Here is a 64,501-nt window from a genome sequence, read left to right on the forward strand (position 1 = left end):
GTCACTTTTACAAACATCACTGTTTAGTAGTTGTGATATGTTTAGTCATCTTCTTCCATACATCCGTTTCTGCATCCAGTTTTACAGCTTGCAATTTTTTTTCTTGGCAGTGTCTTGTTAGAAGCTGTATAGCTTATACTGCCACATTGATAACAGATCTTCAATAAATGAGTATTATCTTCATAATGGTATATGTTGACATCCCCATTTCATTGAGATGCTTTTCCACACTTTTTTTTTAGGGCTTTATTTTGACTCTAATTGAATAGTACAGAAACAACAACTAAGTGTCATGTTGCTTTAGAATGCCTTCATGTTGGTCCAGTCTTGCCAGGTAATCAATACAAGTTAAAGCCTAATTAATTTAGTATGACTGGAATTTATTACTACAAAGTTCAAATACTTGCAAGTCAAACTTTTGAATTAAGAATAATATTGAACGTTTTAGGTTGTATAGAAATCAATATTATTTAAAGAGCATTAAAAACTCTAGGAGGACTGGGTATAGTGCGTGAAATGTTTTCATTAAGTGTAAGTTATAGTTACCTTAACTGTCAAGACACTCGTGGCCTACTAGTAGTGGATGAAATTCAAAAATGACCTTTTGGGATAACAAATACTGAGAGACAAATTAAATGATTTCTGTTCAGTGCTAATGAGAACAAAGTATGTGCCACCATTTGATTAATACATCTTTCACATTCACTGAGGCAAAGATCATAAAGAAGCAATTTCCCTGTGAAGCTGCTCTGTTAAATTGTGTGAGTCTCGCCAACCATGCAGGTTACATTTCACTATTCGAATTTCATTTCAGCGAGTCTTGGGTAAATGTGGCCTTGAGATCATAACAACTCACTCATCTGTATACATGCTTCTACCAAGTACACTGAATCCACATCCCATCAACCAAGGTAAAGCAGTCACCTGCAAATGACCTTTTAAATGGGGCTTAGGAAACAAATGGTTAGGTACTTCATTGCAGATGGGAATGATTATTACTATAGGATATCTTTTGAAGCTGATTTTTTTTTTTTTTTTTTTTTTATACAGTAGCGGATATCTGAAATGCTAATTGTGAAAATAATCACCCACGTATTAAAAGATCATCTTCGAGTTGTGCCATAACAGAGACGATTTGGCGACAACATTGAATGCAACACAAACGCCAGACTTCTAAAGATCAGTTTACGAGTTGTCATATTTGAAATGAAATTATTTGGAAGCCCGTGCACGCCATTGAATTATTAATATGAATAGTAAAGGGTTCATAAATGGCCAGCTATCTGATTCGAACTAGCAGCAGCAGAAAGCGCGATTATCTTGGTTGAAACAACGACTTTACAACAATACCGTACCTGGCAAAAGTCAACAATGAGCAAGTGACTAACTAGCGCATGCCCCGAAGAAGGTTTACTATAGCGTCTCGTAACCATAGAAACGCCGTGGAGATTTCCCGGGGACCTATGCGGTTTGCTGTGTTCTGTGCTCTAATTGGCTCAGATATGTTGTGAGAACCATGGAGGCAGAAGCAGGTCGTTTATGAAACTTTTTGCTTGTAACTGACAATATTATACTTGTATGTGTTAAACGTATTAATTATTATGTGTGTTAATGACAAAGCGTAATTGTATGTTGAAGATATGTGAATATTATGCTTTTTTATTTGCAACAAGTGCGGACAAAACTGTCATTCTTTACCGTAGCGAGTAGTTACTTCACTTTACTCGAGAGCTATAGTATGTCCTGTTGCAGTAATGTATACAATTGCGCTTTACTTTAAGCTCTGCGTCTCCTTATAGTGTCATACTATATTCTCAGGACGAAACAGCACTTAAAACGTGCCATAAGTGTTATTAATTTAAGTAAGTTACTCTTTCAAGTTCATTATAGTACGTTTCTCGTTGTTGTGTTGGCACCGTTTGAGTTGTAGTACACTGTGTTTGTGTTGGACACAAGTATTACTAATAAACAGTACAAAAATGAAGTTGAACATGAAGTCAATTCCATAAAGTCACGGTCACATTATCATGGAATTGCCCATCATTTGAGTTGATAAAGTGACCGTGACCATAAAAAAAAGTTTACCATTTTAAAAACGCGTGTCACCCAGTTCCCAATAACATTTTCCAGAGGAAAAAGACAAATATTTTCTAGTGATTTGAAATAATGAGGTTTTTAATAAAACAGAATGTCACTTCCATTACATTTCTGGTAAGGTGTTTGTACAACTTGTATAATAAAAAACATTTTCAAGCTTTCCCTGCAACGCTAACTTAAGATGTATATTATGCAATATGATTGTAACTTTTTCTTACTCGAGTATAGTCGAATTAGTGTGATGGAAGTGACCAGATGGATGGATGATAAAGATTAAACCGTTTGATTGTGGGTATTGCACAATTCAAATTAACCCTTTTGTGACAGTATTTTTACATCCCTGTTATGGGAGCTTGTATAAATCTGTAAATCTGCTGCAACCATGTGTGTGTGTCCATATATGTATATGTATATATATATATATATATATATGTGTGTGTGTGTGTGTGTGTGGAGAAAACAGTATGCCCAGATATTTTGATAACTTATGAACTCTTCTAACATTACTATGTTTTTTTTTTTTGTTTCAGATTATGGAGGATAGAAAAATCAATACAAAAGGATCATACATTGTTTTCCAATTTTAATCCGAGCAATACTGTTCCATTACATTGTTTAAATTAACGTGCTTATCCTTTCAAGGATGTTCAAGAATGAATATCAGGTAAACTGGAATGTTCCTGTAATGTAATTGCTGCATTTCAATAACACTATGTTTAAAAAATAAATAAAATAAATAATAATCATTTTCAACACTGGCCAGCAGCCTCCTTGGATCACCAGTCCCATGACTAGACATGTATATACAAATACAAATGTATATATTGTGTACAGTGTTTTTTGTATCGAAAGTAAACTTGCTTTCGCTGTTTTTTGTATGGAAAGTAAATTTGTGTTCACTGGCATAAGCTGAAATTAGAGCTGGCTGTTTTTTGCTCCTGGCATATGTGCAATGTTTTTTGTTGATGTTGTTTTTTTTTTTCCCTTCAATTTTAAAGGGTGGTCCTTTTGTGGAAATCTTCAGTGCTCAAGGGAAAGATCCTGTAGCAAAATGGAAACTCTGTGGCAGCCAATCTTCTATTTGCAAAGTAAGGTTTTATATTTTAATCAAGAACATGGGAAGTTTAATTGAAGGTAAAGAAAGGAAAGAGAAAAAAAAAACAACTTAACATTTATAGAGTACTTTTCACATGACTCAAGCAATGTCTTAAAGCTCCTTAAAATCACGGAACAACCGCTAACAGACAGCCATCCCTGGAGCTGTAAAGTCGGCAGCACATTTTGCTCCAGAATACAACACATGTAAGATTCAATTTATGTCCCCGGAGCAGAACATGTTGTATAAATACAGATAGCAATGTGAACAGCATCTGAGCAACTGATATTGTTGCCAGTTATAGTTTCTACTAAGATTGTTGAATTCATTTCTAATGTGATGATCTCGACATGATAAAATGTGCTCTGATTGGTCACTGTATGAGTAGAAGTAGTGTTGTCTTTCTCTGAAATGCGTTGAAACATTCAAATTTATATTATAATAAGTAACTTAATACTTTTTTTTAAATTTCTAGGACTTTGACAAAGAGGTTAAGAGTTTTGTTTATGTTCTTGAGGGCAGCAGTCAAACAAACAGGATGCAGCTGCCCAAAGACAGCAAAATGGCACGTAAGTGTGGCAACCTATGTGAACAGCAGTTAAAGCCATTGTATTCGAAATGTCAGCCAAGTCTCCCTGGTAATGTCAGCCAACCCTCCTTGGCCCCACACTCACTTTCATGATTATTTTAACCAGTCAAATGGGCAGACTTCTGTGTAAACTCAATCACTGTTAAATGTGCTCTCCGCTCAGTCATCTTAAATTTGATCCAAAAAAAAAGAAAAAACCAAGCCTATTGGCTCCCTGTTTTAATACCAGGAACTGATACCCATGGTGAATCTCATTTTGAACATGATGATAGATTATGAATATAGATACTCTTTGCCAGTAGGAAAGAATGATTATGTCTAATGCTTGGAGCTCTGTAATGTATAGAGTTAAAGCCTTCTGAAGCATTTTCTTTTCTATATATTGCATTGCAAAAGCACGGAACCAGCAGTAATAATCAAAACATTTTTTTAAAAGAATAAAGTATTCTGTAAATGTATTCACATGACAATTACAGAACCCTAATTATACTTTTAAATTATTTCTTGATCTCAATCAGTTTGTGGACCCTAGACATTTTAATTGTGCCACCGTAAAATGTTTGCTGCCAATTCTTTCTTCAAAGGCTTCAAATAAATAGGATTTCAAAGTGAAGAATTGAACAAAAAATAATATAAAAAAATAATAATGAATAATTTATTGAATAATGCGTTTATTTTTTAATGAATGTCTTCAACTGAATATGAATTGCTGTGTGCATCACATTCCTTTTTGGGATTTTGGTGATGCAGCTATATTTCTCATGATATTCTGTTTTGAAGTAATGTGACACACACATTGTGGCTCGAATTAACTTGATAGAATAATGAACAAAAAGAAAAGGGAGAAAGTAAAAATAAACACAGTTTTTTATTTTTTATTATTGTATTCATTTGATTTATTATTATTATTATTATTATTATTATTATTATTATTATTATTATTATTATTTCTTCTCTCTCCTTTCTTTGAGCCTGCATATTGAGCCTGCATATTCACTGCAAGGACATTTCGTCACTTGATGACCTTCGACACCACGCGCTGGCGCATACGTATTTCTATCACCTCGAGTGAAAGCCGGATGTGCAGTTGAAAGCCAATTTCATAATTTAGAATAAAGTGCTTGTTCGTTTTCGTGGAGACAATGGCATTGGGCAAACCATCCCAGAGTAGTAAACAAAAGTATGAGGCTTAAGCCAGAATGGGAGGAAGAGTTTGCTTTCACTGGAAACTGGGGTAAACCTGTGACTTATCTGCAACAAATCCCTTACATGCTGTAGTCTGTACAAGGCGAGCAACCTCAAATGTCATTATGAAACAAATCACAGCAAATTTTCATCTGAATAGCCTCCTGGATCAGACTTGAGGAGAAACAAGCTGGCCTCTTTAAAATCATGCCTCAGCAGTCGGCAGATGCTCCTTTTGGCGTTCAGTAAAAAAGCTGATGTAACGACTCAAGTGAGTTTTGCATGGCATGGAATATCGCTCGTGCCAAACGTCCTTATTCAGATGAATAAATCTTTTTATAAAATTAAAATAAATGAGTGTTGGCGCTTGACTAGACAATGCATGTTTAAATGTTATAGTGCAACTTTAACATTAATATTATATTTACATATCTTGCGTCTCGTCATGAGCAGGTACTGTAATCACTTTCGAAATAAATGCAGTGCATTTGTCATCCACAAAGCTCTCAAAAGTATTTAATAGACGCAGCAGTCATACAAAAAAGCGCTTCTTGGGGGCTTATGTGGTAATAACGGAATACATTTTATTTAAACTACTGAACTGCACAGAGTAAGTGCAAGATTCAGTTATAATGTACAAGAGAATTAAAAAAAATATTTAAAACAATGATAGTATTTAAAATGTCTTGCTTCCAAACATTTCATGTTTTACAGTATGTGTCTTGCGGCTCTTGGCCATATGAAAATTGTGGTATGCGGCTTGTAGGGTCAGGAAGTTTGGCACCCCTGGTATGGTAGTATGGTTTTCAAGCAGAGTACAAACGCAAGCATGAAGATTTGCAGTACAACAGAATAAATGGGGGTTCTGATGTTAAAGTTTTGTTTTGAGCCAACTGGGGAAAACCCTTTAATTATGCATCAGGATGCCGTGTTTTGTGGATGTTTGCATTTATGCATTAATGCTGTCAAAACATAAGCTTTATCAATTTATATCATGTAGTAATAATAATAAAAAACATACATGAGTTGCTGACTCAGATGAGGATCAGATAAGGCTGCAATAACCCAGATCAAAGCTCAGAAACTACAGGATTTTCTTCACAGATGTAATGCAGGATTGTTTTTTCTCAATTTAGTAATCTCCTTACCAATGTATGCTACTTGGAACCATAGTATACACTGGGTCACTGTACAGAATTTGCTGAAACAGAATATGTTAATGTATTATGTAATATATGCTGTATAGGAAAAAGAAGATGCTATGCAAGTCAAAGCCATAGTGACAGCTGCTGTTCTCAAATGAATGCACCTGAACAGACATTCCGTCACAAACTTACTTTAGAATATATCTTGTACAAAATAGCTTATGTCTGAAAGATTCAAATGTAATTTAAATCTTTAAAAAGTCACATATTTCTCACCTGAAGATAAAATAGGAATCTTGGGGAAAGAAAATGTTCTCCTTAATTTAATCTTTTAGGATTGCATTAACTACTCAACTACACACAGGTACTCAAAGTAGTTTTTTTCCCCCCCAGGATTTGACATTAAAACCAGTATAAAATATACTGATTTACTGATTGAGTTACCGGGGCAATGTAAGTTTAACAAAATTGATCAATGTGTTGTGAATATTCAGGTCCTGTAAACTATAGAAACACTATGGCATAACATTAATTTTTTATTACAGTTGGACTGATCCAGAGATACTTGATTCTTCAGACTTTTGTACCCCTGGGAAAAGACTTCTCAACAGAATTAATGTAAGAATGCACAAAAAATTCTTAAATTATTTATTCTGTTTAAAGTAGACACTTGATGTGTGTGTGGGAAGAATGGCTGTTGATTAATTGCGAAATGACAGTTCTCTCCAGACGTGAGCAATGAATTGCTGTACTAGACCCACTTGCACTAATTAAGCTAATTTTATTGTTATTTCTCAAAGACTGGGTGTTGGGGCATGCCTGTGGGGACCAAAGGTACATCTTCATCTGTTTAACAGAAAGTAGGGTAATGATAATTATGACATTACAGTACCTCTGATTGCAAACGAGGGAACAGGATTGCCCAGTGGCCCTGCATGGTTAGCCATTAGATTTCACCCCAGCATTTTCAGGATGGTGCAGTGATTGTGTCAGTCTCTGTAATAAGCACAGCCAAAGTGTACATGTTTTGCTATCTGAGATTGGTTTTCTGCCTTTGAAATCTGTCCATCCATCCATTGAAACCCTTGGCTATTACCATAAACTTTTAAAGAAAGGACAAGAAGGTTTATCCACATTATCCACACTAGAGCAGTATCCACATTGCAGTATACCTCTCTGTGAAACTAACAAATAACAATACTTATTATTATAAGTGATTAAAACTGACAGTTAATCTGGTGATTTTGTATCCAGATTGTGAGCACCTCTTGTATACAGTATACTGATTGCTCCAAGGTTATGTGAGAACATATTATACAAAAACATTTAATTGTCTTTAAGAGTTTGCAGTGGTTTAGGATTTAGGATTTAGGTTTAGGATTGACAGATAAGCATGTTGAATATCGGCAGTGCCCTCGAATTGAGTTTCTCACTTCTGCAACAAAAAGCCCAGCTTCACTATCTGTATTGCAAGAAGGTTGCCATCTTTAGATCTTAGCTACAGAACCTGTAGGTACTATTAACACTGTTGTGTACAGTATTGGAAAGCAATTTGAAACAAATCACTTGTGTTTCTGATGGGTGAACATTAGGTTTCATGGTACATTTCTTTCCGTCATATTTTCTCATGCAGATGGAAATGTTTTAAAATTGCGCTCTGTACTTTGATTGATCTGATCAACAAACAAGATATTATTCAAGGCTATCCATCATTGAGGCACCAGCAGAGCCAAACCTCCTTATTAATATCTTGCAGCTGCTCATGTTGAGAAAAAGGCATAAAAAGTGAATGTGCAAACACTGTTTAAAAAATGATCAGTTTGCATGTAATTTTGGTCAAATCATACCTGTAGACAAATATTGAAGACATTTGAGAAGCCTTTCACCCCTTTCAGTGCCACTAAAAATGGAATGCAATGACTCCTAGCAAGACATAGTAGAAAGTAGTGTTTTCTGCTTTATTCATTGTTTATTATGTAGAGATATAACTTTTTATTTTTCTCTCGTCATTGGAAGACACTACTGTATGAAGGCAATAGCCGATTACTGACTTTGTAGATATATAAAACATTTTATTGATTTTAGCAGGTAGTAAAGTGGACTGTTAACGGCAGTGGTTCAGTCAGTCAACTGAAAAAAAAAATAAAACAGATCCTCTGAAAAGTTGTGCATTATTGTGCTGCCTTAATGCACTAATCTTTTACTTAAGGGATTTGGGAATAAACCTAGCCCAGTCAAACAAAGTATAAAATCACACATGAAATGCAGAGGAGTTTACAACTGTGTCTTGTGTTCATGCACCACAAATACAGCTTACTTGGCTGTAGCTAAGCGTTAAGTTTTTAGTTTTAAGCCTCTGATGTACCATACCCTCTCAGTGTAAAACCAAAGGAAAACTGATTACATCATTAATTCAGATCCATACACAAGCAAGATAGAATGATTCTCCACAGACAGTTACTGATCCTTTACAAAAAACAGACTAGATCTTTTACTAGATCAAAAGATCCCCAATTTGTGTTTGCTTAAACAAAACCCAGCAGCTGAAAATTCTGCTTTGTGTCTGGTGACTGCAAATAAAATGTGAATATCAGAATGCAGATCGGACATACTTTGATAGGAGTCTGATTGTGTGCACTCAGTTGCTGGGTGCTTCCATACTCAAGACTGCACAAGTGACTGATGTTTCACAAAGAACAGTCTCAGAAGTGATGGCTGTGTGAGCCACTCCGGGGGAAAAAAAATTGTGCTGCTGATTTCCACCACCCAGTTCCCTGATGCGGTAATCATTGAGGAATGGTCATTTAAACACCTTGTAGACTTGTCACTTGTCAATTAGTGCCATCTTGGTTTCGAAGTTTTGTGCTTTCAGCTGAGCTTGTTGCTAGATTCTCTTTTACTGTAGACATATGTAATAAATCAGCAAAGTGTCAATAAATTGTGCCACCTAGGACAGCTGCTGTGTATTGCCAGCAATCTAAAAGAAAGCTTGACACAATTCTACTAATTATAGTGGTTGTTCCTGAGTACAATTAAATTAATTTTATTAATACGTTAATTAATTGCGTGTATAAGAGAAATCGTGTTGCACATTTTGAGAAGTCTCCCAAACTAGCACTCTTTAAACAATAAGAGAGATTCTACACACAATGTATTAACTTACACAATAAAGTGAAAGGACAGTAAAAAAAAAAAAAAAGGAATTTGAAGCTACTTGCTCTTTTAATTTCAAGCAGCCTAAAGGAACCCAGTTAAATATACTGTAAGTTAAAAATGTACCAATAGTATATCAGTCTTTTGTATTATTTTGTGCCATGATCTAACCTTTGGTGTTACAAACAGAACAAATGTCAAATGTATTCCATAGATGCAATCCTTATTGAAAATCTTTATTGACATTTACATAAAATGTGAGAAAAAATGTCATACAAATAAATGTGTGTCTGTCTGTGTTGGTCAACAGGGAGTTTTGCTTGATCTAACATTGATATTGATGCTGTAGCAGGTAACAGCTAAATTGTGGGCACTACTTGCAGATCTTCCAAAGTGCAGTTAATCCTTTATTTTTTCTAGTTTAGTTTTTGAAATGTTACTGCAAAAACATTCCGCAAGTCTCAGATCTTCAGACTAAAGAGCGAAGGGTGAGCTTTACTTGTCAGGTGCCTGGCCAGTGAGGTCGCTGAAGCATGATGAAGTATGTTATCTTTGCCTTGCTGATAGACCTCCCTGTCTCTGCTTGGGACTTGGAACCACTCTTGCATGACTTGCTGTGTGCGCACCTACTGGCACTGCTTTTACTACTGAATGCGAACTACCGGGGACCCACTCTTATCTGTGCCCCAGTCTTTGCACTGAGGTAGAAGCTTAGTAAACCTTGACCAATATATTTTAAAATGTTATGTTTGAAGTCATTACTACAGAGTACAAATAATGCTTCTAATGTGCATATGGTATGAGATCATGGATCTTAAAGTATTGATTATGACTTGACTCCTAAGAATTGAGTCATATATGAATGTCTGATGTAGTACGGTAGTATTATTATTTGTATATTTACAATCCTTGGGATGGTTTTATTTAATAATAAAAAATAAAATAAAAACATGCCATTGTTCCATAGCTTTAGCATTAAAATAGGTTTGTGGTTGTGTGTGTATGTATGTATATGTGTGTGTGTGTGTGTGTGTATGTATATATATATACTGTATATAGGGCTCCCGAGTGGCGCATCCAGTAAAAGCACTCGCTAGAGTGCAGGATGCGCTCTATAGCCTGGACGTTGCGAGTTCGAGTCCAGGCTATTCCACAGCCGACCGTGGACGGGAGCTTTCAGGGGGCAGCGCTCAATTGGCCGAGTGTCGCCTGGGGGGGGGGGAGGGTTAAGTCGGCCAGGGTGTCCTCGGCTCACCGCGCACCAGCGACTCCTGTAGTCTGGCCGGGCGCCTGCGGGCTTGCCTGTAAGCTGCCCAGAGCTGCGTTGACCTCTGACACTGTAGCTCTGACGCGGCTGCACGGTGAGTCTGCAGCGTGTAAAGAAGCGGGCGGCTGACGGCACACGCTTCGGAGGACAGCGTGTGTTCATCTTCGCCCCTCCCGAGTCAGCGCAGGGGTGGTAGCGGTGAGCTGAGCCTAAAAAATAATTGGGCATTTCAAATTGGGGAGAAAATAATAAAAACTAATTGGCAACGACTAAATTATTATAAAAAATAAATATATATATATATATATACTGTATATATATATAGTATCATTTTAATGGCATTATACTCATCCATACAGTCTCACTGGAAACATTTTCCTTTTTGGCAACTTATTTTTGGTCTTGGGAGATTTGAAAACTTGAACACAGAATTAATTTCCTACCTCAGCTGGGAAATTAATTACTATGCCTGAATTTTAACATATGGCTTTATGATTCAATGTCTCAATAAAAGACAGGGTTGTTCACTCAACAAAAAGAAGTGTCCTGCTCATTAGTGTGTAATTATGTGGAGCTCATTATCCCGCTTCTGATTAAAATAAAACAATTAATTGCATTAATTGATCAAGTTTTTTCAGTCGCTAGTTAACTGATCACTGTAATGAGAAAGTTGTGCGATGACAAAAGTGACAGTTGATGCTTTTAATTTCTTGTGTTTTTTTGTACTGGTTTATTGCATCCAAGTTAAACCAGCAGTTACAAATCCAAGGTTGAGTGCCTTCTTTGAAATGCCCAATGCTTCTGTTTTGAATTTTTCAAATGCTAATGAACAGGAAATGTTCTCAAAAGGTAAGTGTTATTATACCAACAGTAGAGGCTCTCTAAATGTAATATGAAGCTAATATTAAACTGTGATTTAAAGAGTTAAGAGTCGCTTCAAATTACTGTTATTTTATTTATGATGAGTGGGTCCTACAGCAATTATTCAAATATTGTCTTTTAATCATGTATTGCTATAGCCTTTGTTGAAGTACTTTGATCTGAGCTAGTTGCCAGTGTTTCTTTCACCATAGACATAATACATCAGCAAAGTTTCAATATAGTTTCATTTGTTGTGTTTTTTTTTCTGGTTTATTGCATCAGAGTTAAAAACAGCAGTTAATGATCCAAGGTTGAATACCTTTTTTGAAATGTGACAGCAGTTTACCTCATAGACCTTGATTGTTATAATCTACTATGACTACTACTAAATAATAATAATAATAATATTTAAAAGAGAAATGTAAAAAAAAAAAAATGGTAAATGACTCAAAGCACCACTTTGTTAATGGTTTGGAACCACTGATTTACACAGTAGTCCTCTTAACTGGCATTATGTTGGCATGAAGGTTATAACATATAAAATATAATGAAGGTAATATGACACACCATCATACAGTATGTTAATGACCTCATCACTGTGGGAGCTGCACTTCCTTATGTCACCATCTGCTTCATGGGTTTACTAGGGAGACTCTTTACCAAAGCTTTCCGTTTGGGAAAGTTCACTTTCTGACGTCCTATTGACTTACCATCATTGTTTGTTTTGTTTTTTTGTTTTGTTTTTTCAACCAGATGATTCAAATTGAGTCTTCTTTCTTAGTACTTTACTGTATAAAATGCAGATGTTATAGTACTTTCTCACCATTATGCTGTAGTCGAGAGCCATACTGTAGTTAAGAGACTATTTGTGTTCTGCCTTTTAATGAGAATACAATTGCAAGTGAAATGACATTGAGGAAAATGGGAGCCGTAACTATTGTGCTTTGTAACCCATTCTGTGCCAAAAAGGGTTGCGTTATCTATGGCTAATGTTCATGAATAAGGGTGTTACTAGTTTAACAGGGTAGAGAACAGAGTCATTAATATACCATAACTGTTCATTAAATATTTAATTGGAAATAGTAACGCTGTGTCATTACTGCGTAAGATAATAAGGGGGAAAAATCCCACTTTGGTTCTTGTATGGCAACTGAGTAACATGTAATGTGTTTGCTTTGTCTGTTTTCTTTAATTAGGGCAAGATTGTCTTCCTTACTGTTGGTTACGTGCAAAGGGAAAGAGACAGATGATATTTCACATTTGGTAGTAGTGTGACAAAATGACCGGGTGGTCTGGCCTCATTTGAAGCACTGCAGTATGTAATTGAATGAATCAGCCATTGGTATATATTGTAGAATTCTAGTTTCTGAAGTTTGAAATCTTTTTCAAGGTAATCCTAGCTACATGTAAGTATACAAAATGTACTGATACCCACAAATCAAGCATTTGGTCAGATCAGTAATATTGTACTGTACTTCATCAGCTATAACAAATAGACTGCATACTTACCGTTACCTCTAAGCTGTTGCACTAGGCTGCTTCATATTTCTCAACATTGCAAATTAGGAACTAGAGCTGTCAAGCTTATGGTCATTGGCTTTGATGGATGTTAGTCAGTTTTTTGAAGGTTCTAGGATTATTAATTTGCCTCAGGCAAGCAAAACTGAGATTAGTATTGTTGTTCTTCCTAATTGTAACACTGCAGGCGGGGATGTGACCTCGCATTTCAAGCCAAAGCCTAAGCAACAGGTGAACAGTGTAATGTAGCTGATTAGAACAGACAGCATGCTGTGAGCCCATTCTTGTTGAAGCCAGTTTAAACATCAGGATAGCGTAGGAAACCATTTTTTGATGTTTATTGTGTTTGTATTGAGTGTATCATATCATCATTTTGCTGCTGATGTGATAGATATTGTTTTAGAAAAAAAAAGCAAATAGGAGTATGGCAAATATATAAAACAGAAATGCACACCTGCACCCATAGCCTGTTAATATTAGATACTTAGACACAAATTGAAAATGGAAGCTGTAAAAAAAATCAACTCAAAAAAAGTAATTTTCCCTTCACATGGTTTGCAAATGGAGATGTTAAAATCGAAAAATGTTTGCAGCTAATGAATACAGCAAGTGAGAGTTATGCACCTGCTGATAGCTGAAATATTATTATAAATGAGGTTGATTTTCTTTTTGACTGCCTCATTTTTTCTCAACATGCTCTCATTTCTTTCCGATCCATGTATGCTTGACCTTATTATATATGCATGTGCAAGTAAAGATATAACCGGAAAATAAAGTTTTGCATTTGAGTAGCTGCTATTTTTTGGTTGCTTTTAAAACAAAGTTTAACAGGACAGAGAACAAAGTCATTTAATATAACTGTCAGGCAATTAAGCCTCTTTTTCTTATGCTGCTAGGACATGGCCCATGATAAATCCCAGCATGATCACTTCTTGGAGGTATTTTAAAATGAATAAAAACAATATTTAAATATTTCTGTTGCAACATGAGACCACTTGTCTCTGTCTAGCTCCTTTTGGGTTCTTGTCTGGATTAGAAAATATGGCATGAATTGGTAAGAAATCTGAAATATCCAAAATGAACATGTGAAGGGAAAGCACACAATGCAAATGTGCCATTTTCTGGAACCTTCATTTAGCTACTTGGTATTAAAATGGTTCTGCTCCAGGACAATCAAAATATACATTGTTACATTTTTCTCCATCACATGATCCAACGTGCACAATAATGTATTTCTTAATTGAATTTAAAATAAAAATGACATCATTATTCTTAACAAGGTTATATCATCGGTTCTATATTATGTAAGGTTTGTCCGTCCTACAGCAAAAAATGAGGTTAGGCTTTGAACACATCTTTGCTCAAAAAATCCAGGATATGTCCTTGCAGGTTTTTCAAATATCTTTTAAGCCTGATATACTGAATATGGTTGATTTTATATGAGTGCCTCGGATTTATCTTTTTCTCAGAATTTAATTTAAAATGATCTATTCATATCAGTCTTTATAAAAATAAAAAACATGATGAGTGAGCTAATATTATCTGAAGTCTCTCGTTCATGCTACCCTTGGGACCCTGACCAAACAAAAATCCTTACATTTAGAAAAGAGCCTCTCTCAGTGTGAAGCCAACCTAATCTTTGTGATCATGGATTGTGGTCAAAATCTATTAGAGCTGAACGAATTCTGCATTCTTGCTATCACAGAGATGACATGAATACCAAGTAATAAACTCCCGTAATTTAACGTGATCCAGGAGATGTGTGTTCAGGAAGTGAAAGTGACAGAGAATGTTTGCTACCTGGCTCAGACCGTACATACACCCTATAGGAAATGACAAGTGCATTTTTAGCATAGAAAGGCCGTAATGTTTTCCTGCTTAGCAGTTGACAGTTTGTTCTCATGATAACATGAGCTTAAGGGGACCAGAACAAGCAAGATTATTGAAGCCTTGTGGTGTCTCTCCTCACACAAATTGAATTCTTCTATGAGAGAAGCTGTTAAAATTCAGTACTGAAAGGTAGAAAAAAATTAGCATGTAAAGTGATTTTTATATATTCAGGCCCGTAGCCACTCGGTTTACATTTAAAAGAATCTCATTATTAGTCTTCTAAAAGGGTTATTTTCATATTTTCCAATATGCCAGCCATGCTTTAAACGGTGTGTTTGTGCAGAATTGTCTGATGTTGTTCTAATGACAAGATTGCAATTGTTTTTTCTTATTACTTTGTATTTTAGGATAACAGATTTGGGCAATATCAAGAGAAGATTGTACTTATCAACCATCCACAAAGAACTTTCTGCTACTCCTTTACATGCAAAAGTACCACTGTCAAGTATCAAGCGGAACATTGTAGGTATACTAGTTTATCTTGCATATCATTTTTTTGAATATGCATATACTCATGCATGCATTATTTTATTTTGTGTATTATAAAACTGATTTATTATGTTTTGTACACCTTAGTTTAAAAATATGCATGGGAACTGTCTCACTGCGCTGAGGGAGATCTTTGTAAGTTGCACCACATTACTACCTTCTTTAGAATCCTGTCCCTAAAAATGACTCCCATATTGACAGCCCTGTATAAAAGTCACCTGAAAAAGACACATGCTTAACTTGCTTTCTGCCGTTCCAACCCGGTTTAGAGGCCAAAACAGTCTTGGTTTAATCACAGGCACAAAGTGAAGCTATAAGTTCATTGAAACTGCTTTCTGGTATATTTCATATGGTACAATCCAAATTAAAGTGAATATAGGTTATTAGTAATACACTATGTATAAGTGTTGTATAATTCTTTTAGTATTTTTCAGAATTCTTTAATATGTTTTATGTAACAAAAAAATAAATAAAAAGTAAAGCTTTGGCATAGCTTAATAAGGATATACAACATTTGTTACTCCTGAAAGATGAACTTGCTGAAGCATGAGAAATTACCATAATGGTGTTGGCTGAGAAAACAAGCAGTCAGGATGTAACTAAGGTGATTAATGGGAGCATTAGTGTAACTGCGAATCAAGGATGTGCAAGCGTTGTAGTCATACTTTTGACAACCAGTTGGAGAGAAACAGCTAGCAGACAATCACAAAATACTTACCAAAATGGAACGGTGTGTGTTCCCCTAATTGGTACTGGGATACTGATAACTCTACCAAGATCCTGTGGACAAAGTTAAAGTCCTCCACTCATTTGTGCTTGGTTATCCTCTACTCACTTGTGCATTGTCTTTACATTTTTCCTCCCCCTGCTCACCACTTCCTTCGGCAATATCTCTCTTCCCGGAGGCTTTGATGGGTCCCATCTCCCATCCTAGGGTGACCTCTGTCCACTATCCTCTGCCAATTGAAGGGAGGTCCTGGGTCACATTGCATAATACTTTATCATACAATGCATGTCTTTTGAAATAATAGTTTCTTATGTATATGTAAACAATATACTACATATGGGCCAGGCTAATTTTGATAATTAGAAAGGAAAATTGAAAAAATGATCCAAACTGATTCTACTGTCCTGTCTTTCCTGTGTTGAATACATTATCATTTAAGTTGCATACAGACAATAAAATGTTTTAAAAAAGAGAAGAAAAAAAAACAGCAGTTGTTTGGAACTGCCAATATTACTTTCAGAAGATTACCGCACCTCCTTTACACATACAAAATAACAAAGTAATGGTTAAAATAATATTGGAAATCCTCTTATTTACTTCAGGAAATACTTATCTTTCTTTCCTATTTAATTGTGCCCTGTACCTTTTCCCAGCAGTAAATCTGCAAAGATAAATCCTTGAGCTACCCTCTAGTCAGATACTGTAAATTTCAAACAAGGGCAGTCTGGGTCTAGAAGTATAAAGACTGCAATTCAAAGTGCAGCACTGGAAAGAGAAGAGGTCCCTTTTTAAAAAGGATTTTGGATCTGTTGATTTGGTGATCCATTTTTTTTCTAAGTGCTTTTAGGGGTAATGTTATATAATTGCTCTTTTTCTGAAACTGATTATATTGATGTTTGTAAATTATTTGCATTGAGAAAGAGGTGTTCACTCTGTAATTAGGACATAACTGCATGTTTTGCCATTTTACTTCAGTTAAAAATGGTAATGGATAGCTCTTACTAGCTTTAATCTCTGCACATTATACTAATTAGCTGTGATTAAAAAACAAGTTTAGTAGATACAAGCACATCTAATGATAGTGTAGATTGAGGCATATTTAGATCTTTATTTAGCTTCATGTAATCAAGGAAACTACCATATGGTATTGCAAAAATCTACCAGAACCAGTAAGAGTAGTAACAGTATTTCATGTTAGATTTTGAAATGTCATTTTTGTCAATTTTTCGTTAAGTATATGGAAAACTACAAAGCAGTATGCAATTCAATATGTTAACGTAACATTATTTAGCAGGTTTCCTTCGACTTTATGAAGCAAAATTAATTAATTCTATAGCATGGTGCCATAGCTGTACAGTGACCTTATTTTGCTGTTTCAGCAGTTTAAAGATTAAACAATAATACAACCCAAATACAGTACAGTAATTGGACTTCAAAGAAACGATGCTAAAAAACACTAACGCAGTAATGAATTTGTAAAACATTCATATATTCATTTTTCACTGACTTTGTAGTACAGTAACTTGTTTCCTTTTAATTTGTGTGATCTTAATTTGTGATTTTATTAAATTAATACAATTCTTCAGCTTCTTCCACTCCTTTTACATTTCTTTACTTTTTAATGAAAATGACAACATAGTCACAACCAAGGATGTTAAACCCTAATTTTAATAATGTGAGTTAGTAAAATTACTTAAAATAGAATGACGTACGCTTACTGTATGTGTGGGGTAGAATGAGTCATACTGTCAAGGAAGTGCGGGTTAGTGTTCTGGGTGTGCAAAGTTGCCGATTTTCACTGGGGATTCCACAGAGAGTGTTGCATTGGAAAGCCCTGTGGCGCTCCAGCAGGTTAGAGAGGAAAAATAATCAGAGACTGTTTCTCCTGACTGCCCTACAGTGGATCTTCATTGGCTAAGTGGCCAGTGAGCTGGACTGGCCTTTGTCCTCTTGGGCCGGTAGTTCGCCACCATCCACTCCCTAGCTCCTGGGTGTAAAGACGCAATTGGCTTGGTTGTGGGAGGATTTCTGCAGGGAACATAATTGCATAAGTGGGTATTTTAAATTGGCAGAAAAAATGGGGGTAAAATAATTGGTCACTTTAATTAATAAAAAAAAATACAAGTAAGTAAAATAAAATCATATGGGATTAAAAAAAAATAATGGTTTGATTAAAAAAATAATGGTTTAATTGTTCTACATGTTATAAATCTTTATTTTCTGTCTATTGCAGTGGTGTAATATTTGCATTGACCTTGTGTCATTCACCAGTGAGATATTCAAAGGAACAGCTTTTCTGTCTTTGGATGGAATAATTGTCTCAGCAAGCTGTAAACTAAGGAAGGTCTTTACAATGAAGCTACAACCCCAAGACACTGCTGATGAGTATGGTATGTAAAATAAATGTATTTGGAATGTGAAGTGGTTCATGTGAATAGTTATGAATTTTCGTGGACTAACTAAATTCATCAGGTACAGAAAAGGTGTTAACACTAGGATGTGCAAGTCAAAAGTTGGAGTATTCAAATTCAGGAAGTGAAACACTTGTGAAGACCTTAAGAAGTATATTTTGTAGTGAAACTTGAGCTAATGTACTATGTCATTAAAGTAATTGACATTCAATTGATGTACTGTACAAGATTCACCATTTATATGAAATCAGTTTCCTTGTAATTTACAGTAATTGGAAGATTGACTGTCCAAAATCATTTTGTGCTTTGATGTGGCTTGATATAAAATATAATGTTTATAATTGTTACTACTGTACATACATGAACGGTTGATACTTGTCTGTTTAGCTTCTCCTATCTCTGGGATAGAACATGTCATATCTACTTGTGTTTAAGTGTATTTTGTAAATTATTATGAGTTGTTTGCATGTCTTACATTGTTATAATATAATAGTGTAAACATGAGTGCAAAATGTCTCTTTTTCTGATTATAATATGTTCATCTTCAGCAACTGCAGTTGGATTAAAGCCTCTTTAAATATCTGTCATAACTCCTATCATACTCGGCCAAAATAGATTTCTGTTACCATCTGTTTAGTCTTTATGTAGTTTTAGAAGTAAAGGTCAGTACTGGGAGGATAAATTAGTCAAACTATTTCCTGGAGACATGCTGCTGCTCATTTTTCCATTACAAACTTGAGCTGGATATGCACCCTAACTAATTGTTCTCAATTGTGAATTCTAAAGTAATGTCTGTTTGTGTTTTTGTCATGAAACAGGATGTTGCCATACTAATGATTTAAAGCAGCTTGTGTAAGGGTATATAGGGACATTTCTTTCTTTTTCTTTTCAGATCCGTATAATCCCCCTGCTAATGGACCAATAGACCTCATTCCTAGAAGTTGCCAGTTTACAACAGATGTGCCCCATGTTACACAGATGATAAACATGGATAAGCTCAGAGTGGCTGAAGTTAAGATCAGTGGACGCCCCTTATCTACAGAGTCTGGTATGTAGTATAACAAAAAACAAACAAAGTGGGAAATAAAAAAAGGTATCTATAAAAGAAGCCTAGATGTACTGTATCAATCTCCAGTCCTAAAACTATAACTGACCTGTTTGATGTCCTTCATTTGGATGTGGTAAGAATTTGGCTTCCTGTATACATTTAGACATTGTAGCAGAAAGATTCAATTGTTCTCCTTGTGTTCTATTTTGGTTCACTGTGTGTTATCTTTATTGCTCAGTTATTTGTTTGTCATTCCCAGTGTTTTTAGTCACTGTGTTCCTTGTACTTGTTGACCTCAGCGACCCATCTGTTCTGTTATTTATTTATTTATTTTTTCCTATCGAAATGTCTGCTGAAGGGATTTGTGGTAAGCTCATCTGAATATCTAGCCTTAGCCTTGTCACATATCATTTTTATATTGGCATTCAATGGCCTTTTTGGAGATGCATTTGGCTGAGGGCCCTCCATCTTTGTCATAGAATCTAATATTGATTTTGACAGCACAGTTTGGCCCCTCAGCACTGGCTTTTGTGTATACTGTACCTCTCAATTAGACAGCTATACATTCAAGCATCTTCCACCGGACTAAAAACAACTTGTTAGGCAATGCTGCTTGTTCAGTATGTCTTGCTTTTTCATGTCTTCTTTTTTTAATGTATTTATTTTATTTGTATATATATATAACCACACAGGGAAAACATCTCTGGGCTCCTCAGCTAAAGATCAGACTGGGACACCCCCAGCAAAAGAGCAGCCCAACTTCAGCTCATTTAGAAACCAACAGACTATATACTGTGGTATACATATGTATTTATGTATTTTTTCAAGAAACAAGTTGCTTTTAGTTTGTCTGTGTTTTGATTTATTACAGAGCTGATGAAGCCCCTCAGGAAAAGATTCTGAATTAAAAGGTTAAGAGCATGATGCAGTAGCTTAATGACATTCATTTAATGCATGTTCTGCTTAAACAATGTAGCACTGTCATTAAAAAACCTTTTATGGTAAAACTGAACTTTAAAACACTTTTACAGTTTTACATTTTATTTTGAATCGTTTCAACAGATGTGCTTTTATATAAATTCACCCCCACCTTTCAGCTATGCCAACCAGCTGTGTTTTCATACATTGTTGAGTGCATAGACATATGGTGAAGGCAATTGCTTATATTTAAAAAACATGCTTTTTAATTATGCTAATTAATATGTATGACTTGCAGAGAATCATGCATTTCGATATATTGCAGCTTATGTGACCGTTAAATCAAATAGTTTTACCAAATGCCGAAATGTAATGAATTTTAATTTTAGATGATGAATCGTTTTTGCACTTTCATTCTGAGAGACAAAATGTGCTTTGTTTTAATTAAGAGATCTTTTGTGTGTCATACGTGTCAGACACCATTAGAATATAACTTTGGGTACAAGACACACCATATGGTTAAAAAAAAGCATAATTTTCTAATGATATTGTCCCTATATACAGTACAATACCTCAAAAATATCTTCAGTTTGTGCTTTACCAGGTTGTAAAAGTTACCGAAGAATGTATCTTTTGTTGCTGAAATAGTAAAAAATAGATATTGCAATATGGTTCACATGAATTTGTGTAAAATATAATGTTATGCAAGTAATCCTAATTTAGGAAGAAATGTTGATCAGATAACATTTTCATTAAAATCTTAATGGATTGAGGCTGGTGAATCTGACGCCTTAATTCTCTTTAACTGCTTTTCTGACAAAATAAGTTGTAACTCATAATGGTACTGTATATATTTCCAGTTCAATAGCTTTCTTCAACTAAGCTTATTTATGCATTTTGACAGCTGTCTTATTGATGATGATTTAGCCAGTTACTGCATAGAATTAAATTATGATCATAACTAGGGAATTTCAATGTAAATGAGCCCTTGTAATTGGTCCCTGCGTAATAAGCATAACAAAATTAATAATAAAGAGGATTGACATTAAGCAAAATAGACCTTTAATCTATTAATGCAATGCAACCTGTGTAAATTGGAATTACAGCAATCTAATTGCCTTACAAATCCATCAATGTATCATTTTCATAGTGAAGTTATACATTGGCATAGTTGGTGAGTATAACTAACATCCATTCCTTTATTATTAAAGGGTTTTGGTGTTATTGCAGCCTCAATGGTGACAGGTGTATGTGATATTGTACATGGCCACAGTGCTCATTGCTTTCCAACCTGTTATTGTTACCCTCAGTCTGGCGTCACTATGGGTAGAAAAGCAACATTGAGCTCTGTTCACTTTAACTTGTGAGTTATTTGAAGAATGATTTTCTTTTTTCAAAGTCTGTTTTTATGAATAAATTGTTTGATGTTCCTGAAACCGTTCTGCACTGTGGTTTCATTAACACCAGTGAAAAACAGTTTATAGTAAAGAACAATATATATATATATGTGACAGGAATGACCGAGGGTCTGACGTCAGGCAGAAGCAGGAAGGGAAAAATAAAACTGACACTGGGGAAGTACTGCAGTTCAAAAGAAAGAATCGGCTAGCTGCCGTTTTTATTAATAACAAAAATAAAATAAATATTTAAACAAAAGAACACTTGCGCTCACAGAGCAAAATAAAAGGGTTAACAAAAACAAATCACGAACACTACAACCGGTCAGGCTGGGCAATCGCCTTCACTGACCCTATCCTTGGTTAGTTTCGTTTTTAAGTAAATTTCGCTCGCTCTCCGTCTCTCTGCTCGCTCTCTCCTCTCTATCACCCACCCCGAGTTAGCGAACTGCAGGCTTTTTATAACAGGTGACCATCTCCCGATTAGCAACAAATTAAATCACCTAATTAATTCGGGAGATGGCCACCTTCTGCACGAGTTTTAATTATTACTCCTGGCAGAGGACGAGCACCGATCTCGCCTCTGCCAGGACACGTTTTAAAAATAAACAAAACAATAACACGGCGCTACGCCGTCATAAATATAATACAATAAAACATACGGCGCTCGCCGACAAATACAATAAATCATAATAAACAAAAACAATAATCTGCACAGGGGCGGAGGGGGAGACCCCGATCTAAAAATAAATAAACAATGTACAGGGCTGCTCGCCCTGTTACAATATATATATATATATATATATATATATATATATATATATATATATATATATATATATATATATATATATATATAATAAAAAAGCCTTCTTTAAACAACTCAGTTTAAGCTTTGTGAACAGAACCATTGTCTTTCTTCTAACCACTTCAATGCAAATAAAATGGAGGTATGGAACCATATATGCTCAGTTCATCAAACCACTACTGCAGGTCTCCTTTACATAGGAGAACCTCTCCTCATAGAAAAGTTCCTGACGCTAAGGTTTCAGCACCTAAAGAAGTAATGCAAATGGCCCTTTCCTCACATGGTGTAAGCTGTCACTGTGGAATAGGCTAACATTGTATTCCTTTGCACTCAAAATAGATTCAGAAATATCTGGTTTGCCATGACACACCATTGAATATGCCCCCTGTGGAAGGTTTGTGCTGGAAATTGGATGGCTGACACAGCTGTCATTATTTCTGATGTTGCATGCCTTTTTGTCTCGCATCACATAGTGACAGTTTCTTTCAAGCACCAACACCTTTTGCATCAATATTTATGTAAGATTGTAGGTTAAGACGTCCCTATTGCTGCATCCCTTTCCACATTTGTAATGTTTCATGTTTCTGAACACTCTTGAACATTGAATCCGTCATTAGATCAAGAAAGAAATTGGACATTTAGATTCCCAATTTCAAATATGTACTAACCAGATTTGTACTTCTGTTTTAGATTTTGTGTTAAAATAAAGAGTCCTTTCTGATTATGACCTCAGCAAACAGGCTTTTTCAGTGCTGCTGGTGTTTGACTAATTGGTTCTGGCACACAAAGTGAATACTGATGCCAGAGTAACATTAAATGTAGCCTCACGCTTGCGGTCAAAAGAACTTGCACTCCATTTGTAGCTGCAGACAGATGGCTTTGCCGCTTCTAACTGCATGCAGAAGGAGTTCCAGCTGTGTTTGAGAGAAACAGAGATGCAGGTTATCAGCGTTATTCTATGTAGTTTAATTTGGTGCTTTATAAAGCTACTTTTAAAATATCATTATGACAGTATTTGCTTTTATGTAGTGCACATTAAAAGGATTGTTATACATTTGTTTTTCTTCACTCTTCATCTGTCTTCATTAAAAGAAGTACAATTCTATTAGCTATTCATTAACAAGTTTGAGCAACAAATATGACAAAAAATATTGTGTAAATGTAATAGAACCTTATGGTGTCATGAACCCCAGGGTGATTGCAGTTATACATTAAGTAAGTGCTCTTTGGTATTTGCTGTAAATACCGAACAATCAAAAGAATCAGAGTTTCCAAAGAACAGAATCAAAATCTGTGTAAGCTGTACTAACGAATAATAATGTGATGCACCAATAACAGATATGCAAGACTGGCTTAAAATTGAGTGTTAATAATTAAGTTTCTCTAGGTTATATTGCAAAACAAAAGCATAAAGCCATGACCCCATTAGGGGTGACTGTAAAGTCTCACAATTTGTAATCCTTCTATGTGTCTTGCTCTGCATAACGTTTATGAAATAAAGGGATTCAAAAACGTATTTTTTTTATGATGTCCCAAACTTTTCAGTCATCACAATAAATGATAACACAGTTTAAGTACTGTAGTAAAACTTCTACTCATGAATTGTGACTTCATGACGCTCATTTTTAGTATAAATTTATTTTTTATCTTATTTTTGTATATACAGAACAGATAAGCAACCATGGAACAGCCAGTGCCCGTAGCATCAGAAATCAGGATGCGTGCCACATTGCATTTGGATCAAAGGTACTGGGACCACCTCCAGCCACAGGGAGGAAAATAAGCACATCTGGTACCAAAGAGGTGAGGACAGGAGATGCCAGCACTAATGAAAAGTACAGTAAAGGACACGTATTGGCATAGGTTATTGAGAAGGCGTATATAGAGTGTGGGGGCATCTGTCTGTATAACATGTATGTCAAACTTAAATGTATGCATCTGCACTTGAAAGAATGATGGTCAATGAAAGATTGCTGACATCAATAGGGATTCTCTCATTTCAGCAGTAAATAGGTAGTAGATGTAGCAGTAGTGACGAGGCAGTCAACGGATTTCAACAGCAAATTATTTTATAGAATGTGAAATGGAGCTACGTTATTGGTAAAGTCACAGAAACTGTGGTCCTAACTGTTGTCTGCTGAGAGAAAGCCATCATGTTTACCATTCGTGGAGGCAGAAGGGGAGAATTATGTTTCTCTAAATCGAACTTCCAGTTGTATGTATGCAATTTCAAGTTAATTCAAGGTGGTAAAAGCTGCAATGTTGAAGCTTGTTTCATAATAATTGCAGATATTTCTATTTTGGATTACAGTGTTCAAAGTGAAGTCTGAAATAAATTATTGTGATGGCTTGTCATTTTAAAAGCTAATTTACAAAAAAAGATATGTGATTGAAAGCAGGTAGGTATTTGCTCATTACAAATTGCTAAAAAGTTAAAGTTATGGATCTTTGTTATAAGAGGATGGATTTTGCCAGTATTATTGCATAGTACAAAATAAAAATATAAACGCAGATCAATGTTCTTATTAAATGCATATGTAAAAAAATTAAAAACATTATTAAATATAGAAAAGTTGACGGGAGGCATAGTGTAGAGATTTTCAATTAAAATCATTGCGTTAGTGTCATCATTGATGTTTCCTTGGAGATTGTGTTACAGTATGGTAGAACAAGCATGAGTAATTTTCATTAGTAATAAAATCGGTTCATTAGAGCCGTGGGAACATGTTCAAAAACTTATTTTCATATACTGATTTATAATATTACTAATTTGCATACAACTTAGTATAATGTATTCAAAACTGTGTAGTTATGTGTCATTAACATATTAAAGGGTTTCTTTTGATGTATCTGCAGTTAAAACGATAAGCAGGTGCTAATCATCTTTCATTTAAGCCTTTTTGCATTTTTCAATTAAAGTTCCATATGTCAGGTAACTCCATGCCAAGATTTTTGTCCATTCCTTTACCCCTTAGTTTACCGTACTTATATTTTTAGTGATCATTATTTTTTACTTAAAACGTTGGATAATAATTTGCCACTGCCCCATGTGAAGTCTTTTTGGCATTCTCAACTAATACATTTTTTTTCTGTAGCAGTAGTAATAGTGTAGCCCATAGGGGGTGTTAATATGTTTGCGCAAAGGTGCTGCTGTCAACTTAACCACACTTTCAACACCTCATCTCTCAGAAACCATTTGGGATACTGTCGATGCTTAAGTTTTGTATGATTATAAAACATCTTTAGATTGGGATCTTCACTTTGGCTGCCATATTGTGTTAATGGAGTAGATGTTTCTGGTTTCTGGATTATTCTGGCTTCACGTTTGGTAAACGGCTGTATTTTAATGCACTATCTTTCAAATTAGGTTATGAGTGTTATACAGTAAATTCTGTTTCCATATTTCCTACACCTCATGGTACTTCGAGGCACATTGCTTTATACCGCCGTTATCATGCGGTGCAGCTTGAAGTGTAAAACCAATACTTTGATTATCCAGCGGGGTGGAATTGTTAGAACAATGTTAGTTCCTTGTGTTGTGTTCTGCTTTGTTTGTTGTTCTTTTAATGGTTATTTCATTTGATTTCTACAACTTCAGGACAGCCTCTGTGAATCTTCTGTTATTTTCTGTATCTACAAGTAATCTAGTAACTCTGTTATCAGAAGATTTAAACCCAGTAGTACAGAGAAAGGGAGAATTGAATACTGTGTTTTCTAAGTAACACTGATTTATTTAACCCCAGTTTAAACTGTATCAACTAAGTCTAGTCTTTTAAACATTGTATTCTTTTTGTTTCTTTTTCTAAAAGTATATTGCATATGCTAAAGAAAATGGCCCTCCTTGCCTTTGTGTTTGTAGTTTATCGAGTCAGTTGCTGTAAATAACTTTATTAATTAACTTTTTAAGCTTTTATTGTTTGTAAATATTTGTGAGAACATTAACCAGTTAGTTAGAATAACCAGATACTAGACTGTTTTTCAAGCCTTGGTCTTATACTGTAGAAGACTAAGACGTTCCTTTAGTTTACAAAAATATAATCCAGATATTTTATATAAAATTATCAAATTAACTTTTGTTTTATTATCTTCATACTTTTCAGGAAGCACTTCCATTAAAATTCATTTAATGGCAAAGAGTTTATAGACTAAACTTGTGGCAGTTCAAAATATTCTTGTCACTTGAAAATAAAAATAAAAATTGGATTTGTTTAATAAGAATATTATTCATCTTTTTGTATAGATGGCCAGCTCTCTGGGTAGCAAAATTACCAGAACTTCTTACCAGGCTAGACAAAGTAGTGGCGATAGATCGGAGAGCCAGACAGACCGGTCCGAAATCTCCAGTACCAGACATACAGAAACACAACCACAGAGTGTCCAGGAAAATCATCAAACGTCTCAGCCTGTCACCTTAGGTACGTTTATTTAAATGTGTTTAATAAGATTACAGGTACATGTTGTTCAGTAAATTCTCAGTCACTTTGGACGGCAGGACCCCTCTCAGTCTTGTACACTATATCAATCCCCAATGCACAAGACCCTTTCACTGGACTGAAGCAAATGCTTAGTAAATCAGGTCTTTTGGTATATCTGTGTTAGACTTGTATTAGCTTGTATTAACTTGTATTGCTATTTTTTTCTTGGCTCACAAAGCCTTTCTATCTTAAGGGGAAGCAATATTGTGGCTTCATTGTAACTGCATTTGGAGGTGTCTCCGCTGTTGGGACTTTCATAATCATGCATTAGCTAGATAAGAAATCACAAAAAAATGAATGAAGTTTAATTATGTTGCTGTTTGCACGGTTTGTCCGATCTTCAGTCCCCAGGTGGTTCACAAGCCCACTGATGAATTTCATTATTTACTATATGCTTCATGGACAGGAAATAATACTGGAGCTCCCATATTGGTTGGTAATAGAAAACGTACAAGTGAGTTAAATACATAAGTGAATTCTGGTTGTAATTTAGTTTGCAGCTTCTTTTGTGTGTGTGAGGCTCTAATAATGCTTCTAAAATAGAAAAATGCTCAAGTAAGATTTTGGAATGTTTAGAAAATAAGCTATAATTTAGAGCAAATGGGAAAGAAAAGTCATTGTACAACACACAGTCAAGACAACGACACCGCAAAATACACAAACACAACACAGCAAATTCAACTAAAACAATATTAAAGACAGCACTGAAAACACGGCTTACTCTGTACCCTAAAATGGATTTTTTTATAGGTCAAGATGCCTTTTTTTGTAGATTTAGTTTATTTTAATGATTTTTTTTTACTGGAAAATACTCATACCTATCCACTAGGTTTCCTAAATATCAGCAAGTGGCTTTAATAGACACAGAAAAAGAGAAAATAATGTATTTATCAGCTTTATTTGTTTTAACAGTGGAACATAATTTCCTAAAGCCCCATCCTCCACAGAAGCAACCCACAGAGAGGCCAAGCAGGAGGAAACAGCGGGTACAAAGTGCTGGAAAAGAAGGGAGTGTGCTTTCTGATGGTATTGTCCACATTTTAGTGGTTGTTTAATATGTTGAAAATTAAAAGTTTTCTTTTTTTTATATATATATAAATTAGTTTAGTGGCTTCACTAGTGGCTTTAGTCAGTGGGTGCAGGGTAAGAGATGCAATGAGTGTTGATACAAGACTGCCCCCTGCAGTGGAATAGTGGTAGTACACAAAAGGCAATTCTTCACGTCTGTGACCTCTTGTACAAACAAGTCTGGCTCATGGTTCAGTTTTTGCTCATGCTTTGAGTTGCCTTGGGTTGTCGATCGCCTAGCTAGGAATACAGGAACACCTATATTATACAGTATATGCTCATTCCACATTCAACTATATTCTGAGTTTGGAGTTAGGTGAACTGCCCATAGGGACAGGGAGTTAGTTTCTATAGCAGTCAGGTTTAGAAGCAGGACCTTCATTTGTTAGCGGAGAAGCGTGAACCGTCTTCACGGCACCTTTTGTTTGTAGTTTTTGTACAGTTTTTATTTTGCCTTTTGTACGCCGGGGCGTATGTCCCACATGACCTACCATTGCTGGCAGTGTCACGTGGGGTTCCTGTATGTTCATATGTACTATATGTAAATATAGCGTATCAATCCCAACCTTCCAGTCTCCTGTCAATCAAGCAGCAAACATGCACCCACGTCCTCAGTCATCATGGTTTCGATTTAATCATTTAATCACGTGTAGAGAGCCCTGTTGCACTGCCATATTGGGGTCATGCGTCATTTTGGTTTCAAAATGATAAACATGCAATGCTGATAGATACTCGGGCTACGTTTTGGCTTTCATATTTTCTGTTTCATTTAAATTTTCAGAGGGTAAAAACCTAACCCTTTTAAAATACTGCTTTCAAATTCAGCTGTATTCTGTGATTCACTCTGTCAAGTTTGATTATGGAAACCATTTTTTCTTTCTTTCATTAATTCATTAATCCCTTCTTTCATTCTATCTCTCTGTCTTGCTTGCTTGCTTGCATTATGTCTTTCAAAATGTACTTTACTAGGTGGTTTATAAACTAAGTAGTAAAACTTTTTTTTTGTCTTGTTCTCACTTATTCTTTCTTCAGGCACTTTATCAGTACAAGCTGGAAATAAAGACAGCTCCTCAGAGAAATCAGTTCCCCCTCTCCACAGGAGAATAAACAGTGAAGGTGCTTTACACACCTCCAGGCCTCGGAAGGAGTCAGGTTATAAGATAACAGGTTAGATGCTCTTTTAAATGGGGGGGAGGGGGGCAGTAAAGTTTAATTTGTGAAATAAAGTATAGCCGTGAGTGCCAGCAGGTTTGAATGCTTAGCTAATTTCAACACCATAAGTAGTATTGTTATATTTCTGACATTATCCTTCTCCAGATGAATCCTATCGTTTTTTTAATTGTCTGTATTGATTAGCTGATGCAGTTTCAAGTACTACACCTGCTGCTTGATTTATATTTGCCATTGACTTGGATGTTTAAAGCTATGTAGAGTTCTTAGTGTTTATTGCTTTTATTGGTAACCCAGTGTTATTCTGAAGACTGACTGTAATGTAACTACAGTCTATCAACCACAGCTGCTGTCAGCACATACCTGTTCAGCACTGGGTGCTCTCCGTGGTGCTGAAGCTCAACTGAAAATAAGCAAGTGCTCCAGCACCACAGAGTCGCCCAGTGAAAACTGTGGATGCCCGGGAAAAAAACTGCTAAACTTAGCATAATCAATACACTTACTAAAGCAAATATGCAATATGAATGAGAATCAGCAAAGAAACACAGGTAGTTTATGAATAACTCCTGACCCTTATTATTATTATTATTATTATTATTATTATTATTATTATTATTATTATTATTATTATTATTATTATTATTATTATTATTATTAATGTGCATATATTTAGCAACCATTCCTAGCAATGATATAGCAATGGTATAAACACTTAGCACCCATTCTTAGTCCCTGTGGGGCACGATAGAAAATGTGTTTATAAAAAAAGCGATGGAATAGTAATTGAGAACCAAAGACCAACTGTGATTGTTACCCATTAATTTGTTAGTAAGTATCTTAATAAATGTATTTGTAACTTTTTTTTATTTTTTTTTTAATGTTGAGATATGAAGGCTTGCGTATGGTTGATTTATCCTTAAGGTGAATTCTACTATAGCTGTAATGTATAACTAGCTAATGTATAACTAGCACTTGTACTATAGTTTGTGTACCAGCAGGTGTGCAGTGCTCATACAAGGACAAATTGTTTTTTCAGCAAGCTTTGAAGGCAAATAAATGAATATAGTTTTCAGTGTGTCAGCTTTATTTATGCATTGTTGAAATACTCATTAAAATGTTAGGCTGCAATTAAGAGATGTAGCATGCATCTATCTGCGAGGAGAAATTAATTGGGTGCTTAAGAGATCATTCTTGAATTTATCTGTGCTGCAATATTGTGATTACTCTTTAATTTGCATATCTTCCTATGAAAACACTGATCCTTTTTCATTCCTCTTACGGAAGCTGGTTTTCGAAGGAAAGTGATAAGGTGTTCTTTGCAATTAAAGATCTTTGTTATTAATGTGTTTGATGAGGCCGTCTTGACATTTATCAAGTTTAAGTTTGTTTGGAATTTTCTGTTCAAGACAAACTTCTTTAAGAGCAATACGGACATGGAAATGCATTTCTCCAAGGCATGAACAGCATATAATAACAAGTGCATTTACACTGAGCAGTGATGTTCTGTTAAAACGTTTAAAGTTTAGGCAAATATTTAAAAGTTTTACATTCTCGTACTTCCAAAATATTATTTTGCTGATCTTGTTCCTCTTCTCAAAGTAGAGGTCCATGACAATCCCTGTCCTACAAGAACTGTCTAGTATGGCATGCTTGCCACTATAAATTATTAATGACATGCTGTCATAGTTGGTATCAATTACCTGATGAGATAAGAAACCTAAATACTGTATAGATATTTTTGAAAAACACGAATTAATACAATCAATGGTTTGTATTATACAGTATATTCATAAGCCAAATATGTTCAGTAGTCACATCTGTGTCTTAGAACTGTTAAAGCAATCCGTTCATCATCCAAAAGTCTTCTTAAGCCTAAGTCATTCACCAATTCCGTAATATCCAGAAAATAGAATGAAGATGAGAAATTGTAGGTTTATTTCAGTCGGCACCTAGGCAACCCTTTAAAAGAACCAGGCATTCCCAAGGGTTTTCCAATACGTTATTTTGCATCCTACAGTGGACCTTTGAAAATGTAATTGATTTATTATCCCCCCCAAGATTCAAGATGCTTTCTCTGGGATCCATTAGTCTATTAATCCTCATGGGAGATTGAATGGTAAAACTCTGTATGAAAGTCACATGCCGTACTTCTATTCTGTTTCACTCTTGGTATAGAAAGAGGTACAGGTGAACAGCCAAGAGTAATACATGTTTGTGCAGATGCACTACATTGAGGAAGAGCACAACAACACATACAGTATGTTCTTGTACTACCAGAGTGCATAACTGATTTTCAGAAGACAGGATAACTATAGATGGGTATGTAGTTTGGTATAAATTTCAATAAAATAAACAGACATTTAGTTTGAATGCTATTTTACCACTCCCCTTAATTCAGCAGGAATCATAATAATTATATTTTTAAAATATACCATGCATGAATGATTCTTGTTCTTGAAATACTTTTTCTGGAGCTACTCAAAATGATGTCCCTTTCCTTTTATCATATTTATTTTCTCTGAATGGGGAAATGTGCAGATTTTGATCATGAAAGCTTAATCATACAGAATATTCTTTACATGGGAGTGTTTCTGCAGTTATTTTTTTATGAATTAAAAACCTAAAGAAGAATTTTAATTGAAGCAAGTTCAAAGGCAAATTGTACAAGAAAAACAATTACAACTGAATGAGACTAGCTAAAACCATTTTATTTTTTACTATTTATTATTTTATTTCTCTTTGGTAACTTTGTACTTTCTTCAAAATAGAACCTTAAGATTCTTGAATTCTCTTACGGTATATTATTTCAAATGTTTCTTCCTGTAGAAGATTGGATTTTCCCTGATCTTTCAGAGGACAGCTATGGGTCTCATTCTTCTGAGCAAGCCTTGGCGCCTCTCCAGTCAGTCAGCAGTGATTTATACCCCCACCTGAGTGGAAGTGACAGAGAGGATGGGAGTGAGGATGAGGAAACGGAACCTCAGCTGAATTTGAAGGACGTTTTTACCTATTCTTCGAGGCCACACTCTGCTTCACATGGAAAATCACAGAACACATCTGCTGAAGGCTTCATGTCCCTGCTAGACATGGGAGGAGATGGTGACCGGGACCGGAGAGGAGCCAGGTTCGAGGATGATTTCCTTGGAAGTGATAGTGAAGAGGTATGTGCCTTATATTCTTTGCAAGTAAAATTTGACATGAGCTCCATTAACACTGCTTAAAAGCATACAGGACTTGATATAATCAATCTTAGGTGTGCAGTTAATCAGTGAACAGTATGGAAGAGGGGTTGAAGTGCAATTTTTAATCTGGGGTGATCAAAATAAGTAATGTTGAAAAGGTCAAAAGGCCTCGCTGATGTGTGAAAAGTCTGAAACAAGTAGACATCAACTACCAAATTTTCTTTTTTTATTAGGATTTGAGTTATATAATTAAGATTAAGGACATGAATGCAGTCATTCTTAAAATGACTGAATAATTGTTATAGTAATGGTGCAACATGCACATCGCCATGAGTAGAAAAATGCATTTGTGTGCAGCAACAAAGGAACAAGTTAAAAACAGAAATCACAGCTTAAATGCAGGTGAGGCTAAAAATGAATGTCTTTGAATTTGGAGGGACCTCTGAATAAATAGCTACGACTTCATGTCATGATGTCTCTTGAGTCTGAGTTCAGTAAGCCATGGCAAAGCAAGGGTTTCTGTAAGATTGGAAAAGCAGTGAGGTATGTACTTTTAAATCGCTGGCAAATGAGTAAAATGAGGATTTTGGCATACGTGTCACTGATGTGTGGCAAAACAGTAGCAGAATGGAAACCCCGAAAAAGTAACCACATTAGTGTGAAGAGATTTAAAAATAAAATATCGCTGTCTAAAACTAAATAAAGAATATAGAAATAAAAAAAATTAAGGAATCTTAAGCATTTGATCCCGCACCTCCTATTTGGTTAATATTGGTGAATTCCAGCTTTGCAGTCTTTATAAATGTTACTTTAGATTTCTTAATAATTACAAATATAATAAAGGTGTTCTATCATCAGGTGTCAAAGAAGTACAGGAAGTGCAAGTAATGGGCCCAAGGCTAGTAGATTTTACCTTTTTTCTTTTATTTGTAACCACGTCGACAAGACATCCCACTTGAATTATAAATTAGCCCAATTGATTACAGTGATTTTCATTACGGTGAATTTGATGTGAAATAAGCTATAGAGCTTGTTCAGAGTGGGCATGAGCAACCCTGTGCCGTTAAAAATGAAGAAACATCTATTTAAGGCCCATTTAAGTATTTATTAGCGGCTCTTAAATAAAATCATATCAAAATTGCAAGCAGAATGGCTTTCAAGACCGGTAGATTAATTAAAGTAAACGAACCTGCAGTAACAAATTGTCTCGACTGGCCCTAATTTTAACTACTGAATAAATTATTCAGATTTAAGACTTTCATTAGTCTGATAGAAAATCCACTGAACCTTAAAACATTTAGCGTCTACATTTCCTTGGTAACATTTTTGTGTTCAGCTTATTGCTTCACGACATACTACATGTTTGGTCAACATTTGAATCATTCCTTGAAAGATTACATTGTTGTGACTCTGACTAGTTATATTTTATTTGGACAAGGAAATCTCCGGGAAATTACTTTCAACATTCATTGTAAGACTTTATCAGACAGTACAGAAAAAAAGAAAGTTACAAAGCAGAGACAGCTTAATGGGTTTTATTTTGTGAACAATGTTTTATACATTTCTTTTTCAAAACAGAAATACACAACAAGGAAAAATATAAAACAAAAGTACTAATGTGTTATTGTTAATGCTGCAGAAAACTGTAGAACATAACATTTGAACTGTGTTGCTGTTTCACCAAACCTATGGTGTAGTGTGTGTGTGTGTGTTTAATTCACTAGAAGTACAGGGAAAGCCGAGCTTAAAGTAATAAACCCAACTATTACTTTCATTGACAGTGGCTTTATTGTCGGGGGCATTATGAAGTTCAGATTTTGAGAGGTATTCAGGACTAATTTGCCACCCAAAAATGTTTCACTCCAGAAACAAAACGGGGATAAAAACATCTTATTGGATTTTAAACTTGCTTACAATGCAGCAGAATAAATGCCGTTAAATTATGGCCCAATAGTCTTGAATCTCTGAGCTTGCGACTCGGCCATAATAACCAAGGCACCCATGGAGATGATGGTGAACAACTGCCCTGAGAAACACAAGCCGGCTGAGTATTGGAGAAAGGCGAGATGGTGGGAGCAAGGAAATGAACGACAAAAAGGGGAGGGTCAGGGAGGAAAAAATACTATGTGTTCTGCTCCAATAATTTTATCAAAACAAATATGAAGTACAGAACCGTTTACAGTATTATGATCTGCCCCCCACCCTTCCACCCATTTTGATCTGTTGAATAGACATCAGTGTTTAAAATCTGTTTGGTGTTCACCATGGAAGAGGCAAGTCAGCCAGTGCTTTTTGTTCACTGAGCTTACTCTGACAGTTAGTGCAAACCAATGATGACCCTTAAAAGTTCATCAAACTTGCACAACACCTGGACCATAACATGCCAAGGGAGTGGTTTACATGCTTTTTTTTTAACCACATGCATCGTTTCTGACCCTCTGGGTAATGATCAGTTATTGATCCATGTGTACCGGCTCTGACCGAATCAATCAGTGGTTTCTTGGCTGTTCTGGCCCACAGGTTTAAGGCTGTTGGTAGGAAAACCTTTACTCGCCATGCATCATGGCTGTCAAACATGCTCATGACATCGGGCTGTTACATGCTGTATACAACTTGTAAAATATACAAGAAATAATTTGTTTTCTGAATCGTAGTCTACAAGCTGAAAAACATTCGAAATTCTAATAAACGACAAGGAATGCAGTATAAATCCTATACTTTTTTTTAACGAAAAAGTCTTACGAAGAGATACGATTCCTATTAACCTATCGCAGTTTATTATTTGACAAGCAGTTAAACAAACAAACAAAAAAAACTAGCAACACTTCTTCTACTAGTGGCACTTAGAAGTCATTAGTTTGGAGTGTGTGCCACTCAACTAAAACAGCCTGTTATACTTATTCAAAATTATCGTTCATATATTCATTTGCATCTTCTTTGAAGAAGCATAATTCTGCAGTAGCAGTCAAAATTCCTAAGGGAAATCAATTTCATCTTCAGGATACATATGTTCTGCTACAATTAATTAGGACAAATTGATTGATGTTCCTGGCAGTTTCACAGCAATTCTTTTTTTCTTTCTCTGAAAGAATGTAGTTGACTCCCCTCTGAGCTTTGTGTATGGGTTTTGTAAATTAGTTTTTTTTTTTTTTCACAGAAGTAGAATGCGTGTTTAGTTTTAATGAACAATGTGCCATGTATCCTACACAGAATGGTTGTTTTTTTCTTTAAAGTATAAACATTATGCTCTTAAAAAAACAAACAGAAATTCACAAGTTTGTGCATATTTTTCAATATGTGTTAATAAATGGGGGTTAGATCTAGAATCTTCAACTTAGTTTAAAGATGGTAAAGTCATTAAATGGATTGTATAAAGTCTTTGATCAATGTTGATTATAAAAACAAATGTAAGAAATATGTTAATTTTGTTATCATTTAGTCGTGTTCTTCTCACAAGCGGTCCCATTGAGAGTGTGGTGCTTTACGACTTCATTTTCATTAAAAGAAAACTGACATCCCACATTTGAGTATATTTATCACAAAGACGAAGTAATTAGTGTTTAAACTTGATTATATGTGTCAGAATATGTTTTTTAGTTATTTATTGTTTATCTACCAGGAAAGAACCAATTTAGATGTACATCAAATGTATAACAGAGTCCTTGAATATGGTGGCTAAATACAAACGTAGTGAAATAATAGATAATCATTCAGTCATACACTTTTTTAAATGTCTGTAAAAGACCTAAGAGGAGAAGCTCAAGTAATCCAAGTCAATGGGATTTAATAGTAAAAATGATTGATTGGCATAGTTGCCAGCAAGCAAGGATCCACAAAAACAAAGCCTCATGTCATCTCAGTGCAGCCTGAAAGTTTACCAGTAACAGTTCAAACAAGTTCAGTGCTAATGCAGTTCCCTGTGTCAGTGCAGGATTGGCCTGTGAAGTTCTCTATGCATTTTTCAGTCTTGGGTATGATAACCGCAATCCATTACAAACCTAGCCATTATTATTGTAGAGGACATCTCATTTTCACAATATGTATTCAACGACTACAGTATGAAAAATGTCAACTTAGCTTTCTGATTGAAAAGCCTTCCAAGGGTTTATTTACTGACAACTGACAGTATAGTAATACAATGTTATACAGTATATTGTGTAAAGCATGTTGAGATAGATAGCTGTATAACATTGCGGCTCAAGACTAATAAGTTTTAACATTTAGCAAAGGTATAGAACATTTAGCAAAGGTACTGAAGACTGAAACACTGTAATCTGGGTTGACTTATTTGCAAAGTCTGACACCAACCCATTGACACATCTGAATGTATTAAACTCAGGACGATAACTAAAATGCCACCCCATAACTGAAAAAGGTAATTAGAGGAGTTCCAAATTGTTACAGCTCCGAGGTGCTGTGGCCTTTAGTCCATGAAGAGTGTATCTTTTCCTGAAAAGGACGGTGCTGCATTAAAATTGTTCCATATCAAGGGCACTGCCTTTTCACACTGTGGGCTCGGTCACTTCCAGAGGTCACGCTAATTGACACTTAATTTTACAGCATAAGCTCAAAAGACGAGTGGGCAGAGCTTGAGGATAGGATGTGCATGCAGCACAATGTTTAAATAAGGCTAAGGCAGAGGCACATTAGGGATAACCCAGGGAATTTAAGAGTCGTGATCCAGACCATTACTGAAAATACTGTGGGGACTATTAGTCCCTTGTTTTTCTCATCAGCAATGTCATTATTTCTGTCTAAAAAAGGGGTGTACAATATAAAAGCTATTATGGTACTACTGCAGTGAAAGTGTGGCAAAATGGATCTACTATCTATTATCCCACTGCCATGTAAGATACTGTCGCTTCCTTCATTATACACACATTGTATACCTCACTACTGGAACTTTTATGGAAACAAAGCTGACAGCTATTTAATTCTGAATAAAGTGAACTAATTACAGAGGCTATTCAGATGGAATTTTATAATAGAGATTAGGTTATTTTAATGAGTGTCTACCAAATAGATGTGAAATGTGACAGTCACAAAATGCAGTTAAACCTCAGAGTTAGGAACACCAAATGTATGAACTGGTCTACCGAACACCCCACTTTGAACCGGAAGGATGCAGCCATGCGTGCAGTGCAAGCAGATAGACACTCCAATAGGCATTGTGCTGGTCATAGAGAAGGCAAAATTACTGAACCAGCAATTGTGTCCAGAAAGGTGAGGCTGAATGACTGAGCTATCTGCACGAATGCTTTTTATTTAAAAACACACTACGTTAACCCAGGTCTTACTGGACGTTTTTTAAATCTGTTTTTGCTACAGTTACAATTTCAATGGTAACTTAAATTTAGCCTTTCTACATTATAGTACTGTTTTAAAGACGGTAGAACCATAACAATACGAGTATTGCATTACCGTGCTGTATCCTTGGGTTATTTGCCAGATTGAGGGTGTAGATAGCAGGTGCACACATTTATTAAAACCATTGAAAACCGATTTTCATAGTTACTAACTATTTTAGTAAATCCTAGAATAGGAGTTTAGGAGTTGCAGCAATGTATGTTATTATAATACAGGGAACATTATTGGCAAGAAGTGCATATTTACGTATATGTCTGAATCCTACATTGAACCCTAATCTCTATTTTGAAATGTTAAAATGTATATAAAGGCTGTGTGGTCCAGTGGTCAAAGAAACGGGCTTGTAACCAGTAGGTCCCCGGTTCAAATCCCAGCTCAGCCACTGACTCACTGTGTGTGACCCTGAGCAAGTCACTTAACCTCCTTGTGCTCCGTTTCGGGTGAGATGTTGTTGTAAGTGACTCTGCAGCTGATGCATAGTTCACACACCCTAGTCTCGTATCTTGTAAAGCGCTTTGTGATGGTGGTCCACTATGAAAGGCGCTATATAAAAATTATTATTATTATTATTATAATAAAACGTTTCTGTTGTTTTAGTTGTTTTCAGGCAAAACACTGCATTCTTTATTAATGCTGATGTTTAGTTTCTCATTTTGTAAGCATAATGGTAACGCGCTTGATTAAGTTGTATTATGTTTGTTCTTATTCCAACCATGGTATTTAATGCACTTCATCTAGTTCAATTGAGCTCAATGTGGCTATGAGAGCTGACTGGGGTTTTCCAAAAGATTTTGGGTTTCATCCCAGTTATTCCTTCCTCATTTATATTGCAAAGGGTAGACGCTTCTTTCAGATCAGCAAACTTTTCCATAAGGAAATTAGAAAATGTATATACACAATTAATTTGTAATACACATGTGGGAGGTCTTCCTCCCTCATTTGAGCACTTTAAATAACAGAAGAAATCCCACTGTTTTAAATTATTCTGACAGGGACTTCGGTGTTCAAACGCCCTAGAATGAAAGTGTATTGGAAGGGTAGCAGTGAACAGACTAAACCAACTGTCCTGGCTTCCTAAAATCTGAACCCCATAAAATAAAGCAAGCATTGCATCATCTTGACAGGCAACCCTGTCACGGGAGACCACATTCGGCAATCTGGTCTCTTTTATAGACTGTACGCTTTTTAATGTTTTTTGGAAAACTATCCAGGTGAGAAATGTGGCTAAATTTGTGTTCTGTACTGTAAGTCCTATGCCTGTTTGTTAACATTCAGAATTGGTTTATCAATTGTTCTCTGTGACATGTTATCAATTTAAAAAACATTTAAGAAATTAATTAATTGCAGATTTTTCAAAATCCTAGTACACCTTATCCTGTGTACTGATGTAATATTTTTATGTTAAATAGTAGTTGCTGAATACAGCCTTTGCCTTCATGATTTATATTTAGTTAATATTGTGTAGAAATCATTTTGCCATTTTGAGCAGCCAGAAAGGCTCAGCTTCACTTCTTAGTTCTCTTGCTGAAACTGTAGGAGATTACATTTCTTATACATTAAGAGACACAGCGTGTTCATTTTTAGCATTACAAATACATAACAAATGCATTAAAATAGATAAGGTATTTATAATATAATGACTAACAAAAGTATTGTGCAGGGTGCAATTTGGTCAAGCTGTTTTTTAATTTCATTCAATACATTGATTGCAAAAATCTAACCCTCTGGAGTACATTACCTACCCTAATAGGCCATGCATGGCTGAATTGTGTCAGTCAGTGTCGAATGATCTTTGCTGAGACAATTGTGTAATTCACTGGGGTACAAATAGGCTTGTTTGAGCTGAATGAAGTAATTACCTGTGAAGACCACTAAATCCCAGCAGAGCAGGTAGTGGACATTACACAGACATTTTTCAAAGACTGATTGGTTCCATGAGATATAGATGTGCTGCAGTATGTGAAGCACAAAGCAAACCTAATGCTGACTGTGGAATTTGAGGGGTGACCAACGGGAGCACTGAAATCAGGTTAGAATTGCCTGGTGCGCTTATTTTGCTGGTCATTATGCAACCAGTAGTTATTGAGAAACTACCCTTGGTGTGCAGGTGCTATGACAATACATGTCTACAGTTGTTTCTGGGATAGATTAAAAAAGCATTCCAGGGAAATTAAAAGAAATGTCACTGACATTCTTCGCAATTCATTTTCAAGTTCATTTCTTAAAGGAAGTTGCTTTAAAGTCAATATTCACGGGCTCTGTCAAGCTTAGCAGTCTAGGAATTTACCACACTCTAAAATGTTTTATTCGGGGGCCAAAGTTCCATAAGTCTACATTAGGTTGTGCCCTGATGTGAAAGCTAGTAATGCATCAAACACTCAAATAATCATTCCCCCCCCCCCACCCCCCCGCCCCAAAAAATAGGATGATTGTGTAAGATCACAACATGAAAAAAATTAATCTTTTTACTAATGTAAACCACATCTGACCATATTGACATGATTGAAACATATTTTTTCAAGTATGATTGTATTTGAGACATTTGTCAGACATCAGGTAAAGCCATTTTTTTCTTAAAGGTCAGAGGTTTAGATTTTAATACCATTTGAAACTATTTGAATGACTTATCTATCACATATTTGCATAAATTGTGTAGAGTAAAAATATTCTACTGAAGCAGTAGTCAGAAAAATCAGGAACATTTAAAAATATGGGTTTTACACAACTATCTTGTGTATCATTGTACAAAGAGGGCAAAAAGGCTTTACTCCTATTGTTGTATTTGTATCATTTTATGCGAAATTTACCATTTACGAGTTGATAGTTAAAATCACGTTTTGTAATTTGTCATGGTGCATTCATACTGTTACAAACACAAATAAAACAAGTCTGTATACACAAACGTCGTCCAAAATGAGAGGATTTATTATTATTATTATTATTATTATTATTATTATTATTCAGATCTCTTACAATTCCCTGTTCTCTCTCTTTTATTTTTTATTTTTTGGACAGGATGATTTCCATTCAAGATTCATCGGTCAGATACCTAGCCCCCGCACAAACCCTGGCACATCAGTATACACACATTCACCGGGTATTTCAAAGACCACAATACAAATGAGATCCTGCAGTTCTGAATCCAGGTCATCGGGAGAATCATTAAAATCTATTCCATCAGATATAAAGGTATCAGATGGAGGCTTTCCGGCTTTAAAGAAAGCAGATGGAGAAAAAGTTCGAACCAGCGTGCTTCCAACCCCAAGCCTATCTCCTACTGGAAACAGGCCTGGACTGCTGATAGACACTTTGGATTCCACTAACAGACTGAGGAGTGGCCAAGATAACCACTTAAGGGCTTCTTTCAACAGAAAATCCTTAAAGGAAATCCCAAGAGATGGAACAAGACTGTCCATGGAAAATTCTGTACGTTTGCCTTTTCTTTTTCTTCACCTCTGAATTGTTTTTTAATGTATGTTTGTATATTTTAGATTGTATGTTCCAGATTTAAAGGAGTCACAGCCAAAGTCTGCACAGCCGCTCGCTCTTCCCAGTTAAACATTATGGGGATTCATTTAAAAGCACACTGCTTTCTGTTCGTAACAACTAATCCTGCCCTCACTACAAAATCTTTCGCTTATAAAGCCTTCTTAGATGCTTAAAATGCTTTGAAAAGAATAAAACCAAAGAGCTGACTTTCAATGCAGCACTTCCTTTGCTCCTGTAAATATGTTATTCTGTACAGCGACTGTTTTTGCAGAAATTGTAGCTATTTTGTTGTAAAATGAATGCCTGGAGTCACCACCGGGTATTTTAAGCCTGTGAATTGAGGTAGATGGATTGTAACAAACCAGCAATCATGAATCCTAAAGCCCTTACTTTTTCCATACCAGTTACCACTAAAATAACAGGCATTAGGTAAGCTTTAAATTGGGACCTACAGGTTTAGTGCACCAACTCCTTTGTGAAGCCTGACAAGTCTCAAAAGAGCTTTGAGTTTGTTTTGGAGGATCAAAAAAAATACAGAAACCTAGAAAACTGAGCATGGTTTGCCAAGTATACGTAATCAGTATACTGATACGGTGCTCCATGCTGTATTTTGTGATACACACATTTTCAAATGCAGTGTTAGTCATATAGAACAGAAGAAACAGATGGAAAGCAAGTGTGTGTTGCAATGAAAAGACTTCATGCACTGTGGTTATTAAACCTGGAGAGGTTTAACTGTCATGGGAACCTTGTCGTCCTACTCTCATGTTCAGAAGTTGTGTTGAGACTGCCAATGTCTACAAACATCTACACTGAACCAGAAATAAATCATTACATTTTGAACGGTCGACTCTCCTGCATTCTTTTGAAAATAATAAACCATGTGATGGAAGGTTAGCTGTAAGCCAGTTTGAAAGTCTAAGTCCCCAGACTGTTTCATTGGGCTGTTTTCTCGTCTATCACATTGATTTCGGTTCCCATGTCTACATGCCTTTCTTGTTGTTTCTTTTAAACACATGAAGCCACACAAACATTCTTTATTTTTTAAATCAATGACAGAACAGATTATAGACTTTTCTGTTCAATCTGAAACACAACATTGTAATTTTAAACGAAACAGTGGATCAAATAACTTGCCCTAAAAACCTGCCTTTGGCAAGTTTACAGGATGGAACCAGAAGGGAGCTACACATTTACTTAGATCTAATAAAAACAGTTTTTGTTTAAATGTTGTATCTCTTCAGGCATATTTGTTTTAAATGTGTTTGATATGGAGTCTATCAGAGATACCATGCATTATTCCCTGGATGTATATGCATGAACCCAACCCTTTTTTTAGGGGGGGAGCGGGGGGGGGGGGGGGGTTGATGTGACTATGATCCAGTATTGACAATGGTATACTACTTGCTGTTTTCCCTTTCAGAAGTATCTGTATTTTAAATACATTTTTAAGCTATTATACTTGTTCATTTTTTTGTGATATTCATTAATATGTTAAATATTAACATACACTCTACCTGTACATTAAGTTATTCTCTTCAATGAATGAAAATGTAGTGCAAAGTTTTTTTGTTTTTTTTTTGTAAGGATTATGACTGGCGAAACTACCAGCCAACCAGAATGAGTGCCTCTGAGCTGCGCATGTTGGCCAGTCTCCAGAGGCAGCAGAACGAGGAGCTAGAGGATGATGGGAATTCGCCTGGGCTCAGCGCCTCACAGATTGACAACTGCAACGTTAGCATTAGCACAAGCAGTGACGACACAACCACATGGAACTCCTGTCAACCGCATGTAAGACTCAATCCAACCCTCTTTAATTAGGGTTAGATAACCTTTAGTAATGCATATCATAATAACACTAATACCACAGCTGCTCATACAACGAATAATAATAATAACTAACTAACTATGAGAGCTAAAGTTTTATGTATTTTGAAATTTAAAAAAAATATATATATATTTTAAATTATTTTGTGTGTGTGTGAGGCAAAGCTGAGGCATTTCTTTATAGATTGTATAATGTGTTTAACACAACTTTTAATCATATTTAAAATTTTCTTTTCTGCTAGACAACTCAGTGTGGTTTATTTTGTTAAACCCATCAGGGCCTTTGTTTCTTCATCTACAATCAGCTAATGCCTGTTGCTGGCACATTTTTAAGTTTGTTGAAGGTGGTAGTAAAACACAGCAACAGCACCACCCTTAGACAGGCCTGAAAAAGTCAGTATACTAAAATCTGCTGAAGATATCTAAAATACATTTCAATACTTAAAGTGCCTTGTAATATTGATTAGTATTAATATTGTTTATGTCTCTTAGTTTACATTCGATTTAGCAAGGCTATGGAATATGCTTTTGGGCAGCGTTTATACTTAAATGTTTGCTTGAGTGTCATTTAAAAGAACATACACTCTCCTCTCCCAATCGCTGTGCATTTGAATCTATTATTTTGTATGTGTTTTACTGTATACTAAAGAGCAAGTATGCTGGTCCGCAAGTATTGAAGCTAGATAGTGTTTCTGCCATTTACATCGGTTGAATAGACTACAAAACGTATGCGTGTGTTTAGTCAGTGTTAAATCCAACATTTGAAATAGCAGATAACATCAACTGGTGTTTATAGTAGTTTAAAGGGAAATGGAGCAGAGAGGAGCACGCCTAGTTTGTTCAGTTCAACATCTCATTGTTTTATAAAAGCGGCAGGTTAAGGCAATGTGGAAGTCGCATAAATATAATTTTTCACACATAGTTCTGGAAGAACAGAAAATCTTAGTTAGTTTTCTGACAATATTGTGAACAAGAAATCACCCAACCGGCAAGGAAGTGCTTTGAACTGAAGCACAGGTTACCAGTACTTTGGCATGTGTCGTCGCTATGCAGAGCTGTAACTAGGCATTTTAACACCCGGGGCAGGCAGTCATATTTGCACCCCCCACTTCCACCCTCGCCCCCTCCCGTTTTTTCCCTCCCACCCATACTGCAATGACTTAATGGCATGAAGCATATTCAGAAAGACATAAAATCATATTTCTATCTATACAGTTAGCAAAAAGAACATTTGTTATTGCCACTTTTCAGTAGTGAGTCAAGCTGTAACTAAATCATTATAGAAAAAAAAATCCTGATGAAAACGCAGCTTGAAATGCCAACAGGATGACCCATTTACAGAGGAACTCTCCTAGCCTTAACACTCGCAATCTCGTATATTACAGTGTTGAGGTTTATTGAGCTGGTTAAAGTCTGCTCGATGGAGAGAATTGGCAAGTTACAGAGAATTTCTTGTCGAGCTTCTGTCCTAGTCAGTGACCTTTGTCAGACAGTTCTGCCACTGCTGAGAAAGCTGACATGCTTCCTCTTCTCTCCCTCTTCTGTTTTCTGAATTTGGCTCCAGGTGGCTTCTTTGACAATCTTGGTAATTTATTTATTTAGTTTTCGCTCTGTATTAAAAGTTTTTCACATTGCATGCAGCATGTGGCGGCGTTTGTCACACAGTGGCCCCATGCAAGACTTCCAGGGCCCCTATTCCCTATTCTTATCAGTAATACTGCGATACCACGACTTGCATTTTACTACAGCAATCGCAAAAAAACACTTGCAGAGACAGTTAGAAAGGAACCTTTCATGCTTTCGCAGTGAAAGTGCAATTATAACTGAATAATCCAGTTTTCGGCAAATCTGTATGAGCGATATCTGCCCTAATCCAGTCAAACGTCCCTGCGACATTGTTAAAAGTAAATAGTTTTTTTTATTAATTTCATGTTCAGGCAAGAAAAGCTTCTCCTGACGCTACCGTGACAGGCACAGTCAAAGGCAAACGCAAGTCAATAATACTAAGGTTAGGCTCCAGCAAATTTCCCTTGTAGATGTAGTCCAGCATCGCAAGAGGCGAGGACGATACATTGGCTGGAAATCTATTTATTTTAATATGTTTCCAGGTTCATTCAAACACGCAGCCCTATGCGTGTGAGATTCTATACACGTTCCCCTCAAATTTGCAGCACTGACGGCACACGCAAGCAAACAATAATGTAATTGTGGGACAGAAAAGTAGAACAGTATGTACAGTGTGATGTTTTAAAATGATCCCTTGAAATGCGGTATGCTACCATTTTTGCAAAACCATTATCTTGTTTGTTTTATCTTTCACAGCCTGTCAATCAAGGCCATCACTATCAGAAAGAAATGAACCCATCTGCACATTCCAACCCACGGTATGGACTTTATTTTTCATCACTGACAATAATAATGTGTTAGCAGTAGCATTCCTCCTGTAGCATAGCAATACTGTATTCTGCAGTGTTTGCAGTGTTGCCCTCTATTAAAGACGTTACACATTTAGATTAGTGGACAGTATTAGTTGTGTACTTTGGGGATCAGGATTATTTTGACCTCAATTGCTTTTTTTATGCTTTGATATCTGTTCATTAAAATGAAGAAAAAAATATCTGTACCTTGGTTTTACATATAAAAAAATCCTATTTTAGCAGCTTGGCCTCTAAGGTGCTGTTGGGAAATATATTTAAGCAATGGTAGTTGAAGAAGCAGAGCTGTAGCATGAAGCCTTTTCTTTTTCAGATGTATGCTAACCTTAACCCCCTCTACACTCAAGTACACTTTCCCATTGTTGCACCACTTATTTGATTTATAATAATAATAATTATTAAAAAAAATTAATAAAAAGAAACACTTTGAACATAACTAAAGTCCTTACTTCTGGAAATGTCCCATTTGTTAGCTTGTTTGTCAGAGCTGGTTTATTTTATTATGGTAATGATTTGCTGAAATACAGCCTTCCTGACAGTAACTCTGGCTTTGATTTCAGCAACTATACAGATGTTAAAAATAAACAAATACTTGAAATGCTAAAATGTAATGCACAAACAAGCTTTAAATTGTGAATTCTAAAACTTGAGAGACTAAAATTCCCCCTCAACCGGTAAGGGTGGTTTGGGGAAAGGGAGGCTCACATTGCCACTGCATGTGCTGCCCTCACTGCATAAAAAGAGTCAGCCTGCAGGTCTGCCAGTCCAGCACCAATCCATGACTACATTAGAGAAGACATTGTGCAGTGTACTGGCCTGCCTCTCATAGCAGTATCACTGCTGAGTAGAGTTTGACGAGAGGAGAGAGAAAACTCTGAAGTGTGTTGCTGTTGTGATATAAAATGTAAAACCTGCTGTAAAATGTGACAGTTTTGTCTACACAGCATATTATTTTGTGTTTTAATTATACTGCAGCTTTGATTTCCAGTTGCAATATTGACAACTTCATGTTAGTAATTCATAGATTCTGACCCCAGTCCACCCTGGAAACTGTATGGCTTAACTCACTCAATATGCAATATATTACACTGTTGGAAATGAGGTGACAGAATATTCTTTATTCTAAATATGCACTGGTATACATTCTTTTCTGAGTTATTTCCAGAACTTCACAAAAGTTATGTGTTTGAGTCTGGGGGGTTTTATGTGTGGGGATAAGATTTCTACTTTCATTTGATATAAACAGATCAAAATACTGCCACTGAGAATTCAGTTATTTGTAAAGCTATGAAAATTTGACTGTTCATGTGAGTAAAAAAGATGTAAAACAACATTGTTTAAATCAATTGAGTAGCCCCCCTTATGTTTATGAAGATCTTTGTCACATATAGTAGCTGTAACATTTAGAGATATTAGTGTTTGTAGATCTATACAGTACAGAACCATAAATAATCTTTTTGCTTGTAGTTTGAAAACTATTTCTATATGTGGTTGGTATTTTGTGAGACAGTTTAGATTTATTTTAGACAGCGTTGTAGAGATTGTAGTGATCTGTGACACGGATTTGACAGGATTAGATTCCAGTTACGTAGACTCCCGTGGTCACAAAGTGAAGCTGACTGACAGCAGCTGGTTTTATTGCTTCTCCTGTTGACAAAACTGCCTTTCATTCGCACAGTAGTGTATCTGGTAATCGTATTGTTATTTACTGTGTGTCAGGTGAAGATATATCTTACACTGCTGTCCTATAGGGTAGGTGACAGCAAGGGAACATAATAAAGTTGTGTTTCCCAAAATGAAGCAACAGCAATAAAGTGTCAGCAATTTATGAATTGCATCTCTCAGTTATTTTTTATTAGTTTATAACAAACAAACAAAAGTAAAAAAAAAAAAAAAAACATGGAATAAAGAAAAAATCGTGATGGCACATTGATGTTATCTGGCACATCATTCCAGTTCTTTCAAGCTTCTTTTTATTCTAGGTATTGTACCATGCATTTCAGTGCACAGTGGTTTTCACGACTAACATTTACTTTTAAAGATTGATAACTTTGTTTAGTTGCAACTACATCTGTGTTTCAGTTCTTGACTCCTAATACAGATACCAGTACAGATTAATTATCAATGCGTGATCCCCCAAAGAGCCTGTTGAAAGGTCAGAGCTGGCACCTTTTAGTACACATCTCTGGCCAATCTACAAGTAGGAACGAGGAAATAAAAAAATAAAGAAAAGCTGTTGCAGTACAATTTAATGCAATTATTATAATAAAAAGGTAATTTTGCCATTTTAAATTGACTTTTTAAACACATTAAAGCATAAGCATATAAATGCCAGGTGGTAGACTGCCAGTCACTGCCTCTCCTGGGCAGATTCCAGTGATGTAGAAGTAATGATGTTAATCTGATGAACTTGACCTGCAGTCAGCTTGGTCTGTTGGGAGCAACACACTTGCATCACCTTCCAAAGTACTGTTGCATGTTTAGTCAGCTTGACACAGATTGCACCAATTTCAAGGATCACATACTGATTATAAGTGGTAGTCCTTTAATACCGAACACTTTCCCTTTACTGGGATCTGATTTTATTTATTTTTTTTGTGGTTGGTTGTTGTTTGTAATTAAGTGTGAGCGCCATCATTCTACAGAGCACCACATCCCACTAATTGAGCCTCCTCACAGGTGGATTAAAGTTGTAGTTGACAGCCAGGAGTCGAAAGTATATGGCTGATGATGCAAATTTTAATACAATGTGATCTAATCAATAGCACTGTAAGATAGGGGTCTGCTGCCATCGTGCTGTCTTCCTTTCAAACTGAATTGCGTGCATGTGTGTGAAGCAAGGGAATTAAATGGCACTCTTGGCAGTAATAGGAGTAATTTAGCTTTATTATGAAAAGTGAATAACTGAATAAAATCCCTTGTACCAACTAGAAACATGTTCTGGAACAATACCCCTTGGTTGTCTGTTAAAAGAATGATTTCAGATGGATAATTTTCAGGATTTTAAGGGTAGTAAATATGTTACCATGCCTCCTATAAATAGAAAATCTGATCTGTCTACTGCTACCTAGTAATATCCTGCATGTCCTATAATCTAGACCTGTGCCTGAACAGGTATTGTTGATCTGCTAGTTTTGATTGGGTTTTACTTCCAACCATATCCTTATTTTATTTTTCATAATATTAGTTTTGTGTGCAAATACTTTTATGTGTGTTAACTTTCATACAATGTCTTATACTTTTTGGCAATGTATACCTGTGGGCCTTTGTTATTAATATATGACTACATCTGTGTATTACATTGTACACAAATAATATAGGACAGTGGAAAAAATAAGTTTGTATAAAGCATTATCTCACTAATAAATGCATAATATTGCAGGGCACACACCAGCATACTAATGCTTTATGAATGCAGCCCCAAGCTTTAGCTATTTGTGTGAAAAAGGAACAATTGTGCGTGGGTCATTTGGGATTCAAACTGTTCTGGCACTATGGTGTGTACACAAACTGTCTTTTGCCTCTGGATAATGCAAAAATCTGAAAATTAAATGTGTCCCTGTTTTTATTTTTTTGTAATTCTTATTTTCCGTTATTTTTATTTTATCATTTAAAATGTATTTACTAATTTATACAGGGTGTTTGAACTGCTGTTATTGTTTGTTTGTTCGTTTGAACTTAAATTCAGTAAATTATTTCACATGATGAAAAGCATTAGATCTCTTTAAGTGGTTCTGGCTCAGTAAAAGTACTGAGAAAAACAAATTTTCCTCCAGAGTCCATTAAACTCTTCATAGCGTTTGCTTTTTCTTTGTTTAATTTAAGCACAATATTATGTTTTTAATTGGCCAGATTATGTGCACAATTGAAAATATTTTTCTATCAAGTCTCATTAATCCATTACATTTTTTTTCTTTTTTTTGGAGGCTTTGGCACTCCTGACATCAATTTTAATACAATGCCTCTATAAACATAATACATCTGATCTAAGTCTACTGCTACCTTGTAATATCCTGCATATCCTATTATCTATAGCTGTGCCTGAACAGAGTTCTAGATAATAGGAACAGCTGAGGAGCTTGTGTTTTCTTATAATGAGCACCTCAGCTAGTGTACCATACTTACTACCTGGATTTCTACTTTAGGTCTCAGATGTATTAACAAATATTTGTTTAATGTTTATCAATGTGTGTAGTTTATATGACTAGGTTTAAAATAATTGCTTGTGTGTATGGAAATCAATTACAAAAAGCAGTCTGATATGGATTTAAGGTGAAAGAAATATAAGAAATGGGTCCCTGAGCGACTCATCCAGTTAAAGCGCTGCCGCTGGGATCGCAGGATGAGTCACACAGCTTGGACGGCACCAGTTCACGTCCAGGCTGTGCAAAGAGGCCGAACTTTGCTGGGGTGATGCACCCTTTTTCACACTGTCTCTGACGTTCCCGGGGAAACTGGGAGGGATTGCTTCTCCTCATCGCACAACAGCGAACCCTACTGGCCAGACAAGGGTGTGGATAAGAGGCAGGGCTGATCTGTTCTCCGGGATCGGTAGCCCGCCTACCCCTGCTCTGGATTGCTCGGTGTAAAAGCGATTCTGGCTTTAGGCTTGTGAGATCGGAGGACGCTCACACGCCCTCAGAACGTCTGTGTTGTGTGGGGACCCTCTGCAGTGAGGAGAAAAAAAACATAACTGGACATTCCAAATTGGGGGAAAATAAATAAAAATAATAATTGGTCACAATCAATTAAAAAATATAAGACATGTGCCTGTACAGTAGTGCCAGAAAGCATATATTTTACATTTACTATTTTTACGATTTATATTATAGGAAAGGAAGATACTTTTGTACATAATATGACACGTTGCTTGTACTTCCAGTTTCTCTCCTCTAAAATAGTCTTAACTTCTAGTTTTTTTTCTACTTCTAGTGAAGCACCTAATAAACATTAAGTGACTATGGAAGTGCATCAACGCAGTCCATCTAAGGGGAAGCATCTGCACAAAGCTTGACACCCTAGAAACATTGTTTCTGCTCAAGTGCCCTTTTATTTATCGATCCGTCAGCCAGAACTGACAATCTTTCATCCTTGCAGATCTTTTATAATTGCAGATAAATGTGACGGTCAGAATGACTTTTACACAGAGCAATCCAGAGCAGAGGTGGGCGGGCTACCGATCCTGGAGAACAGAGATCAGCCCTGCTTTTTATCCACTCGGTGTCTGGCCAGTAGGGTTCGCTGTTGTGCAATGAGAAGCAATGCCATGTCTTTATTGGTAGAGGTCACATAACAAATAATGAACTGCCTCTCCCCTTGAATAGAAGTATGCTACCGGTGTTTAAAGAATAAGACCTCTGGACATCCCTGTTTATTGCCAGACCCACACCAACCGAGCAAGTGATTTAGCAGCTCAAGATCCTAACCACTAGGGGCGCCATTTCAAAATAACTCTATATATTTCTCACAATTCTTCAGTAGTTTGGACTGGAGCATTGTATGTATGTATTTATATATATATATATATATATATATATATATATATATATATAAAAAAAATCTGGAAAGACAAAGCATGTGATACACCCTTTTTCAACAAATACTAAGAACTATCTATCTCGTTTTCTTTAAATATTTGTTTTAATAAAACAATAACAGTAACAATAACAAGCCCTAAAAAGGTAGATATACATAAACAACAACACACACCAACATGCTTACTCTATTTATTCTAAATAACCAAGCAATAATCACAGGTACACATACACAAACATACTGTATAACTTCTTTTTTCAAACTTTCAACTATTACTTAAAACCATTTAAAGCCCTTTCATGATCCTTCGCCTGTCCTTGATCATAATGGCTGCCCTTCCTCTAAAGGGGTAGCTTTCCTTGATAATCTTCCATTTCCCTTCCTGGGATCTTAAAACCCATTTCTCACTTCACTCACGCAAAGCCCATAAATCAAGGTTATTTTCCTGCTTTGGTCACAGACGCCCGAGTGGTTGCAGGTAATGCCAAGGCATGTTGACACCTGAACAGCAGTTAACTTTGCCTATTTAGGAAGGATTGTTGCACATGCTGTTTCATCAGTAATAATGAATTCAAAGTGGAGGTAGTACAGTAGTAGAGGGTATGAAAGTTTACTTCATAATGGAATGTCAAGAAAAGCATCCAACTTTTACTGTTTCAACACGAAGAAACTTTCAACTGTGTCAACCCTGCTAGAAGTACAATTATTTCTGCATAGACCTACTGTGTAATAGGTTTGGGTTTGATAATCCCTCCTCTCTGCAGTGACATGAAACACTGCAATTGTGTGTGCACTCTGAAAAAGGAAGTTAATTTCATATACAAACTTAGACTGCTAAACTTACATGAAGCCAGGTGGTGCAGTGGGCTAATTCACTAGCATGCTGTGCTGCTCAACCTTTGGGCACTGGGTTCAAATCCAGCAGATTCCTCCCTTTATTTTCCACAAATTGGTTCATTGACCTTATGTTCAGTGTGAAACCAAGATTTCCTGTGGGAGCTGGTGGCGCAGTGGTTAAGGCCACTGCCTCCTCTCCCCGAAGACGGCGGTTCGAATCCAGCTCCCGGTAAGTTCCAGAGGTAAGTAATGATGTCGGTTGTAAGTAATGATGTCGGTTGTGTTTCCACAGATGGTGGTGGGAGGAGGAGGTAGCGGTGGAGGCAGGAGAGGACAGAAAGGGGGGGGTCTGGCCCCCCCGCCTGGGAGGAGAGTGGCAGGGTGGGGTGTTGCTACCTGAGCGAAAAGAAACGTGACCAAGTGTTGTTTAGTTTGAGTCCCCTTGAGCATTCTACAACTGTCTTAATTTATAGGTGGTCTCTTTCACTATCATAATACACAGTAATATGTTGGTTTATTGAGTATGATAGTAAAAGAGACCACCTATTAATTAAGACAGTTGTAGAATGCTCAAGGGGACTCAAACTAAACAACACTTGGTCACGTTTCTTTTCGCTCAGGTAGCAACACCCCAACCTGCCACTCTCCTCCCAGGCGGGGGGGCCAGACCCCCCCCTTTCTCTCCTCTCCTGCCTCCACCACCACTGCTGCTGCTACCTCCTCCTTCCTTCATCTGTGGAAACACAACTGACATCATTATTTACAATCGACATCATTACTTACCTCTGGAACTTACCGGGAACTGGATTCGAACCGCCGTCTTCAGGGAGAGGAGGCAGTGGCCGTAACCACTGCACCACCAGCTCCCACAGGAAATCTTGTTTCACACTGAATATAAGGTCAATAAACCAATTTTTTGAAAAAGGAAGGAATCTGCTGGATTCGAACCCAGTACCCCAAACACAACCGCATAGCATGCTGGCGAATTAGTCCACTGAGCCATCTCACTCCAGTGAAAGAATTTGCTTTTTCATTGAATATATAGGGACTTAACCAATTCTTTGAAAATAAAGGAAGGACCTCGCCTGGCTTCGAACCCATTACCTCAAAAGGAACAACATGGCATGTTAGTGAATTAGCTCACTGTGCCATCTCCCTTGCATTGAAGTGATTGCTTTTTCTTTGACTTTAAGGTTAATGAAGAAAGTACTTGAAACAAGGAATCAACTAGATTTGAACTTACTCTGCGAACAGCATAGTACGCAAGTGAATTATTGTCTATTTAGGAAAAGATCAAATTATTTTAAAATAAAGGAAAGATAATTGGATTTGAACACAGTCCTCCAAGGAAAACAGCACATCATACCGGCACATTAATCCACTGTGCCATCTTACTTCAGTGGAAGTGCCTACTTTTTCATTGAATATATAGGGACTTAACCAATTGTTGGAAAAAAAGAAGGAATTCACCTGGATTCGAACCCATTCCCCCCAAAACAAACAACACAGCACACTAATGAATTAGCCCACTGCACCATCTCACATCTGTGAAAGAGTGAGCTTTTTCATTGACTACAAGGACAACTAACTTAAGTCTGAACAAAGGAAAAGTGAACGATTTGAACTGCAGAGATCAACATAGCATTGGTCCATTTCTCTTTCATAGCAAAGCCTCCAATTATCCAAATACTTGAAAATAAAGAATGGAACTCACCTGGCTTTGAACCCAGTCCCCCAAGAAGAACAGAACAACATATTAGCGAGTCCTCCAAGGCCAACATGCTTGTGAATTAGCCCACTGTGCCATCTCACTTCCATAGGAGAGAGTGCTTTTTCATTGACTTGAGGTAAATTAACCAAGTCTTCAAAAATAAAGGAATAAATCAGCCAGATTTGAACCCAGCACTCCAAGGAGAACAGCACAGCAATCAAGTGAATTAGCCCACTGCGCCATCTCACTTTCGTGGAAAAAAACAAAAAATTCCTAGGAAATAGCTGGATTTGAATAGAGTACCAACACAGCATACTAGTGAATTATCACGCTGCACCACTTGCCTCCATGCGAAAGTCTTGCATTGCATATAAGATCTTATATCAACCTCTATATATTATTATTTTTATAAATAAGACCACTGATTTAACAAAAACAGCAGTCTTTGAAAATGAAAGGAAAACACAAAACCACAACCCTCAGAACCATGCTCTACCAACAGAGATAGCCAGCCAGACTGCTGCGTGAAACACATTATTACATTTTGTGATGTAGACCTGAGGATAAGTTGCAATTCTCAACTTTGTTTAATTTGTAACTTGAACTGGATTCAAAGCCAAACCTTATAGGTCTAGAAGGTAAATTAAGCAATATTTTTGGAAAATGAGGGATTCACACGTGTCTCGTGTGGGACTAACTAACTACCCCTTGAATCAGAGGTGCTTTACACCCTTGTAAAATGGCATTAGGGCTTGAATTACATATTTGTACATTATGTAGAGGCAGCTTGTCATGGCATTTCTTTTGGCAGGGTCCTGTGGACGGGGCATCTTAATGCAATGATTTTTAAAAGGGAGCTCCTGCCCGTGACTGACACCCTTATAGAGAGGCGAGAAGAGATTAAAAGATTACTCAGTCAAAATGAAGCTCACCATGAAAAATGTGCTGAAAGTGACACAAAGCCACATTGAGGGAGCACAATAAAATCTTGTTTTATCCATTATTAGACACGTGTACAGTGTTCAATCAGTGTTCACATTTGCTAAAATTTTGATTTTAAAAGTTTATCTTTTTTTAATCTGTAATTTTACCAAAACATGTTTTCATAGCCTTATTAGAGGTGAAGGGCAGATTGGATTGATCTGAGGTCCCATCAAAGGTTATTCCGAAAATAATTCATATTAAACTCTTCGTTTTCTGTTTCCCCTGTGAAAAGTCAAAAAAGGTATTTTGATCGTATTAGAACAAGAGCAAGAGCAGCAGGAGAGAAACGGGCCTCAAAGTGATGAGGCATCGTCAAAGGACAGAAGAATGAAAAAAACACACTGCAATCCATTTTACGTACAGTTTAAATGTAATGCCAGCCGTCTGACAAAATGCTTGCTGCCTTTATGAATTTGCAGATTGATCTTAGACACTGCTTGATGCATCATTGGGTTCTGAGACTAGCTGAACAAAAATATTTACTGCTGAATTGATACTTTAAATGTTCTAATAAAAGGTCATTTAATACTGTTTAATCATACATATCAGTGCATATTTGAATAACAATACAGCCCATTTCTAAAACAAACTCAATGAGCCACCCAAAAAGTTATTTTGTGACTTTGCACTGTGGTTGTAACAGAGTTTAAACCCCATGATTCATCATAGAGATCACTATAGATGATCCTTCTATACAGATGTTGACTAATATTGGTTTAAATATTATTGTTATTTTCTACATTACAATTAAGTCCAGATGGGTTGGGAAGTTGTGGAGGAAGGTCGGAAGCTGGACTGGTTTAATTGTGTGACTGTCTGTAAAAGGACTGCCTCAAGAGAAAGAGCACACATCAGAATCCTTACAAAAAGCAGCCGTGCTAGACGAAAAACAACTGAAGCAAGTTCCTGCTGTAGCAAAGCTTTACCTCAGGAGATCTCACACGTCTACATGTGGTGAGAGCAGTCACCTCAAAGACAGGATAGAGCTGTAAAAAAAAAAAAACCTGTACAATGTGACCTTGAAAAACCCAACTCACACCCAGCATGTCAAGGACAGTTAGCATCAAAAATGGTGTTTCATTGACCATTTCCTGCATTCAGAGTATATTGATCATAGTGCTTGGTCTCCTTTATTCAAAGATGTGAGGATGAATTGGAAGGGGTGTTTGACTTTGTCTAATGGTTTATAATCCAGTGTTTTATACCAACACATATGCATTCCTTCAAATATTTGAATGTTTCAACAAGATGGTGCATGTTACTGTAATGACTTTTTATATATAAAACATTAGGATTTTCTTGAAAAGACAGTTATGTAGCAGTGACATTTTCATTTGTAGGAAAATATTAAGTTAAAGTCAAGAAAATGCCAATTGTTATTATTTATATAATTTAATTTCCAAGTAATCCATGCGTCATATCCATAGTTACTGATTTATTTCAAGCTTTTTTTGCAATTTTTTTTACTTTCCTCCAGAACTCTAAAATACTCCATCATAAGATGTAAGAAAGGCTGTCAACGTGTTTGTCAACTATTTTACCATTTTCTTTCAGTATTTAACGATTACAACATTAATACAGCATTATAATCAAAAAGTTGGTCATAATATTTAAACAATTTGTATTTCCACAAATCATTTGTCATTGTAGTCACAAAATACAGAATGAGAACATTTACAAATGAAATAAGTGAAATCTATTGCTCTTTAACAAACTTAAAAGTTGTATTATTCTCTATTATTTGATTTCAAAAGTACCCTAGCATGAAGTTCCTGTCTCTAAACAATCGCCTTGTTAGCTCTGCATAAATCAGACATATTACAGTATTTTAATTTTATCCGAAATGTGCTTCCCCATCTAATCATTGTGATTTCAATTGAACTCTTTAAGTAGAGTATAAAAGCTGGCGTAAAACACCAAAAATCAGAAGCCCTAAATATATGATTGAATGCCACAAGTGCAAAATAATGCAATCTGCAGCAGCAGTTGTTGATGCATAGTTCACCCCCTAGTCTCTGTAAGTCGCTTTGGATAGAAGCGTCTGCTAAATAACTAACTAATTGATAATATTGCACTGTGCTTATTTTGTTTTAGGCAGGAAATTCACTTAATTCTGTCATTCTCTTCCTCCTATCTCTGAGCTCTCTGTAAAACTCCAGGGTGAGCAGGATAGATGTATAGTATCATCTCGAAATAGGAACATCTTCTCATTTGCTGACAATACTCCTCAGGCAGAATACATGTGGCATTGGCTCCACAGGAGTACAACAGTGCATTTGTTCTATAGCTCTGCAGTCTTTAAAAACTGCAACATTATAATGTTTCAAACAATGGCCTAACCATCTATTGCCTGGTCTTTAATCAAATAAGCTAATTGATGCAGTATTTTTTCACAAGACTATTCACTCATTGACTGCTTGCAAACTTTGAAAAATAATATGAATTGAAAAAAATAAAGCAAATCAATCTATATATATATATTACTCCCAAGATCAATGTAACAACAAATCTAAAACGTTAAATATTAAAAATGTAATATGATACAGGTTTCCCCAGTGTACCAGCCACTGTACCTTGTGGACCTGACTAATATATACAGCCCACAACAAGCAGGCATGTTGAGGAAAGCTGTTCATAACTAACCATGGCCAAGTTTTAAAAAGCAGAAAGTACCAAAACAGCAGGGATCAGCATATGGCATATATATATATATATATATATATATATATATATATATATATATATATATATATATATATAACTTCCTCCAATTGACTGGCACGTCACAAGCTGATTTGATCTTTCATCAAAGACTTTAGTGCCAAAATGAAAAGTGCCAGTAAATGCTTTACAACAGAAGCCAAATCAACATATTGTAAGTGAAATATGTCTTCAGATATTTATATAACAAACACAAATATTAAAATCGGTCCAATGTTGATTTCAAACAGAACACTTTATATCCAGGTCACACTTACCCTGCCTACTTTGCAGTCGGCAGAAATTCACGTAATGTTGTTTTAAAAACTTGCGCAAATGTAATGTGATCTTTCTTTCAAAAGCCATCTCTGCTTTTAGCTAGGAGTGATTTGTGAAAGCCAAGTCGAATAACCAACTGAAATCTTACTTGAAGACTTTAGAAGCAGATATCTAAAATGGCATCAGATATGTGATAAGATTATGGTATATTGGGTTCTGTTAACAAAATAATGCATTTTCTGAAAATACTGATACTGTCAAACAATAGCCCATATTCAGACAAAAAATGAGACTATTACATTGACAGTGAATGTAACAAAACAATAATACAGAATATACAGGCATTGGGTATTTTTATTTTATAGATGGAAGTTACATTCTTTACGATGCCTGCTGTTTTACTGTTTATCCTCGATAACAAATTTGTTTTATATTTTGCAGGGACTGGCTGAATGTTTTTAGTCCTCCAATTATTCCACCAAGCCAACAAATGGGAGAGTGCAACATCCACCAACATAAGAAAGGGTTTTCAACAGGTATGTTCATTTATTTTCACACACAGCGCCTTCCACAAGATTTGCAAACCTTTTAATTGGTTCGACTCCAGCTGCAACAGCTTGAGGTTGTCTAGGGGTAGCAGTGTGGAGTAGTGGTTAGGGCTCTGGACTCTTGACCGGAGGGTTGTGGGTTCAATCCCTGGTGGGTGACACTGCTGCTGTACACTTGAGCAAGGTACTTTACCTAGATTGCTCCAGTAAAAACCCACCTGTATAAATGGGTAATTGTATGTAAAAATAACGTGATAACAATTGTAAGTCACCCTGGATAAGGGTGTCTGCTATAAAATAAATAATAATAATAATAATAGGTATGCAGGGAACAAGTTGGAAGGTCTTTTAAGGCATGCAACCTCAAACAAGCAGAGCATCGGGTCACTGCGTTGTATGTTGGGGAGGTCTCCTTACCTTAAGCCAGTGGGCAAGTTCACCCTAAAGGTTTTAAGTTCGACAGATAAATCCAGCAATTGAACTAGCACAGGTTCCAAATCCAGGTGATAATAAACACCACAGCACATGCAGTTCTCTCTGCAGTCATGAATGAAAGGGCTATTGGGTTCAATGCATATCTTCTTCCTTTGCTGGATCAATTAGTGGATCTCACTGGTTATGACCCAAACATTATTTTGAGATGAAGGATTGAAAAGTTTATTATTTTATTGAGTGTTTAGGTTAGAAGAAACTTCCCCACAAAACATTTTGTTGTTCTTATTATTATTTGTTCATTTAGCAGACACCTTTATCCAAGGTGACTTATAGAGACTAGGGTGTGTGAACTATGCATCAGCTGCAGAGTCACTTACAATTACGTCTCACCCGAAAGACGGAGCACAAGGAGGTTAAGTGACTTGCTCAAGGTCACACAATGAGTCAGTGGCTGAGGTGGGATTTGAACCAGGGACCTAGTTACAAGCCCCTTTCTTTAACCACTGGACCACACAGCCTCCTAAATACTCCTAAGTTCTAAATACTTTTTGCATTTCAGAGTCCTTTTTCAGTTTTAACAATCCTCATATATTTCTTTTTAGACCTCACTGACATATGGAAGTTTAAAGTATCCACCAGGCAAGGATTTGTTTGTGTTGTATTATGACTTAAATAAATAAGACAAGAGTTTATCGAATGTAACACAGAACTTGGCTTTGTAAATAATCAAAACTGTGCAAGATTTTAATTTCTTGTGTGTTATATAAAAACAGTTCAATCCTGCTGAAATCTTACTTCAAGGGTGAATGTATAGCATTTGTATCTAATGAAAGTACTGTAGCTGCAATATATTCCCTTGAGTAAGTGCAATCATATATTTTATTTTCACGTCTGGGTCTTGTCTGGCAGCACATATCACTATTTTTTTTTTTTCTCAGATATTTATGTAAATGTCTTGCCATCTTTCTAATACACCGAGATGTTCCGAAACATTTCTTGTTGGATGTCACGCTCACTCATTTTCACATTCAAAGCTGCTGTTAAATGCCATGGGACTGGCTGGATTTTCATGCTTTTGTAGCTCTATGGCATTTTCCGTTTTAACTTTGATGCTTTCTGGTAAAACTCTATCTTGACCATCTGTCACTTTGCCATGCACCGGTACGGTTACCAGGAAGCACTTCTAGAACTATAATATTATGCAAGCTCTGTTTTCTTAAAGTCTTCTCACACCAATATATTCATATGTAATGCATGTACTGTTTTCTTGCCTGTGTTTTTTTTAACATGGTACATTGGGCTTTCAGCTGAACCTTTTAACCCTTTATACTCCTTGCTTATTGCAGGGAATGAGAAGCATAACGTAGACGACGATGACGATGAAGTTCTAACTTTACTGTATGACCCTTGTCTCAACTGCTACTTTGACCCAGAAACTGGAAAGTACTATGAATTAGTATAAATACAAAAATAAATTGATGGATTAAAAATGTAAATGAAAAAAAAAAAATGCAATTAACATTTTTGTGTTCTTCAGAAACTGGTCTTCTTAATTGAATTATTGTATTGTAAAATATATCATTTCATTTGAACAGCAGTGTTTAACTGTATTATAGTGTGTGATGGAATTTGTTTGTTATGGTTCAGTTTTTGGTTTGTCTTATTGTAACTGTCTATTTGCTTGCTGTACAATAACAATTAAAATGTTTTTATTGATTGATCATTTTCAGTCAGGGAAGCTTCTTTTTCTTTTTTTAATACATTTAAGTATCAGACTTACACTGGGAACCCATTTTCTGGTCATCCTAAAAGGGACAAGCAGGATGAGTTTAAAAAACAAACACAGTCACAAACCTGTACAGCATTAATGCTGTTGAACAGAATTACAAGTATTCCAAGTATTAAATTCAATATATAACATACAAGTATACTTGCTCTTCTGCCGCATACAAAATAGCATTAACAGTTCTAAATTCTGTTGAGCAGCAGTTTACCAACCGTAATGTGTCCCTGTTATACAAAAGCACCAGAAAAATGTGTTGTGGTACATGGTACGGAATTAAGTTCTTCAAAATGAGTAATATATATATATATATATATATATAATACATGGATGAATGCTATATTTGCAACCTGAGCCATTCGAAAAAAAAGGCATAATAGCACAGTAGTGAAAATGTCATAATTCCTATAGAGGAAAATCTATTTGCACTTTGACCCATTCGACTCCTCAAGACCACTTTCAATTCAAGCACAAAATGTCTCGTTTTCAATCACTTGACAATACCCACAGTAGAGAAATGTTCATTAATGATCAACAAAATGAGAATACGTTAAAAAAAAAAAAAAAAATGATGTAAAGCTGGTACATTCGTATCTCAGGGAAACTGGAGAGGAACGGGAAATTGAAGACATTCCTGTCAATGGCTTTCAAAATTTCAATCACTCGACAACACCCGCTATCCATGTTTTTTTAGGCACTTCTAACAAATCTTTCTCTGTGAAGATTTACAATCATCCTTCACCAACGGGAGCACCAACCAAGCGAGCGACACAAATCTACTCTGACAGCAACTAATAATAAAAAAAAAAACACACACAACACCACCACCCAATGAAACACATTTTCCTTAAAAATTCATTATTCTTTGCAGTTCATTATCTACCCAGTTTAATTCACCGTTCCTGAATCATCAGAAAGACAATTCAATTTAAGATTCTTTAATATTGACTTATTAGTATTCATTAAATTCACTTGCAATTTGAACCTTAACACCTAACGGTCTCCTAGTTTATGACGTCACAGAAACCCTAGATGAAATTATTTTCCTGTAACTCACTGAAGCCCATCTATTATTATTAATTCATTTTCTCATTCTCTCTCTCTCTCTCTCTCTCTCTCTCTCTCTCTCTCTCTCTCTCTCTCTCTCTCTCTCTCTCTCTCTCTCAGGCAATATTGTTTTCTTTACAAGATTAAACAATGCCATATTGTGTCTCTAAACTTGCCAAAACAGGCCATTGGGTTATTTTTTTATTTTAAAAAAAATATATATATATATTTTAAAACAACAAATACCCTTTTCTTATCATGTTGTAGTTTCATTTAGAACTTCACAAATGTATCAGTGAGTAGGTTGAAAAAATATTTATTACAACAGCACAGTGAACTAGCCCCTGCACACGGTATTAGATTCAGAAAGTAAAAGTGGCATGCATTTGTTTTGTTCCATCTCAGATAATATGGTGTGAATAAAAAATACTGTAATGCAATTTCCCTTATCAGTTCAAATGAATTTCAAGAGAGTTAAGTCGTCATGTTATGGAAAGCACTGCCGGTCTCCTGACATGCTAGATACTGGTCCATAAAAGCATTCTTATTGTATTGATGAATAAATACTACAGCTCCAGATTTATCAACATTAGGCAAAAACTAATTATTTACTGCCACCGCTTTGTAAATGTAGCCAATGAGTGTTAATGAAGTTAAATCTAGTGTTGTTTACAAACAATGATTTCCCAGTGGGGGAAAATGAATGTGGTGCTGTTTTTAAACTGAAAAGGAAAGATTGCTTTTTTGTTTTTTGGTTCATGCAAATTTTGTGCATTCACTAACTGTACTACCTTAAATACACACAGATTGTATGCTTGTAACAGTTCTTAGTATGTTAAGACCTCCAGCAAACTATAATACAGAAGATTACGTAAAAAGTCATATTTTGGTCAATTTTGTTTAATACTGTTATTTGTAATTGAAGTATTCGTATAGATTAGCTGTTTTAAGGTAAAATATTCATTCATTCATTCATTCATTCATTCATTCAGGTGTCACTACTAAAAACAACCTGCATTCATAGTAAATGTTATACAGAAAGTTTCTCGCAAGTTTATGTTCTAATTGGAAACTGTGGTTTGTCCAGAAAGTTACAGTTTACAGCTGACTGGTTCCATCATAAACATAAAAACTCAAATGGAACACAGTGAGGACCTAACATTCTAATTCTATTTCAGGCACATTCCAAATAGAAATATTGAAGCATTTCAATGTAATGACCACCGCCTGTTGCTATTGGCAGGTGTTACATTGGCCAGTCAGGAACTTCATTATGGTACATTCATCCACACAAGCTAAATGTATCATGACTGCTGTATAAATGGCTTTTTTTACTCTGTAATTACCAATCAGTCTGAGTACTGACTACACTGTCAGTCACTTTACCAAAAACAGGGAAAGCAAAGATGCAAGGTTGTATCTTCATGAAAAAATGTAATTCAAGACAAAGACTTTTTTTTTCATTTTTGGTGGAAAAAGTCATTTGGAACTATAATAGTAAAACTTTCAGAAATCTTTAACCAGCCTTCTAATATGTCTAATTCATTTGATATATGTAAAGTGTTTAAATCCAACTAAATAAATAGATCTATGGCTTCATTAATTTAATTATGTTTTTCAAAACAAGCTTTCCCTTCCCCAAGGGATATGGTATATAGTTTATTTTATGCTTTTGCATTTTAGTATAGTTTATAGAATTGTTTCAAATACAGTTCAACATTAGGTAGATAGACACATTCTATCCCATCCCAAAAGGTCATCATAATTCAATTTAAAGTTACACAAACAACTCATTAACTCCATTATCTCTAGCATAAGCCTCAGAGGAAATAAACAATGCTGCGCGCTGGACAGAACTCTAAAGAATGCATATTTATGAAGCTCTGTCTGTTATACACACAGTCCATGAAGACTGCTAATGATCAGCCACACACAGCAACATACCAAGTCTTTAATATATCAATGAAACTAGTATTCCCTGTTAGGATACAGCGTGATAATGCATGAATGAATTTGAGCAAAGACCTTTTTTACACACACACACACACACACACACACACACACACACACACACACACATATATATATACACACACACTGTATCCCGACAGGGAATTGCCAGCAGGAGACATCAGTACAAACTGAATATAACAGACTCCTGTTTGAACTGCAACTTAAGATTACAAGAAAAAGGCCCACTTGAGTATTGGAGTTGATATAATACCATTCAGGTTCAAAGTCCATTTTATAATATACTGGCACACAATATGTTTTGGTCCTGTGTGCTGTTTAATGTTTATATTTATACTATACTCAAAAGCCTCGGTGTTCTGGTTTAAATGTAGCCAATGACGCCTATTGAATAGAAGTTTAAGAGCATATAAGCTTATACTTCAGTTTTAACCTGATAACTTTATTAAATAACCTTGAAATCTTATCACTGACATTATTTAAAATACAGTCAAAATGAGAAAATAAAAAACATGTGAAGTGTATAAACAAAAAGGATATATTGTAAATTAAGAAACAAGTCTGCTAAGAAATAAATAATAATAATAATAATAATAATAATAATAATAATAATAATAATAATAATAACAACCCCCACATTAAATATGTGTGCATTGAGATATGGTTATTCATATTTTTAGTTTAATTTTATCAGTTTGGTTAAACATAAATAATAAATAAAATGTAACAGGTCAGAGATTTTTGTTTTTTTAATTAAAAATAACTTTCAACTTTCAATAACTCTCCTGTTCCAGTTTATTTCAGAACTGCAGCGACCTCTGCTGTACGTGAGGAGCATTGTCTTGGTCAAAGTCTGTTATATATTATACTGCATATATATAAACATAACATTAATAATGTGCGTTCCGTCGTAATTATATTATTATTATTATTATTATTATTATTATTATTATTATTATTAGTTTTATGTTTTTATTTTGACTTCCTGTAGTATAAATGTTGTTATGGCACCCTCTCGGACTAGACTTCTGATCTGGGGGGTTGATATAAGTCTAGTGT

The 64,501-nt window shown here is 35.8% G+C and overlaps 1 protein-coding gene across 3 annotated transcripts; it reads left to right on the forward strand.

Annotated features, from left to right (window-relative positions):
• Window positions 1-1,440: 1,440 nt before the first annotated feature.
• Window positions 1,441-60,319, forward strand: LOC117414230 (protein CFAP20DC-like). 3 transcript variants are annotated; one of them, XM_058999720.1, is made up of 18 exons: window positions 1,441-1,862; window positions 2,628-2,761; window positions 3,096-3,185; window positions 3,669-3,762; window positions 6,658-6,730; window positions 15,149-15,263; window positions 18,251-18,407; window positions 19,321-19,476; window positions 24,266-24,402; window positions 26,840-27,014; window positions 27,987-28,100; window positions 29,175-29,309; window positions 32,139-32,473; window positions 40,877-41,287; window positions 42,938-43,141; window positions 45,500-45,561; window positions 58,100-58,194; window positions 59,988-60,319. In XM_058999720.1, the coding sequence occupies exons 2-18, from the start codon at window positions 2,741-2,743 to the stop codon at window positions 60,101-60,103; spliced, it is 2,490 nt and encodes an 829-aa protein (XP_058855703.1). In that variant the 5' UTR covers window positions 1,441-1,862; window positions 2,628-2,740; the 3' UTR covers window positions 60,104-60,319. The 3 variants fall into 3 exon arrangements, with proteins under 3 accessions (XP_058855703.1, XP_058855705.1, XP_058855704.1); XM_058999722.1 differs by having other exon boundaries at window positions 32,166-32,473; XM_058999721.1 differs by having other exon boundaries at window positions 1,441-1,576.
• Window positions 60,320-64,501: the final 4,182 nt, after the last annotated feature.

This window comes from Acipenser ruthenus, chromosome 25, assembly GCF_902713425.1.
Source record: "Acipenser ruthenus chromosome 25, fAciRut3.2 maternal haplotype, whole genome shotgun sequence".
Taxonomy (NCBI): Eukaryota; Metazoa; Chordata; class Actinopteri; order Acipenseriformes; family Acipenseridae; genus Acipenser; species Acipenser ruthenus.

What these genes read in the sequence shown, in the direction of transcription:
- LOC117414230 (XM_058999720.1), top strand. Translation starts at nt 2,741, where the DNA reads ATGTTCAAGAATGAATATCAG. An exon ending in GCCAATCTTCTATTTGCAAA is followed by an intron (nt 3,186 to 3,668) that starts GTAAGGTTTTAT and finishes TTAAATTTCTAG; the next exon opens with GACTTTGACAAAGAGGTTAA. An exon ending in GGAACTCCTGTCAACCGCAT is followed by an intron (nt 43,142 to 45,499) that starts GTAAGACTCAAT and finishes TATCTTTCACAG; the next exon opens with CCTGTCAATCAAGGCCATCA.